Genomic DNA, 72,089 nt, shown 5'->3' on the forward strand with positions numbered 1-72,089 from the left:
GCTGAATAAATAAGTTTTCCATTGATGTATGGTTTGTTAGGATAGAACAATATTTGGCCGAGATACAACTATTTGAAAATCTGGAATCTGAGGGTGCAAAAAAATCAAAATACAGAGAAAATCGCCTTTAAAGCTGTCCAAATGAAGTTCATAGCAATGCATATTACTGATCAAAAATTAAGTTTTTATATATTTACGGTAGGAAATTTGCTAAATATCTTCATGGAACATGATCTTTACTTAATAGCCCAATGATTTTTGGTATAAAAGAAAAATCAATCATTTTGACCCACACAATGTATTTTTGGCTATTGCTACAAATATACCCCAGCAACTGGTTTTGTGGTCCAGGGTCACATATGGTAATGGAAAATGATAAAACTGTATAAATGTGAAATAGCATTTTCTTGTAAATTTAACAGTGTATATTTCATTCTCTGTGCAGCAGAGAAACTATATTTTTTATTATTTTTAAGTAAATAAATGAATTTAAATAAATAAATGAATAACTAAATTCAAATTAATTAATGCATTTATATAAGTATATAACAAAAAAAAATTAAATAAAAAAAAATTATGCTGGGACAAATAAATATATAATCTAAACATACCCCACTATAATATTATGCTGACATTTCAAGAGTTAAAGTCTTAAAAATATGCAGTAGACAAGAGTACTTGGTGGTTACCCGTGCCAAGTGTTATTTCCATACTCTTATCTAACACGCAGATGCAGAGAGGGGTCAGGGCACTATTGTACTATAGTAGACTGTAGAGCAGATAGGGAATCAGTGCATTGCTCAAGGGCTCACTGGCATAATCAGAGGAAATGCCCTGCACATTACAACAGGGTTTTCCAATTTATAGCACGGTGCTGTTATCATGCACCACCCGTCACTGCATTTCTGCCAAAATCCCCCTCAAGTATTAAACAATATTGGGAAGATGATTTAATGTGTGAGTCTTAAGACTGATATGATAAATAAAATGGCTTATTATAGTCTTTTTTTGTCTTTTGACATCAAAAACTGTGTGCCAATTAATCTCTTCTGTTTACTTGTACAAAGTCATCTGTCATTTTGTAAAAGCTGGCCAAATTAGAGAAATTCCGACATGGACAGGTTGCTTAGCATCTCCTCTTTCTCAGAAACCATGTGCAAAACTATGCAAGGTGAAAGATAATATGCACTAAATACATATTTTACCAAAGTTTTGACCCTCCAGGTTTTCTGTGCAATTAATTAATGGCTGCAGAGATTCATATAAATTATTATAGTGTAGCATAGTACATTTTCTACATACTATATACTGTTCTGAGTGTCATTCCAGATGATGGAAGCAGAGATGCCATGTGGTTCCTGATGCCTACCATGGAAATGGGCCTTTGTTTGAGGAAGGAAGAATTGCTGTTTGTGTTGAATATTTGAATACCTTTTCCAGAATTTAGATTAATATGTTAACATAATAATGTTAAGATATTAATTTTCAGAATGAGAATTCATGGTAAAATACACCACGCGTTCTCTCTTTAGTCGAGTTTATAAAAGTGAAGTAGCGCCCTCTGTTGAGCATCTCAGAGCAGTGCAACTGTTTTTAGGTCCAGATTTCTGTTAATAAATCTACATTAAAAAAAAAACTGTCCATAAACATACTTAATAAATTGAACCAATTCCACCATTATTACCCAGAAAAAAAGATACAGTAAATTGCATATTTAGTAATAATATCCAACAACAAAAGTGGGGCATGTTGTCACAATAGGAACCTATCATTAGGGCTTTACAGACAAATTTAATGAAGCAGCAAAAATGTAAAAGAGAATATACAAAGATATCAAACCCTTGCAAAAGAAATTGTACTGAATACATTTAAATGTAATACAATTCAAATTTGTATTATTCTTCTGACATTGACACACTAGAGATCCCTTTAGTTAGCAATTATTACTAATATCAAGGGTTTCTTATGGAGTTTGTTGTAAAACATGCTCAAATCGTAATTTTACAGTGTAGCTCATTCTGAGAAAAATGCATTTTGTCTGACAAGCATGACAGCTGCAATTCCTGGCAGGTCGTAGCTAGTTCATATTTACAGAACCATTTACAGAGATAAGCAGACTACCTTGAGAAGTTGAACTAGATAACCAACACAGTGTAACAGAACAGAATCCCTTTATTCAAGTATGAAAATGTAAAGCACATTTTAATTGTAGCATACTATTCAATATGTAATACAAATCAACACAACTATAAAGGCAAATTATTTAATTTGAACAATCAGTCATCTGAAGAGGTCTATTTTATAAATCTGATTTTGAAGTGCATAGAATTTTGCATGACAGTAACACTTAAGTCCTACAAATCCTGATTGAATTGGTCCTTCATAACATAAAGGTGAGAGGAAGAGAATATGGTAGCAAAACAAAACTCAAATCTGATACTGTAAAACATGTGCAACCTCTAATAACACACACAAAAAAATTAAAATAACACAAAGTAAATGTTTTGGTTTGTGCAAAACAATTTGAGACCTGATCAACACTTTCTAAATTATGATGCATTTTGCATAAAGCTGAAAGACTGCTATAAGGTTAATGCTTCATATTGATCAAATACAGTTGAACCAATACCAACAAGTAATGAGTACCGTTAGTTATAACAGGCTGTGACCTTTAGCAGAAGGCACAATAACATTTCAATGAGAGAAATACAAAACAAATTCGATAAATCTGCTTCATGGACGACAGCAGCCTAGCATATATTTAAGATATCTGGATGAATCTCACAAAACCTAGGTCATATCTCACACCAAAATCAAAAAAAAAAAAAAGTAAATGCATTTGGCTCAAAGATAGTCATTTTGTGGGTTTTGTATGGTGTCATTTATTATAAATGTATTTCAAAATGTTATTTTTAGCTATTTAAAATGAAATGCAATTATTTAAATTAAGTCTTTAATTTATGCTAAAAATAAAAAAGTGCATTACTGTTTTACTGTAATGTGTTATAGTAGTGAAAATTATAATTGAGAATAACAGATATAACAAAAAATAGTTAATGAAATATGGAGGAAAATCCCAGTTGAATCATGAAAATATTATCAGAAAATGTTACATTGAAAAAAATCTTAATAGTGCTAAAATAAGCTAAATGCAAAATATAATTTCTCATTTGTTTCTTTTGATTTTGGGGTTAAATGTGACCTGGATGTATTTTTGTGAGTTATTTGCTGTGTTACTGAATTATTTTCTACTTCAGCAAATTTAGTATGGACAAATCTGCTGATTCTTCAAAATAGGCTAGGCTTTGCTCCAAGTCTGAGGCATAAACACAATGGTTACAGCAAAGTGTAGAGCTATGAAGTTTTAGTTTGGTTTAAGTGATTTAAACGCCCTTTCGTTTTGACATCATTTTATATATACGTGACAGAAGTTTTAATTCAAAAATACGCAAACAGCCTAAAAATACAAACTAGGGAAAACGGAACACAACAAAGCAAAAAATATTACTTTTTATGCACATAATATTGAAATGAACAACAAAAATGAATGTTATAAGTGATAAAAGCTAGGACAAACTGAAATCGACTTGCATCTCTTTTACTAGGACCTTATCATTAGAAAGGCCCACAAATAACCTCCCTAGATCCTGCACTCCGGAAGATCAGGCAGAATCCACTTTAAATTCTCATAATAAAAAGATTAGCTCCATTGCAAAGTGCCTCTTAGTGCTGATTACTAGGGGGGGGGGGGGGGAAGGTCGTATGGGATTGTCCCAGCTGTACCTATTTAACTGTGCTATGCCATTTGTCCCTCATTTGTCTCCATCCAGATGTTACCATCAGCTGTTCTAAAGGATAGTTTGTATGGAAGAAACTGAGTTAGAGGAGGCAGCCCAGCAGCCTAGTGATTCTAACCTGAAACAGGGAAGAGGAGGTTTGTACTGTAGATGAGGAATCGTGTACACCTTCATGACATTCACATCTTAAATTCAGCTGAGTATATTGAACAATCTGTCTCAGTAAAGTGCACCCCAGGTTTGTACCAAAGAAAATAGTGTATGTGAAACACACTGCCTTCAGTCAAGTAAACTAAAGAACAGTTAAACATAAAGACTGAAATGAAACATTGTGAAACAACGTCCTGACCAAATCAATGCTGCAGCAGATGACTGTGGCTTGACTGGACACAGTGTGTTAGTGAAGAGACTGTGGTCAAGCGCACACGTTTGCCATCCTTTTGAAACTTCTCAAGTTCTCGACACAAATCAATCAGCTGTTATTCCTTTCTCTCGCAGTTCCTCTGTCACCCGCACAAGGTATGTAGGATCTGGATAACCAAAGCTGAAAAAAAGCAATATTAAGTTAAAGTGAAAGTTAAATTTCAACTAAATGTTTCTTTGGCCTTTTCATATTAAAAGGTATTTAATAAATGTAGTTTAATGTATGAGTATACGCTACGAAAAGTTTAAAGTCAGTAAAATTATTTGCTTTCTTTTTTTTCTGCAAGAATGCATTAAATTAATCAAAAGTGGCTGTACTAAGGATTTCTATTTCAAATAAATGCTGTTCTTTTTAACTTTCTATTTCATCAATAAAAACTGTTTCCACAAAAATATTAAGCAGTTTTTAACACTGATAATAAGAAATGTTTCTTGAGCAGCAAATCAGCATGTTAGAATGATTTCTGAAGCATCATGTGACACTGAAGACTGGCTGCTGAAAATTCAGCTTTACCATCATAGCAATAAATGAAATTTTAAAATATATTCAAATACAAAACATCTCAAATTGTAATTATATTTCACAATATTACTGTTTTTTCTAAATTTTTATCATGACAACTCTCAGACGATTTTAGCATGTTAATGGATATGACAATGTTAGGGCCAGATTTACTAACAGCTTGTGCCAGGTTTTGGTGTTAAAATAGTACTGTCAGGATTTACCAAAAATGCGCAGTGAAGAATTAGCGCTGAAGGTGTGGACACAGTTTTTTTTGCGCCTGACCTTATTGAATAAACATTTGCAGGAGTTTCCCTTTCAGACACAACATTTATGGAAGGAGAGTGTTAAAATGAATCACGCAATGCCATTTACTAACGTTTGCGCTCGTCAAATTACTGGTATTTGCGCCATTAGTTAACGGCCAAAAAAAGCATGTCTTAAAGCAGGCGGTAATTTGCGGTGCTCTTGGTAGATTGCACTGGTCATTATGGAAATTATCTGGCTGCATCCGTGTTCTTGTGTGCATTGTTAGTAAATCACCTGCAGAATTTTCCCCTCCCATCGGCGCTTTTAAGGAATTGCACTCTAACACTAAATTGCCCAGTTTAGTAAATCCGGCCCTTAATGTATTTGGTCTTGCCGAAATAGATCTGCAACGCTGCTGCTGCTGAATTGCTGCTGCTGTTGGTTATTGCTGTAGATTATTGCTGCTGCTGCAAGCAAGTACAGGAACTTGCTACTGCCAACAAATCTGGTGATACTGTGCTGTGAGTATTTAAGACATACTGCTGCTGCACAAATGGCATATAAAATAACCTGTAGCAGATCTATACAGGTGGAGCTGGGGAAGGTGGAGGGTTTCAGAGGAACTCTGAAGGCACGCTGCAAAATGCTCAAGTGGATGCTAACTGGCCATTTAAATATAAAGCAGCAAGCTCTTTGGCTGCGTATGTAACACAAACCAATCAATTTGTGTCAATCATTTAACGGTGTGAATATCATCAGTTACGTTAAGAACCCATCAGCCAGTGCCATCTAGAGTTTCATGAAAGAACTTAACATTTTTGATCAATTAAATGCATAAATGTAATTTGAAAAATGTAATGGGATAACTCCAAATGTTTACTCTCACCCAATCCAACGGCTTTCAATTTTAAAGTTTTATGTTCAAGTCAAAAAGCAATTCCAAGGAAGAGATGCCTGTGGTATCACTGATTCCCCAGATATAATTTAGCAAGCAACTATTAAACTGCATACCATCGTGGTCCGCCCCATATGGAGGTCTTGTGGTGGATATCATTCCAGGTAATAACATTATGCATGCCGGTGGTCATGGAGGTGCCTATGGTGAAGATGAGGCGCTGCTCAAAGGCCCGCCGCAACATGCGGAGAACACGGTTTCCCTCAGGGCTGTCTGGCAGGTATGCCACCCGGTCTGTGCCTGGATACCTCACCCCAGGGTTTGGATGCTCTTGCTGAAAGAATTTTAAAACATAACAGTGTGTGATTATAGTTTCCGTGCGGAATTTTTATGTGCTATATAATGAAAACTGGTCTGTGGTTATCCGAATACAAAACACACTGCTGTTATCTGCCTGTAGGCAGTACTTACCTCTTGCAAACCGGGAGGGAAACTGTAAATAATGCATATGCAGCCATAACCTTCATGGCCAGGCAACTCCAGGTCTGGGTCTCTTTCAACCATCATGGTCCCATTAGCTGGTTGGTTACCGATAAGCTGCCCATACACCAGCCTGCACACAGGACATGCTTTTTTGACTTGAAACGCCTGTTCTAAGCAGGACCGACAGAATGAGTGGCCACACTTGTCCAGTGTTGTCTTTTCCACCATTTCACCCATGCAGATAGAGCAAACAGTGCTCTCTTCTTCATGAGTGATGGTGCCGGTCCTTGCTGCGGCCTCATGTTGCATGGGTAAAACCACACAGGTGTCCATATCTGCATTTTTCCTGTATTTCTGCTGTTGCCTCTGCGAGCGCCGTGGTTGAGGGGGAGGCGGAGGCAACAAGCTCCCTTCCCCGTCAGGTTCCATTGCCGTCATGCATGGTAACAGGGAACGTTTCCTTTTAGGAGCTGCTTCTTGTTTGGTCATTTCTTTCCGGGCACAGCGGCATAAGTCTATGAAAGCTTTCCGTGTAACAGGAGAAACCGGCCCCGCCATCATTTCAGTTCTGGCCCTGCTGCTGCCCTCCACTGGAGAGAGCCGCACGGCACAGCAGCCGCCACGCTCCCCGCGCCGGATGAGGTCCGCACTCAGTCCCTGCTTGTCCTCAAAGTCGACCAACCAGGGTCGTCCTGCGGCTGCAAGGTAATCCCACACCGCCTGCGACACCAGCACCTCGTCACTGCCCTGCCCCGCTCGCACGCTCATCTCATCAGATGAAACTGTGAGAAAAAAAAGAGATCAGTTTGCCAGTCAACATGAGGCCACCATGAGCATTAAAAATGGTGCAATTATTTAGTATTTTGCTTATTTTCTTGTGGTAAATATGCTACATTTGACACTATACCAAACATGAAATAATTCAGTTACTTTAATTTTTTTTTTCAGTATTTTCAGTTAAACACACACAGAGAGTGTAAATAAGTAAATAAAATATTTTTTATAAAAAAAATGTGTGTGTGTGTGTGTGTGTATATATATATATATACACATATATATATATATATATATATATATATATATATATATATATATATATATATAATCTAAATCTATTTAGCTCTTTTTTTAAGAGAAGTGTATACTTTAGGCGACTGACTAATTCCTCAAATTTTTACCATTTTAAATAACCATTTAGCTTTTTTTTTATAAATCTTTTTAAATAGTTTTAAGTAGTCTTAAGAACAGCATAATAATTATACAAAGAAAATTGTAAGAATTACATATATATAGCTAAATATATAATAATAATCATATACACTACGTCAAAAGTTTTTGAACAGTAAGATTTTAGTTTTTTAAAGAATTCTCTTCTGCTCACCAAACTTGCATTTATTTGATCCAAAATACAGCAAAAGCAGTAATACTGTTAAATATTTTTATTATTTAAGATTACTAATTTCACCAATTTATAGAAATTAATACTTTTCTTTAGCAAGGATGCTTTAAATCGATCAAAAGTAATGATAAAGACATTTATAACGTTACAAAATATTTCTTTCAGATAAATGCTGTTCTTCTGAACTTTCTATTCATCAAAGAAACCTGCAAAAAATCTACTCAGCTGTTTTCAACAAAATAATAATAAATATTTTTATTACTGTAATAATAATTGTATTTATTGCTGTTTTTATGAAACAGCAAATCATATTATTAGAATGATTTCTGAAGGATCGTGTGACTGGAGTAATGATGCAAAAATTCAGCTTTGAAATCACAGGAGTAAATTACATTTTAAAAAATACTAAAAAGAAAACGGTTATTTTACTTATTTTAAACGTTTGACTGGTAGAGTATAATTATAAATATAGTTTAAAAATTACTTATTTTACATTTTATAATACTTTTCATATCTATCTACATTTTTTTTGTTTCTATTTATTAATTTTTAAATGCAGGTCTTAAGAACAGGGTAGTAATTATACAAAAAATAATTTAAAATGCTGATTAAACTAGTTTTAGATTAGCACTACAGGACACTGCTGTAACTGATTGATGTCACATTAACTAACCAATTACAGTAATGGTCAACCTTTTACCTTATTACAATTTTTGAAGTTAAATATTAGCTTGTGCTTGTTATCCGTTCACCCTTTTCTTGTCAGGAGAAACATATGATGAATAATACACGAGTAATGAGTCAACCCTGAATAAATTGACAATAATCCACACCTGACAAGGGCTGAAGGGTGGCATGCAAATCCTTCTCAGCCAGATCTTTCGAGCTCCTTGCACTTAATCTCTTATAAAAAGGATTATATTATTAGGTTTAATCATCATAATATCATCTACCCTTTCACAATCCAATCGATTTGTAGCTGTGCAGCAGAAGGGTGGAACATTCTAGACAATGAAGTTTCTTGCATGCATAGGCTGTGCTGAGTATTGCTCGTTCAACACCAACAGGCAGCTGTGCAGAATCAGCTGCTCTGAAATGTGTTCACTGTATAAACAAAGGATCGTTCTGTGTAGCTCTACCTGCTCATGAATGTCACTTGATGCTTGCAGTGATTACATTATTGAAACTAAATTACCTTGTGATCCCATAAATTCTCGTTAATTGCAGTAACGGGCCTATTTCCCTGTTTTAGAGAAAATAAATATACAAGTTAGATCAAGACATTGTTTATTTTGCGGATTGTCCAGCAACCTGACAGATGAAGAAAAGGATGGCAGTTGCCTTATCCTAAGCATTTGCTAAATAAGAATAGCAATAATGTAAAAACACATTAGGATTAAGCCTATTGTGTTGGTGTAATAAATGAATTCACCTTCTGTAACGTTAGTGACTTTGCCGGAAGAGATGAATGTGAAGGGAACCTACTGCAACTGGAGAATGCCTGCTTCCACTCGGCGAAGAAGTCAACAGACGACCGCTGCATTGAACGTGCCTTAAAACTACGACAATCCTGGCGAATTAATGCTTGGGATTTCCTATTCAAGTTCGCTCGAGCAACACACCAGCTCAGTCTCTTTGTGGTTTTTCAATTCCCCGTCCTTGGCCACAGGAAGACAACAAGCATACAAAGAACATCGTTGACTGTCACGACGAAACTGTTTCGCCTTGAGCTCCTTCGCGACACTAACTCGGCGTCTCTATGTCATGTTTCGTTATCACGTAGTTCGCTTTCAGTAATTATAGTGAAAAATCCCCCGAATACAAGATAACGTAGACAGGAAGTTCGTCATTCTAGTCTGTTTGGCTGAGCCGGATTAGAGATTACCGGATGTGACCGCTGTGTGGCGCTCTTTTAAAACCACATTATCAATCGTCCTGTAATGTTATGGTCTGACTTCTGTTTTGTTTTTTTGCTGTGCTGGGTACCCCGCATAGATATATATATATATCTATGGGTACCCCAAAGAAAGGGTACCGAAAAAAAGTGGTACGGTACGGTTCGCTATTTTGGTACCATTCACCACTTCTGACAATGGAAACGGATAATTGCGTACCGTACCATTATTAACCCCGTCTGAATATATTAACGGGAGAGATAGAGATTTCAAATTGATAAGAATTTGCTTTATTAACTTTGCTGTCTATTATTATTATTTAATTATTTGAATTTATTTATTTTGATGACACTTTTTGTGTATTGATGCTGCTTTGGCAATATTGTATGCAAATCATCATGCCAATAAAGTACTAAGATAGATAGATAGATAGACAGACAGAGAGATAGATAGATAGATAGATAGATAGATAGATAGATAGATAGATAGATAGATAGATAGATAGATAGATAGATAGATAGATAGATAGATAGATAGATAGATAGATAGATAGATAGATAGACAGACAGAGAGATAGATAGATAGATAGATAGACAGACAGAGAGATAGATAGATAGATAGATAGATAGATAGATAGATAGATAGATAGATAGATAGATAGATAGATAGATAGATAGATCGATAGATAGATAGATAGATAGATAGAACAAAAAATAATTAATTAACCTTTATGTATTATTTATTTATTTATTTTGTTGACATTTTTTGTGTATTGATGCTTTGGGAATATTGTATGCAAATCATCATGCAAATAAAGTACTAAGATAGATAGATAGACAGACAGACAGACAGATAGATAGATAGATAGATAGATAGATAGATAGATAGATAGATAGATAGATAGATAGATAGATAGATAGATAGATAGATAGATAGATAGTTAGAACAAAAAATAATTAATTAACCTTTATGTATTATTTATTTATTTATTTTGTTGACATTTTTTGTGTATTGATGCTTTGGGAATATTGTATGCAAATCATCATGCAAATAAAGTACTAAGATAGACAGATAGATAGAGACAGACAGACAGATAGACAGACAGACAGATAGATAGAGACAGACAGACAGACAAACAGATAGATAAAGACAGACAGACAGATAGATAGAGACAGACAGACAGACAGACAGACAGATAGATAGATAGATAGATAGATAGATAGATAGATAGATAGATAGATAGATAGATAGATAGAGACAGACAGACAGACAGACAGATAGAGACTGACAGATAGATACAGACAGACAGATAGATAGAGACAGACAGACAGACGATAGATAGATAGATAGATAGATAGATAGATAGATAGATAGATAGATAGATAGATAGATAGAGACAGACAGACAGACAGATAGAGACAGACAGACAGAGAGATAGATAGATAGATAGATAGATAGATAGATAGATAGATAGATAGATAGATAGATAGATAGATAGATAGATAGATAGATAGATAGATAGATAGATAGATAGATAGATAGATTTGATTTGATTTATTGAATTAAATAATAATTTGCAATTATCACGAGGACCGCTGCTGGCCAAATGGGTGTATCCTATGCAGGAGTGTATTGTTGTGCCCCCTCCCTCAAATATTATGGAAGTAAAAAAAAAAAAAAACCTACTATAGGGGTCAAAATAGAACTTTAATAAAATATAAAATTGTATTTTAATAAAAAATATAAAAAATTGTAATTAAACTGTATTATTTACAAATTACAGTTGTAGCTCTAGACAGTTACCTATGGCAGTAAAACAGTTGTCTGATTGGATGGTCTCAAGCACACAGAAATCACGCAAAAGGAAATTAAGCATTACTACGAAAACCATGGTTAATTTTTGTAAGGGCTGTGATGTCCACATGTTTTTTGTTTTTTTTGAGGCTCTGTCATCTATAGCAAAAAGGTGACCAAAAATTAAAGATTAAGTGGATATTTGAATTAAATAGCCATCCAATAGCCTATTAAACAAGGACGTGATCATCCTGTAAGTGTAACAGCAGCAATGACCAGGCCTTTGGCTCCCTTTGTAGGCATTTGTAATGTTGAAAAAAAAGCAATTAGACACCATTAGAAAATTTGTAATGGTTTTACTGATTATAATGGGACTTGTATTAGTTTTAATGGAAACTGTAATGGACCCTGTTGGTCTTTATGGTAATTGGTCTCCTTCTGTTGGTGGCTTGTTAAAACCAATAAATCCTAATGGAATATGTCCCAAAACACACTACAGAAAACCGTTTTTTTACGGTTTTAATGGTCAAAAGTTGATAGCTTTTTGCAATGGTATTTGTGATTTATTTGTAATTCATTTGTTTTTGTTTTCTTTATTATATTTATTGTGGTATTTTTTATTTTCAGACACATAAACAGTACAATCACAAGACAGGACAAAACGCAACTACATAAACAAGAAGGGAAAGAAAGGGAAAAAACCCTCCTTCAATCAGATTCAATTTTGCAGATAACCACATCACCAAGTAAAGGCAAAGGGGGTATTTGTGATTCATTTGTGATGGTATTAGAGTTTTCTGTGATGTTTTTATAGTTTGTTTTTCTGCTGGGTTGCCTCATTGTTTTTATATAGCTAATGCATTTTAAGTCATTTTAAAGGCTGTTGTTGGCTTAGGTTTGTTTTTGTAACCACAAAAAAAAAATATGGTCTTAATATTTCTTTGTATATTATTATTTGAAGTAACAAAACCATGGTTAATTTGCGTTTACCATGGCTACAAGAACCATGTTTTGTTTTTTGTTTTTGTTTTTTATTCGTGGTAAAATGGCTAACTTTCACCTGAAAAGCACGGGCTTCGTTTTCAACTTTTTTTTTTTTTTTTCCCCTTGTGTCCAAGTAGGGCTCGCTGCATCCTGCGGTGGACATCCAACCCCGCCCACATCCAAATGTGACGTCACAAGCCACGCCCATACCAATACAGTCACGCCCACGTCAAAACGTTACGTCAGAAACCACGCCCTATAATATACGTCACCTCTTGTTATTCCCCGGGGAACCCGGAAGTAAAGTTTTGTCCAAGCAATTTACAGCAGTTTCTGGGATCTAAATAAAATAATGTTGCCTTTCGTTTTACTAATACACGTTTTCTTATTTATTTAAAGGATGTCAAGGCTAAAATGGCACAACTTAAATGTAATATATTTAATATGTCTAATGTACAGAGCTGATTTTTCATCACAAGAGCCTGTAAAACACTTAAATTTGATTAAATGATTAAGGTTGATTAAATTAGGCTAATTGTAATAAAAAACCTCTACACCTTACGTTATTCAACCTTATTGTAATGAGATAAATTCTCATTTATTACTATCGATTTTAAACTACCTAAGACACCTTTTAGATTTATAAAATTTAAAAGGGATAATTAGATTTTGTTATTGTAAAAGTCACAACACATTGTTATAATTTATAATTGTCATTTAATTTTATAAAGTTGTGTTGTTCCACTTATCAAGTGTTAACATTTGAATGAAAGGATTGACAGTTCTCCATACAGTATGCAGTAGGAGACACATACATTTGCTGAACAGAGATTGCTTGCTTTGATAGATTATAACAAGTAACATGACATTGACATTCAGGCCTTGTTCATCAACAAAACTTCATATGAAGTGTGTCCAGGTCCTCCACATATTTAAAGATGAATAAACAGACATCCCTTGATTCATTAGGTATTTTTATATTTATTATTTTACAAAAATAACTAAATACATTTTTTTTTACAAAAAAATGTTCTATAAGAGATATGTTTCAACTATCATAAATGAACAGCTGAATGATCAGATAAACAGTTCTTGAAATGCAGTACACATACATACATAAACTACACAGAGAGATTCCTTGCCTTGTTAGATTATTCACAGAAACATGGCATGGACTTTCAAGCCTTGTTCAGCAACACAATTTGATATGAATGTGTCCAGCTCCTCCAGATACTCAAACAATCAGAATATTGTATTGTACAGATGTGCTATATACAAATTATGCAAGGGAATGTGGATAGATGTATGATATATTAAATCAAAAACATATGTATAATAAATATAAGTATGGATAATTTGGTATTGCACATTTTATTGCACAGTGGGGAGAACATTTAACTGTTTGTGAGGTAGATATGGCCTGAGGGAAGAAACCGTTCCTGTGTCTGGTCGTTCTGGTGCTCAGAGCTCTGTAGCGTCGACCAGACGGTAACAGTTCAAAGAGGGAGTGTGCTGGATGTGAGGGGTCCAGAGTGATTTTGCCAGCCCTTTTGCTCACTCTGGATAAGTACAGTTCTTGGAGAGTGTGAATGTGAATGTCCCACTGCAGGTCCTGAGAGATGAATGAAAAGACATCTCTTGCTTCATCCGATTCGACCCCAGGTAGTCTTTGATGGCATTTTGTTGATTTTTACCATCCATCTGGAGTAAAGCAGGCCCTTTCACCTCCCCACAGAATAACTCATGGTGACTCTGTATCCAGCACAACACTGGGCCAATGTCTCTTAAAAACTTCCACTTTATGTCCTCTTGGCACTCCTGTAAAAAATACAGAATACGTGTGTGTTGGTCCACTAAATATTTGTCATACTAAATAGTATTTATCTCATCATTTTGCATACAAGAATATTTATGATTTTAAACCACAAAAATCAATCACTACAGTATCTAGAGAAATGCTCCCACCGTTCCTCCAGACCTTTCTTTACTGGTGAAACTGCAGCAGGAACACCTCATCCCGGCAGAACTGCTCTGCATCAGGCTAGGAACAAAAATGTGTAGAATGCTGTAAAACATGACAAAGATTGACAATCATTGTGTGATCTTTCCATTCATATAGAATAATACAAAGATAATATGTCACAAACACAGAGTTATCCTGCAATTCATAGTGAAATGATGTGGTTGCTCAACCAAGTTACTTTGATCAGTGTATATCATTAAAAATATAATCTGTATGTGAGTGAGTGTTTTTGTGTGTGTGTGTGTGGCGTGGTGTGGGGTGGTAAGTACATATCTGTGAGTGGGTGAGATGAGTGTTATAAAAAAATTGCACATTAACTCAACATTCATTATATGTTGTAAGAATCAGTGCACTAATAAATATATAGTGCACTGTTTTTTTGTGACATAAAATGAACTAACTGAATGTGCAATTTTTTTAATAAACCTTTTTTTATAATAACTAAATAACACTCTTACCTACTCATATACACACTCTATCCCTCTCACATATGTATTTATCTCTCCCCACACACATGATATTTTAATGACACTGATCACAGAACCCTTGCACAGTATCTTGGTTGAGGAACCACATCATTTCACTTCTTGCTGGATAACACACACGCATACATATATATATATATATATATATATATATATATATATATATATATATATATATATATATATATATATATGTTAGTGATATCTAAGTAATAACGTGCCTGTGTACAGTTCAAAACACATAAGCATGCTGAACTGTTGTTTACATATGCACACAAACATTCAAGTTGTCAACGTTTTAAGTCTTCCTAAAGACAAAATATATATTTTTTTTTTTACTTACCAACACAGCAAACTTCTTTTGCTTCGGTTTGCAAACAATTAGACTTATCTTCTTGTCGATGCTTTTTCCTGGTGCAAAATAATAGGTATGTGACGTATTTGGACACAGGCGTGGCGTGTGACGTCACGCTTGTATGTGGGCGGGGTTGGATGTCCACCGCAGGCTGCAGCGAGACGCTCTTCCCTTGTGATGGCGCCCGATCGCTGATGTCCATCAATTATGATCATTTGTATTCAACCGCAAACATGAGGTGCGCGCGGGCGCGGGAATGGCGCATCACGGAATTTTTTTTTTTTTTTGAGCAACTGGGATGGTGCCCCCATAATTGTTGAGAAACTTGACAATAAAGTTTAATTTTGACTCAAGATAAGAGAAATGTAACGAAAAGAAAAGATACTACAAGAAATTTTTTTATTACACATCACATTTTTATAAATACGTATGATTCCTGCATCAGCTGACATCCTGTACAGTCGAGGCTGAGCGAGGTTTGCGTTACTATGGAGACGCATTTGCTCAGGGTGCGCGCATGGCGCGGAGCGCGCAGCAGAAGTCGCTAGAAACGTTGAGATGATGCGTCACTGCGCGCGGGGCCAGTGAGTAGACACGCGCGGATTCGGTGCAGGTTGACAGAGCGGTGCATAAACAGCTAGCTTCCGTCTTTATGCATTCGTTTTGATCTGACAGCACGATTTCCATACACTACCACAGGCGAGAGGACGCGAGTGGCAACGCAGATTTTGGTGAAAACTGAAAGAAGATATCGACATGTGAGTTTGGCCGGCAGTGATAAGGATGCACTAACTTATTAGCTAGTTAGCAAGTGTGTTCATAACCTCTAACAGGGAAATAGGACATACGGCTATTACATATGGACATTAAGGAGAATACTAGTCATTCACGGGAAGACCGTTTTAAATTTAGTAGAAAAAAAATCGTAATTGGTGGTGAAAATAGCGCACATTGTTCCCACAGCAGAGCTTAGCAGCAGATAGTTTAGGCCTGTAGTTAGTGCACAGCTAACATCAAAGCTGCTGCTCAATTTACCATTACATGATTCTTTTTATTTAAGCTTTCATCTGCATTACTGTAAAATGTAACGTTACTAGCAAAATTTACGACCTTGATTAAACCTTATACAGATCAGAACATGCAGGTTGTTCCCTGCTGAAAAATAAATAAATAAATAATAATAATAATAAGCATGCTTAATCCAGCCTAAATTGGTTTGCTGGTTTAAAATGGTCTTAAAACCTGGTTGTGCTAGTCTTCCAAGATGGTGGCCAGTTGTTCAGCTGAAGAGTCTTCATTTGCTGTCCAGGGCTAATCAGACTGGGATGTTGGATGGTTTTAAAAGGTTTTGGTATATTGTTCATCATACTGGGTGACCACCCAGCCTTCAGGATAAACCACCTGAGCTTCAGCTTGGCTAGGCAGAGAGACCATCTTAATCCAACTTAAATGTGCTGTTGTACCTTGGTTTAAGATTGGAGCAGGAATTAATCATGATGATTCGAATTTCAACATGGCCAGTAATACAGCAAATCTAAACAACATATGCATTGCAACAACTTGACATGTTAATTGGTATGATTAAATTACGCAAGGATGCATTAAATTGATCGAAAGTGATTGTAAAGACGTAATGTTCCAAAAGATATTTCAAATAATTTGAATTTTGTATTCTGCATAAAATGCATAATGGGTTCCACTATTAGCACTGCTTTTTTCCAACACAAATAATAAGAAATGTTTCTTAAGAAGCAAATCAGCATATTAGAATGATTTCTGTATGATCATGTGACACTGAAGACTGTAATAGCAGTGAAGCTGAAAATTCAGCTTTGTCATCACAGGAATAAATTGCATTTAAAGTGCATTACTAGATTGAATATTAATTATTACTCAATCAATTCCTTATTGCTAGGGCTTGGTTCTGCCTATGTTATTATTATTGTGGTGGTGAAGCTCATAGATTGCTAAGAGGCTGTGCATGAACCTCCCAATAGAAACAAACTGGTTGCCACGGTAATGTCATTGTTGCTCCACCCCTGCCAAGGCCTCCAGCTGGCACATCTTAATTTAGAGCTGCACTTTTAGTGTGGAGTTTGCCTTTTAACAAATGCACTTACCTGGTTGCTTAGTTTGCCATTTACCCCATTAGAACTAAATGTATTTTTTAAATGTCATATTGAAATTTAGTTTGACCTTTTATTGAAGTTCTGCACGTTTTTCCAAATATATTTTAATTCCAGATGTTTTCTAATATTTTAATTCCATTCATTTTGCAGGCAGCCAGCAACTGCCAAGTGGTATGACAGACGGGAGGCTGTCTTCATTGAATTCTGTATAGAAGACAGCAAAGATGTCCAAGTTAAATTTGACAAAACAAAGCTTAATTTCAGGTACATTTTATTCCAATCATTGTTAAAAGTGTGTTTATACTCTGGTGCAAAATTCAGTCATTTTTAAATTGTCATAAATATAATTATTCAGTGTACTGCCATGAACCAATGTTTAATATGTTTATTATTGAAGAATTTTATGCCATAATGATACTCTGTACTCAGAATGTTTATGATACTCAAAATGTTTTCATCTGCATTGCAAATGTTAATGCAATTGTAATATGCTGTATTATTTTTTTGCTTTAGTTGTGTTGGAGGCACAGATAACATGAAACACCATAATGAAGTAGAACTATTTGAGTCCATTGACCCAAATGTAAGTACACCACCTGATGGGTTATGTTCTAATTCAGGTTGTAAGAGCTCAGTCTGCATGGCTCATGTATTATTGTGTGTTACACAGAACTCTGTTATTCTTTTGCAGGATTCTAAACACAAACGCACAGACAGGTCTGTGTTTTGCTGTCTAAGAAAAGCAGAATCTGGCAAGGCATGGCCAAGGTTAACAAAAGAAAAAACAAAGGTCAGTGTTTGGTCTTAACTATAAAAAAATGTAACTTCATTTAGTAATAAGATCACTTGTTAATTAATGTTCTTTGTGCAGCTTAATTGGCTCAGTGTTGACTTCAATAACTGGAAGGACTGGGAGGATGACTCGGATGAAGAATTGTCCAGTTTTGACCGTTTTTCAGAGGTTCGTGTTTATATACACGCATATATTAATAATATAAATATTCTGTGAATTGTGTAAAGGGAAAATAAATCATACTCATTTTTGTTTTTATTTAATTTTTTCTTGAAGATGATGAACAACGTGGGTGGGGAAGATGACCTACCAGATGTGGATGGTGCAGATGATGTGAGAATTATTCAAGCCATAATGTTGTGGCCAGAAGAATACAGTTATCTTAGTTATACTTATCAGTTCATTAAGCATCCTGTGATTTAATTAAATGTTTTATTAGTTTATGAGCTATTTATAATAGACTAATAAATAATATGCAAATTTTTTTTTTTTTTCTCATTCCAGGAGGAGTCTGCAGATAGTGATGATGAAAGTACGTTTTCTTAAATTATCTCTCCTCCACTGTGTGACGTTTGTTTGTTCATTGTGTTATTTTGAAAATCAATACATATGAACAGTATATATATATATATACATATATATGTGTGTTAGCTGTTATAACTTTATATAGTATTCTTTAAAAAAAAATTTAAGTTTGTTTAAAAAAAAAAAAAAAAAGTAAATAAACATTTTATTTATTAATTTGTTTACTATTAACCCCCCCCTCCCCCTCCCCCCCAGAAATGCCAGACCTTGAGTAAAGGGAGAGCAAACCGTCATGCAGAAGAAAGCAAGAATTTTCACTTAACATTTAAATGAACAGAGAGACTAAGTTTGAGTTGGTAGCCATTTAAAAACTGCATCTTTTTTTAAACTGTTTGTCAAGGTCTTTCTGCAGAAAGTCACAATGGATGAATTTTTACAGTTGTGTTGATGGCAACATCAGCCCCTCAACAATACGCTCTTTACTTTTCTGTTCTGCATGGACAATTCCGAGCTCTCAATGATGTATTGTGAACACCATTTATGGTCAGACTCAATGACTTTTACAGTCTTGGGCTTTTTCCTCAATGTAAGTGGGGTTATTGCATCATGTACCGTATACATTGTAATTTGTAGTAATGGAAAAAGGACATGAATGACTTTATCGACATATACTGCCTTCTCCCTCTTTCAAACTTTTAATTTAATTATATTCTTTTATTTGTGTGGAGGTTCCGATTTCCTTGTGTGTGAGCGAAGGAAGCATTGGCACATGTTGCTTCATTGCAAATGCCAAGACATTTAATTTTCACTAGTGCTGCATTTGAAATCAGAATGGTATATTCAAAGCCCTTGCAGTGATTCATTGATAAACCCCTGTTTTATGTGTTTTAGCTGCAGTTTTGCCCCTCAGATAGGTTTATGTGTTAATCCAACATGTTCAAAGTACATAGTCCTGTCTGTTCACGCTGCTTTATGAAATGATTTCAGGTTGGCAGTTAGTATTTGTTGTTTTGTATCACACTTACACGTGTAGCAGGCAATCGTACACTGGTTTCTTCCATATATGTAAAGAGAAGTGATTTAAAAAAGTATATGCCTCACCGCTGTACAGAACAAAGTGTAACTTATCAATAGATGACCAATTTGTGTTAGCACTCTTAATATCAATGCAGGTGTGACTAAAAGATGAAAACAATGTTGACCTGTCAATTCAGGTTTATAAATTTCAGTTTGTTAAACGCAGTGAGGTTTTTGTCTACATATTTCTAATAAACTGTCTCTAAACAACTCTTTGAATTCGTTGTCCTTTATTTGCACATCTAGGATCAAGGATCATTTGCAGTTATATCAGACAATATTTGTTTATGAAATTATTGGAAGCGGATTTGTTATTTTCTTTTTTTTAATGTTAGCCCTTTCTACCCTTGGTTAATATTAAATTGAAATTAAAAAGTCTTAACCAGCTTTTCTAGTTACATTATAATATTTTTACTTACAATTTCACATAAAGAACAACAGACCTGCCGCCACAAGATGACGCTGTAGCTCCAGTTCTGCTAAACATGGCTGGCAAGAGTGAGTTTGCACTTCGAGTTTTCGAGATTCGAGAAGTGAGACCTCATTCGACGGAACAACATCTGTTGTCAGTTAAATGCCTCTTTTGAAAAATTACTAGCTTCAGCACAATAACTTATATGCTAACTTAAGGTTTGTGCAACTGAAATCTCACTTTTCAAACTGCTAGAGCAATTCCTTACGAAAAATAGCCATAGTTTTATAATGTAAAAGTGTAGTTACCATGTTTTTCTTTTGGCGTATTGACTACCATTTGTATAACCACAATTTTACAACAAATAGCCTACCATAGTTACACTATGGTTGGTGTAGCATTGGTGTAAATTGTGGTTAACATGGTTTAACTTGACTGTACATTCACCACATATTCAATTTTCATCCCAAAATGAAAAAAGTACTTTTTCATCACCAAATGTACTCATTTTGTTCAGCCACTTTAGGTGTGAGGAGGAGTCCACAGATATTCCAGCACCGATCTCCAGATCATCCTGATGGTTTGAGGTCTGGTTTCTGATTGGATAATTAATGCAGAAAGGTAAGGGTTCCACTGAGCAGACTAGAGTCCAGAACAAGGGGCCCTCACAAAGTTTAGTAAGTTCCTCCGAGAACTGCCAGTTTTTTAAACCAGATTTATTGTTTTTCTGAGGATATGATTATTTTGGGAGCTCCAAAAAGCACAAATAAACCAGGTGCTTTGATGATACAGCTACACAATACAGCAGGTGGAGTCATAAGGATGAATTAATACTGAATAGTATCTAGAAAGACTATGTTTTGATCAACAGTTGACATGTGAGGCCTGGTATATTTTAGGGGGTTGAGTTCCCTGAGCTAGCGTTTTGTTTAAGACAGTGGCGGTATGGGAGGTCCGTGAGGGTTGTGTTGGTGTCAGCAGTCTGTGCTAGAGGTAATAGAAAAATCCTCACGCAAGCGGTTTTAAGCTATCTCTCCTGTGCGACAAAAGGCGGCTTATGGACACATGAGCAGGCAGTGGTGTGGAGTAATCCTGCCCACAATGGACGTACACAAAGTTGGTTACTCTGAGCCGGCCTTGCAGAGTTACCATGACTCGTAACTCAACTAGAAACACCTGCTTCCAAAGAAAATGCATCTGGCCTGGTTGGTTATCGTGCCAAAAATTAAACTGGAGAGAGGCAATGACAGTTATTTGATACCTAGTTTATTTAGATGACCTTATTTAGGGTGAAGAATGATTGCTGAAAAGATTATTACTGAAAGAATTGAAATTCAGCGTTGTTATTATCTGAGATTGTTTTTATGCCTTCAATTAGTATAGAAAGAGTTAACACTTGCTTGAAATTCACACCTAAAATTCTTGACTAAACAAAGTTAGAGTGTTTTCCGTGGCTTATCCTTCAGAGTAGTTATCACCTGCTATTTTGCAAAGGACCTCTTATGCCTAATACCTAATTGCATATAAAAGCTCCTATCATTTGAGACAACGGCCAAACCGCACCATAAAAATTTTAATCAAAGAAGGCAACAGAAACTGTTGCTGCCAGCATTTTGGTTCATCCCAAATGAAAGAGCAAAAAACACAAGCAAAGCAGTATCCTTTCACTAGTCTATAGCTCACCGTGCTTGCCCAGAGAAGAGGCTCAATGTTGCCCCCACCCCACTATCAGCTCCTGCCTCCAAACATGGATTTTCCAGAGCTTTATTTGGCCTCAGGCCAGCAGTCCTGCCAGCACACACAATGTAAAACTCTGCCTAATCAGTTCTGCACAGAACCAACTGGCTCTGTCCTGACCAGGGAAGGGGGTGCTACAGCAAAGCCCTCATTGTGTGCTGTGGAAAAGTCACTCTTTCACGCAATTACTGTGAAAATGGATTTCATATTATGTGATTTGTGTGGGCAGCTGATGATATTTGTTGATGATAACACAACTATTACAGACCACAAGCAAACTGATATAGCTGCACAATGTGCACACAATATTATAACTAACCTATCTAACATATCAAAATCCAAACAACTGATTAACAGCATTGTGAATATTATATAACACCAATTATATTCAGTTTTATTTCTGTTCTGTTCTATTCTATTTCTATTTTATTTTTCTACATTTATGCATTTGGCAGATATTATATTATAATATTATATTATATTATATTATATTTATGCATTGAACATATGTTTATATACACTAGTCAACATTTGAAGTGGATCAAAACCTTTCATCAAAGTTGTCCTAAAACCTAACATTAGCTTTTTAAATCTTTTTGTATTCTCTCTATTTGTTTTCTTTTTATTTATTATACAATTAACAAAAGCAAAACAGGTCTCTAACACTAGCTTGCTCTATTCTTTTTCTATTTTGTTTTCTTTTTATTTATTATATATATATATTTTTAAATCTTGCTACGTGTACTGCGTTAAGCTAACTGAGACTTGTTGTAGCACGTGCATATCATTGTTCTTTTGTTGATTTTGATGACTTCCATTGTCCTCATTTGAAAGTCTTTTTGGATAAAAGCGTCTGCTATATGACTAAATGTACAAGTAAAATGCGTTCTTGTCTTAGGACAATCCACTTCAAATGTTGACTACTGTATATAATAGTTTAAATATAATCTATATATTTAGTAATAATTATAAATATGTAGTATTTATATAAAAAATGTATAATTATAAAAATATAATAACAATAATGATGATGATAATAATAATAATAATTAACACATTGCATTCTATGTTTTAAATTAAATGTATTTTGTTTTGGATAAAAGCATCTGCCTACTATTATATTATATTATATTATATTATTTTATTATTTACATTAATGCATTTGCATGCACACACACATATCATATTTCTTTTAATTAATTTATTATAGATTTTTTAAAATGTTTTTACTAAAAGACCCATATATTTTCTGTCCTGTGCATGTGGGGTGTAAGTTATGATACGTTACATTCGTGTGAGGCCTCCTTCTGTTGTATGAGAGGTATTGTTTCTTTGTGTCAGCACTTAATCCACACTGTGAAGGCCACTAGACCCTTTTAGGGGCCCTGGTGTTGTAGCCAGGGCTAGAGAAGAGGCAGTTTCTAAACACTGTTGCCTATCGTGAGCTGGGATGGGACAGTTGTCCTCTGGGGCTGTTCTTTGAAATGTCATCATGTTCCCACATCTGATTAATGTGCTATTTCCCCTTTCGCCTCTTTTATGACCTTTCTCCTATAGTTTGAGACCAGATATTTTTGTTTTTATTTAAAGACAGTTTCATGATTATAAAAACTATAAAAGTTACATTTCCCACCAAGATATGTTTAACATTTTAACACCACTCAATTGCAAATTTGCTGGCAGTATTTTAAGCTTTAGTTTGACAACCATAAGCTAAAAGGAAAAGCAGGACTGAAAAGGGTTAAGAATTTTTTTTTTATTTGATTTGTTGTATTGTCTACAGCCCCCTCCCACAATTCTGCCAAAGGATTATAGTGTCACTGAGGGTCACAGTCATTATAAATACCCCTCTGGCCTCTCGCTTTCTCATCAGAGAGGTTGAATGTCTGCAGGACATGCTCATCATTTGTCTATCCGTGTTCTTCTGTTAAACATTCTCTAGAACTTTCACATAGATGCAGACATCACCTGCCAGAGTCACACTTAAGGTATTATGACAAAAACAGGTTAGAAATCAGCGGGACAGATGATTTCAGACTTGTGAAGAAGGGCTGCTCTTGGCGCAAACTCTGTAGGTTATAGAAGCATTTATGCTTGGTTTTCTATAGTTTCTACGCCTTTATTTTTTGTGTCCATCCACAAAAAATCAAAGGGAGCACATCCAAGAAGCTCTTTTTGGTTCTTTTGGAGGTTCTTCTCCCTCTCACTCTCATATCCCTCCATTTTTTGGCATCGCCTCTGAGTTATCGCAGCCATGTGGGAGTTCCGGTCCATGTCTTTTTGGCGGGCTGTGTTTGCCGAGTTCTATGGCACCATGTTCTTTGTGTTTTTCGGGCTGGGATCAGCTCTGCGTTGGACCACCGGACCACACAACGTGCTCCAAGTTGCCTTCTGTTTCGGTCTGGCAGCTGCCACACTCATCCAGTCCATCGGTCACATCAGCGGTGGCCACATCAACCCGGCTGTCACGTTCGCCTACCTGATTGGCTCCCAGATGTCCCTGTTTCGTGCGTTCTTCTACATCTGTGCTCAGTGCTTGGGAGCTCTAGCTGGAGCTGCTGTGCTGTATGGGGTCACGCCAAGCAATATGAGAGGCAATTTTGGCCTGAACACGGTAAGAGGGTGTATTTGTTTTAATGAACTCATTAGTTGAAATAATGGCTTGTTTACTAGTGATACAAAATGATTGATCAATGTTTGAAACCATAGAGATGTCAAAACATCATCAGAGGACCTTTTAAAGGAAGTATTTAGATATACACTTTACAAACGACAGTAAAAATAGTTGTGTAAATATGCTTTCAGCTTCAGCCAGGCATCAGTCTGGGAATGGCCACCACTGTAGAGATATTCCTGACTCTGCAACTCGTGGTTGTGGTCTTCGCTGTGACGGATGAGAGGCGAAATGGACGTCTGGGGTCTGCTGCCTTGTCCATTGGCTTCTCAGTGCTCGTGGGCCACCTGCTGGGGGTAAGATACCATTCACAAGGACTGAGATTCACTCTTAAAATCAATGGTTTTCTATTGGTTTTGCGTGACGGCCCAGATTTTACAATGCAAAACAGTACTAAAATGTCAACAAAAACTCCTTCAAATAAACACTGCTGCAGAAATTCTTCATGAAATAGACTTGAGTGGACAAATGTACTTGCCTAACACATGGAACAAACACTAGGCCAAATAATGTTTTAGTAATTAGCTGTTTTGAATAAATAGTTCACCTAAAAATGGAAATGTTATAATTTATTCACCATCATGTTATTAAAAACCTGTCTGACGTCCTTTATTCTGTGTAACACAAAGGAGATATTAAATATTATCTTTTTTTGTACATACAGTTAAAGTCAATGGGGTCCAGTGTTGTATTGTTACTTCTATTGAATGGACAAAATATGGCTGAACATTCTTCAGAATATCTCCTTTTGTGTTCTACAGAAGAAAGTCATTCAGGTTTGGAACGACATGGCAAATAATGGATGTTAGAATTATTTTTTGTGTGTGAGCTATAGACTCTCTTTAAGTAACAGATAAATACTGTAGTTTGTTTAATGACATCTTTGAACATTTTCCCCCTTATAAAAGTTAATAAGCCTATTTAATTTTGCATTTATATTACTGAACATGATTTTATCAGTACGATTTTTGGATCAAGACCCACCAGTTGAAGAATACTGACACTACTGGTTATGAAAATACTTATGAAATGCAAAACATATTTTTTCATATTTAAAATGTAACTATAATATTGCCGGCTCCTTATAAATATAAATGTAAAAATCTATACGTTTGGATATATAAGTATGACCAACTTTATCTGTATATATACAGTATTGTGAAATATATGATATAGCACACCTTAACTGCTTGATTGCTTGTACCATTGCAAAAAGTAAACTACATTATCGACCAGCTCTAATCTGCTAAGCTGCTTTGAAACAATGTGTATTGTGAAAAGTGCTATACAAATAAATTTGACTTGACACAAATCTCTTTGCAGATGTATTACACTGGAGCTGGAATGAACCCTGCCAGGTCTTTTGCCCCTGCTGTGCTTTTTAGGAACTTTATTAACCATTGGGTGAGGCACATTTCCATTGTATTCAGATGAAGGTGCATTTTACTAACTAATTAATAGATGTAACAATTTTCCATCTGTTCTCTCTCACTTTCCGGTAGGTGTACTGGGTGGGCCCTATGATCGGCAGTGCTATGGGCGCTCTGCTCTACGACTTCATGCTCTCCCCCCGGATGCGAGGCCTGCCCGAGAGACTGGCTGTCCTCAAGGGCAACCGACCTCCCGAGGCCGAAGCCCAGCAGGAGACCAGAGGGGAGCCGATTGAGCTCAAAACACAAGCCTTATAAACACTGCCAGGAAACTTTGGATCCCTGACGCGATACATCCATACATACGATCATTTCTCACACCTCATCCTCACACACCTCTTACACACCAACCGAGTTTGCTGTAGGGAGAATCACACACACTTCCAAAGGCAATCGAGACACTATAACCCCTTCCCAAGGACTATGAATGAGGGTAAGAAGAGGACTTCCTTTTGAGGACTGCGCTCTGTACCGCCAGGTATAGGGAGCGAGATCAGGTGGTTAACGCCGCTCAGGGGCACCTCTGTCGTTTCTAGTCTACTAAGAGTGAAATACACTAGAAGTGGACTTCTGCATGCTTTCCAGTTTCACAGGGTTTAAATCTCACACATTCATTTCAGTTTATTTTTTCTTTGATTTTTCAGAGATGTGACACATGTACTATATTATTAGCATTTTGCAACCGATTTCTTTACATTCTACTTACAGTCGACATTATTCAGTTGTGTGTGGTGTGTGTGTGTTTTCCGAGAGTTTCCAGTTTGGCTCTTCCATTTCCACCATTCGCCATGTGTTTGTATTCATGCAATGTTCTTTTTTCTATTTCCCAAAATGAAGGAAAAATTATTTTGAACTTTGGTTTAGGTGGATGTTCATTCATGACTAAAAGCTTTATAAATCCTTTGGGAATTTGGATCCCTCTTTGAGTCTGCTTCAAACGGTTTCATTGTTTAACTGTGGCCTAATGGCCCAGCATGTGTTTCTTTAAAAGAAGCACAGTCACACCATCATTCATATAAAATAATACACAAAACACTAGTCTATTGTTATACCCTAACTTTTAGCTTTTACCTGTAATTTTCAAAACTTGAGTTTAGTACTTCCAAAAGTATTATGGAGTACATTTAAACTGATTCATACGGTTTCAGGCATTTTCATTGAACTTGTTCTGCCATAAATCTGCATGCATAGATGTCCTGTTTAGATTAGGGGGGTTTGGCATTATTTTGTGTGTAAATAGCTAAACTAGACAAAAGCAATGATATTTTGTCTCAGGCAAGAGAATATATGTGTAATTCATTGTAAAAGAAATTTTAAACCTCACTAATATGAGCAGAACTGGTTCCAAACATCATGGACGCATTATGATACAATGGCTATTCCTGTTTTTCACGGTTGAAGAGGGATTTGTGAAAGTAATTCAGTCGACTCTTTCCCTTGGATTAGATGATTGCTGAGTGACTGGGATGTCTGGATTTAAATGCACATTTATGTTCTTGTAGCATTTGGATCTTCTGGAATGAAAAGGCGATCGCTACACCCACCCTTTGCCTCTCTGCACTCTTTCCACTAGTGTCTTCTTATCCAAGATCTGACTGAAGGGAGACCAGAGTCAAATGAAAGATCTTCAAACCTCACCATTGGGCTCTGTAAGCAAACTCTTTTTGAAGCCATTTAATTAAATGGACTTTCTACATATAAAAGTCAATGTTTAAGTGAAAATTAGACATCATTTTGTGCTCAAAGTCTTGTGTAAAATGTTAAGATTTGCTTTTTAAATTTCAAACGACTGTTAAAGGTAGCTGAGTATAATCATTTCAAGTTAGTGAATGTCTCTTATTTGGTAGTTCGATGAAGACTTTGCAGTGTGACATAATGCCACAGTGCTTAAATATCATAAACAAGTGGCATTTTTTATCATTTCTAAATCAACACTTATATTTGTTAATTGTTATATTACTATTTTTAATCTAATGAAATGTGAGAGAATCATATATTCTGGACAAATCCTTAACTATTTAATACTCAGGCAAGAGAATCTGTCATAAATGGATTTTGACTTTATTTATCAGATTTAAAACATTGAAATATGAACATTTCTTTAAAAAAAAAAAATCTTATATAACTGCTTTACAAATGTGGTCATATGTATTAAAAAAGAAAAATGGCAACTTTTACATTTTTCATGGACAAATGAATAAGTGCTATATACTCCTCCGTGGCCGGTAAAAGCAATATGATGAGATTTCTGGGCATCGATCAGGCAGGTGCATATCTAGCACATTCATCAGTTAGTGCTACAGAAAGAACATCTGAATAGACAACAGAAACAAAACTGTTTGGTACTCCCTTTCTATACTAAATACATACAGACAGTTACTCATGGCACCTTTGAAAAACATCCCGTTTGATATATTTTCATATTCAAAGCACTAAGATGAAAGCTTTATATATTACAAGATATAGAAGAGTATTACTGGACGGCAAAAAACACAGAAACTGTATATTACATTTCTATTTGAAGAAAGTTGACGACTTAATATAGCACTAAATATAGAAAAGGTGCACACAGAACACTGTAGAGTACGCAGAGACAGTATTATGTCTACATCCGACATAAATCCTTACTGTTATTTTGTGCACATGATATGTATTTGACATGATTTATACCCATCAATGATGTAAAGAGAGTTTGCAGGCCTGCAGCAATAAAACTGAGCTCATTTTGTGCAACTGGGGGAACAAATGAAACATGACAGACAGCCAAACTCGCTAGTGATATGTAATTTTAAAAAACTTTAGCTTTTAGCTTTACTGGCCAAACCTAACTGTAGAGTGTAGACGAATACTGAATATGGAATATGTGATCACACACAAGTCATGCAAATCAAACAACCAAATAAAAACGGTCTATATGGAATATGGCACAAAACATATTTGTATAGAGTTTAATGAAACCTATCATTTCTAAAAGGTCTAAAAGTATGCTCACTTCACCAAATCACTGTCTGTATCTGTAGACAATACATTTCATTCAGGACATTGAGAGTAAAATATCGCTAATCTACTCTGGAATATGTTTTTCTGCATCAAATTTAAAAGAAAAAATCTTCTGGCAGACAAAAATGTGTATTATGTTAAATCTATTTGGTCTCTCTTGATAAAACCACCTGACAGCAAATAATTTCCTGTTTCACTTGTCAGTTATAATGCTACTTTCAAGAGCAGTCATAAGACCGAAACAGGGAAGGACTTGTGAGTTTATGTACTGCGTGCTAACAAGACTCTTTTTGCCAGAGGTTCACCTGCTTCTCATAGAAATTTCATTTAAAAGTTGCCAGCAAACATTCACTATGATTATTAAGTGAAACACACTGTTCCATTAAACTGTACGTTTAGTGTGTTTATGCAGGAGAAAGCGAGCGTAACGATGAGTTGCATACAATCCATGTGATAAAAACATCCACTGCCCAATGATTCATGGAAATGAATTTAAGAAAAGTGCATTCCTACTGATACACTTGTTTTGGGAACATATGGGTAATGTGTCCTTTGGGACGTGCGAGTTATGCTGGATGTCCTTAGAGCGCCAAGCCATCCAATAGCCTTTGTCCAAACAAGAACAGAGGGTCAGTACCTCTAATTAAGATCTTTGTTAGTATTTTGACAAATCGATGACAAAATTCCCTCCAGTGCTTCCATGTCTATTTCTTCACTTGAGGGAGCTGGTGGCCTGTTAAAGAATAAACAAAGTTGAGAATGGTAATAAAGAGATGTGCGAGTGTGTCAGCAGAAAGTGACGTTGATGCATCAAATATACATTAGGAATTTACAGGAAACCTTACTGTGGCTGTGACTTACATGGGTGATTGGTAGAGTGGTCCTTGAACAGGTATTTGCTCTGGCATATATGGGGGTGTAGACGGAGGAAGTCTAGGATAGGGCAACAGAATCACAACAGTCAGTGTTTAAACAGTTATTTACTTGATGCTATTGCTCTATACTATATTATAGTGAGCTGCCTACCTAGATAGCTAACTCAAACTATGTTATCACATGTGCCCTCAGTGGTTAAGCCACTTCCAAGATGCACTGCACAAGCTCAGTGAAAACTATCATTCAAGATGGCAGACAGCGCCAAGAAAATGTGTGTTATAAAAAGTTTTGGGTCAGTAAGATTTTTTTTTTTTTTAAGAAACTTTTATTCAGCAAGGATGCATTAAATTTATCAACAGTAAAGACATAATTTTATTATAATAATTTTACAACTTTCTATTCATCAAAGAATCCTAAAAAAATGTAATAATTTCCACAAAACTATTAAGCAGTTTTAAAAAATATTATTTGCGCAGCAAATCAGCATATTAGAATGATTTCTAAAGGATCATGTGACACTAAAGACTGGAATAATGATGCTAAAAATTCAGCTTTGCCATCACAGGAATAAATTATATTTTAACACATAACATTGTAATGATTTAACAGCTATTATGAATTGTAGTAACATTTCACAATATTACTGATTTAACTGTTAAAAAATCCTGGACTATTTCACTCAACATTTTTTGGGGCTTTATTATTATTAATAAATAAAATAAAATTTGGATCCCTCTTTGAGTCTGCTTCAAACTGTTTCATTGTTTAACTGTGGCCTAATGGCCCAGCATGTGTTTCTTTAAAAGAAGCACAGTCACACCATCATTCATATAAAATAATACACAAAACTCTAGTCTATTGTTATACCCTAACTTTTAGCTTTTACCTGTAATTTTCTAAACTTGAGTTTAGTACTTCCAAAAGTATTATGGAGTACATTTAAACTGATTCATACGGTTTCAGGCATTTTCATTGAACTTGTTCTGCCATAAATCTGGATGCATAGATGTCCTGTTTAGATTAGGGGGTTTTGGCATTATTTTGTGTGTAAATAGCTAAACTAGACAAAAGCAATGATATTTTGTCTCAGGCAAGAGAATATATGTGTAATTCATTGTAAAATAAATTTTAAAAAGTTTTTGAATATTGCAATGTTAGCTTAGCGACGTGCTAATGTCTGACTTTACAGGAATCAACGACTAGTTGACTGTAGAAGATTGTCTATTGCACTTAATGTGCCAATTGTCAGTGTTTCAAGAAACTCTATTTTGGTTAGGATGTTGCCTCAAAAGCCATCGATGGCTCTGTCCTACTTTTTCCATATTAGCAGATAGATGTGAATGTGAATGAACTTTACCAAAGCCAAAGTATAGTTATACTTACGAGGGGAACATGCCCTGATTCCTGTGGGGGGAAAAGACGTATTTTATATACCACATAATAAAGACTTGTAAAATACTGTGACAGTGTGTATATCTGTGGCTTAAACAATGATTAATACGCACATGTTTGACCCAAAGACAGTGTTCATAGATTGCCCGTAGATATCCATAGGAGTGTCAGGTGGTATGCTGGTGGTGGAGGAACACTGGTCTCCTCTGAACATCAAAAGAAAAAATAAAATTATGTGACAGACATTGTCAATGCCTGTTACAGTAACAGTTAAAACACTTGAATTACTATTCCTGTCATTCTTTATGTAGAAACAGTTCTCGGAGTTGTTTTAACAACGGCTCTGTTTATAAAATTATGCTTCAGTTTATAATATCTTCAAGGTTTCTTTATCAGTACCTCAGGGTAAATTTGATGACATCTTGAAAAGTGATATACATTTACAGCTAAATATTTGCACTTACGGGTTGACTACTGTTGTTAGTTTGAATGGCAGGTATCCATCAGGATTAGGGGGAGAAAGCACTGTTTCAGGATACAAGAAAACAGATGCATCATTTTTTTTAAATGTTTCTCTTATATTTAGCACAAAATACATCTTATTTTTTTATATTAATATTAAAATATACAGATTTTCTAAAACCCTTAGTGAAACCTCAGTGTACAGACACTGTCTTTGAAAGATCTGGTTACATACCTGTAAAGAATTTCTTAAATACATCATTCTTTGGTAAGTCTGGATACACGTGAGTGATGCAGTTAATGTCCCGTATGCGGTCGCCAAGGCCAGCTGAGTCCAGATCCTTCTTGGTGAAGGGTTGGATATTCTGGATTTTCCTGCCTCCATCTGAGCAGAAGAAAAGAGTGACACAGCAAACATTTTACTGCAAATACTCAATGGATCAATATATTTGAATCAGTCGTGCTGATCTATATTACATGTACATATATGCATCTGGTATAATAATAATAATAATAAATAAAAAACTTAAGGTAAGAGAAACATTTTCCTTACTCCAAAAGCTCTTTATAGGGGTCATGACATGAGAAATCAAATTTGCCTTGATCTTTTGGCATATAAGAGATCTTTTTACCATAAAAACATCCTGCAAGTTTCATAGCTTAAAACATCCTCGTCATTATAAACAAAGCATTTATTTAATCAAGCTTAAAAAATGGCTTGTGTGGATATGAAGTGCCAAATGACATCACTCGGGCACAATAATTTGCATAAACACTGCCTCCAGAGCACGATATTGACGAATAGTCATCTTCTTACCGTAGGCCCCGTTGCTTCAGTCACTTAACGGCTGACACATGATTACGCTAAATGCGAGTGTTGTGATGTATCAAAAGCAAATAGAAATTACAATCACTACTGCTAGATACAGATGTGAGTTCGCTTTCTGACACAGTCCACGTGCTTGAGTCAGTCATCAATAAGACAAATGGAGCAAAAGAACGCTCGCTTAGACGCATTTGGTTTAAGTCGCTCGTTCGCATCTTTGTACAGATATCAGAATGATCCAAGCGTAAGGAACGAGTGGATAGATTATTTTTAATGGCATCCCAGATCATGCAAGAGGATTGATCTGAGCATTTAGTTTTTCGTAAACGAGATACATTGTCATGGAGAGTTCATGCATTATATGAAGATGTAATGCATGAATAAATAAGCTTTTCATTGATGTATGGGTTGTTAGGACAGGACAATATTTGGCCGAGATACAACTATTTGAAAATCTGGAATCTGAGGGTGCAACAAATCTAAATATTGAGAAAATCGCCTTTAAAGTGGTCCAAATGAAGTTCTTAGCAATGCATATTACTAATCAAAATGGAAGTTTTTATGTATTTACGGTAGGAAATTTACTAAATATCTTCATGGAACATGATCTTTACTTAATATCCTAATGATTTTTGGCATAAAAGAAAAATCTATCATTTTGACCCATACAATGTATTTTTGGTTATTGCTACAAATATACCCCAGCGACTTAAGACTGGTTTTGTGGTCCAGGGTCACATATTTGTTGAAAGATGAAGCAGTAGACTCACAAACCGCAAGCAAATTATTTCATAATACTTCGTATGGAAATGACCGTTTCATTTTGAATATGTTGTCAAAACACTCAAAACATGCAGTAGCGAGGGGGTGTTAATACTGTTTCCTATGCAATGATGTTAGCCAATCATAACAGTGAGCGATTACTAACAAGCCTTAAAGGATCCGCCCCTTAAAACATTTTGCTTTAGACAAGAGGTTCAGAATGAGGGTTGGAAATAATCATTTTCCCACATATTAGTTTTTTGTGCAAAAATGTTTTGTTAACATTACAGGTAAACTTTAAAGAAAATATTAAAATAATAAAAAAATCCATGCCATGACCCCATTAAAATGAACTTTCTTTGTTCTTAAATGTTTAAGATACATAAAGTCAAAACTGTGTACACCACCACTCCAAATTCTGGGAGTCAGTAAGATTTTTTTAAATTAAATCAATACTTTTATTCAGCAAGGACATATTCAATTCATCAAAATTGACAGTATCTTTACACTGTTAAAAAACTCCATTTTAAATAAATGTTATTTTTTACAACTTTCATCAAAGAATCCAGAAAAAAATATCACGGTTTCCACAAAAATATTACACAGCATAACTATTTTTAGAAATGTTTCTTGAGCAGTAAATCAGCTTAGAATGATTTCTGAAGGATTGCGTGACACTGAAGATTGGAGTAATGGCTGCTGAAAATTCAGCTTTGTCATCACAAGAATAAATTACATTTTAAAATATATTAAAATAGAAACAGTTATTTTAAAGTTGCAATGAAACAGAAATACAGTAGAAACTTGTCTGAGTGTAATATTTCACACTATAACTACTAATAAATGCAGCCTTGGTGACCACAAGAGACTTGCAAAACATACAAATGCCCAATTCCAAACTTTTGAACAAGAGTGCATCATGTACAGTAGTATAAATATTTGAGACTTACTATCAGTGGGACCCACATAGGCAATGGTGATGCCACCAATCTCTGAGTCACTAAAGCGCAAAAGAAAGGTGCCGCTGGGTTTGTTTTGCAGGATGACATGGAGATGCTGTTTCCCAATGAAGCCAAAGATCAGTCTGCGGGGGGCAATGAGAGGCAGATATCTAGTTCTCTTCATTTCTTTACTTATCTAGTCTTTTGTAGTTCTTGATAAAGTGAAAAACAAACTGAGAAACTGTAACTTTACCCTTCACTCCAATAGTCTCTCAGGCATTTCTTTGTAAGATCCATCACCCCTTCAAACCACTGCCAGAAGGTGAAGTTTCGACCAGGCAGAACTTCCTGTGTTAAAACAGTCACAGAAATAATCAACAACACCATTTCGCCAGTCAAACCTTCTGTGAATGTTACGGAAATTATGTCTCTAAAAACATATTTTTAGGGGTCTAGAGACATGGAGAAATTCAATAAACATTGCAATGAATTTAACAGTATGTAAATGTGTTAGTATGCTACTAGTCAGCTGTTAGACAACACGTGCTCATAATATTGTATATTAATGCACAACAAATGCATGTTAGTGGTACCTTGTTGAACTGAGCCCAGGACACTAGCATATTGCTGAAATCTTCAGCGATGTCTGGTTGGTCAAAGATCTTCTGGGCGAGAAAGTGAAGGTTGTATCTGTCCAAGCACCGCTGCGTCTGCACTTCAGACATGAACTTACTGCTAAGAGCTTCACACATCTGCTTCCACGGCACACGCTCCGGAACGATGAACGGTATCCTGTTCTGAAATCATCACAGCACAGAGTAAACATTGTCGATTTGTATACAAAACACTGAAAATTGTGGTCAACAGGAAAAAGACGTGAGATGGGGTCTTTCCATGTTACTCACAGGTTCAGAAAAGGCACAGTCCCATATGATGGTCGCCATAGCATTGATTTCCTGACTACCATGTACAATTACAACCACAGGAAGAGAGATTGCCTGTAGGATGAAGAAGGCAATAAGTTACTGTTGTAATAAGATACTACACACCAACATACACAATTTGTTATGCAACAGTCCCTCCAGGATTTTGCAATTGATGAATTTAGTGCATTATTTATGGAGATTTTCCAGTAAAAAAAGTTACCTCAGAGGAAGTTAGCTCATTAAAATCCATAATTCAGAGCCCAAACAAATAAATCAATACATGGTCAACTGTCCTGTTGCTGTATTGCAGTTAATGCCTTCGCAAAGTAAGCAGGGGTGGAATGACCATACGGAGCACTGGGACTTTAACACAGTCAGGTTTATACACAAGTGTTTAAAAGGAAATAAAAGTTCCAATATTTCATATTTTCAAGTGATTTTTTTAAAATCACTGATTCATGGCATCATCAGGTTGCTATACAAATGTTTAAAAGGAAATAACAGTTACAAAAATGAGCGACAGAGTGGGTAATGTTACATATTTTCCATTGATTTTTCTAAATTATTGATTTGTGGCCTACACTTACTTATTGTCTTTTCAACCTGTTCACTTCCTCGTTTATGTTTATGTTTCAGGTGTGTGGGACAAAATGAAGCTTTCTAGAGGTTTAATGCTGAGCTACTATTAAAAAAGTATTTACAATAATGAATATAATGTATATTAGTCCTGATAATGCTTGATTTCACAAGCTACTGTGTAGCACAAAGATTATTAGTATTTCTTTGCTAGTGTCACCACAATTATGCGCAAAAATATTTGTAATCTCACTCTCACTAAATACATAAGTACATCATGATTATAGATGGGTTTTCACAGCAAAACAACACAAAAATGGTGTACATAATTTTGACAGCAACAAATTCAGTCACTTTTGGGTGGTAAAAATCCTGTAAAAAAAGTCCTGTAAAATCCTGGTGGGACTGATGTATGAATCTAATATTTTCAATATAATTACATCTGATTACAGTGCATGTCCTGATGGCTAAATGATAAACTGAAACAAGCCATTGCATTCAAATGAATTAATAAAAGAAGAGGGGCAAGCACCTGAATGCTATAAGGGCTCTCACAGCCCGTAATGGTTATTTCTGTGGTAAACAGCAAAGCGAACTTTTCCTCCGTCACTGACTCAGAGCCCTTCCTGTCAGCTCGTTTGATCTTCCTTATGGACTGAAGAGAAAGAAACATAACTTATTAAAGCGATAGTATTCTTAAAATCATTCATATTAATATGACACTATCGAGATGAATCAAAAATCAACACTCTCAAAGAACTGTTTGTGACAAGACCCACCATGTTTCTAAAGGTAGCACATGTGCTCTTGCTTGAAGTGTTGTGCTCCAATATGGCCGTGCTGTTGATAAGTTCTCCTACATTTTCACTAAGTGGAGAAAAACAGAGAGAACGATTAGAAAACATTTGCATGTTTCATAAGTGTATGTTAGACCTCTAAAATGTTCTATTGCCACTGTATGGTTAACAGCTCAACTGAAACCCAGATTATGTTTCCTTATCTTGTTGTGCCTCCACTTCCTCTTTATGTCTGAGAACAGCAACAAAGGCTGTCAAATGTATGGCATGTACAAAAGCTTTTACAGGCAGATTTCAACATAAGGCAAAGGCACATTGGGATTACAACATAACGACACTTAAGTTGTAGATCAAAGATGATATTGCACACATTCTTCAGCATCATATTCTATTCAGCTTTGTTTTTTTAGCATGTAATTGTAAAATGTAATTGTAACTTTTAATCTCAGTCACAAGATAATAAATTCAATATTTCATCACCATCGAAAGTGAATAAGTACAAAACACTTTGCAGTTGTTTAGCATTTGTGAATGACAACCTATAAAACTAACAATGAACAATACAGCATTTATTAATTTACATTAATATTAATTTACAAATACACTATTGTTCATTGCAAATTTGTGTTTGTTCATAAGTTAATACATTCATTTATATTTATTCATTTACATCTTGAAATGTTAAAAATATATTCAAAATAAAGAAATATTGTGATATATTATAGCAATTTTAAAGTACTCTTTTTTTTATTTTGATTTATTTTTTTCAAAATGTGATTTATTCCTGTGATGGCAAAGATGGATTTTCAGCAGCCATTACTCCAGTCTTTAGTGTCACATGATCCTTTAGAAATCTTTTTAATATGCTGATTTGGTGCTCTGGAAATATTTCTTATTATTATCAATATTATCAAAATTGAAAACAATTGTGCTACTAAATATTTTAGTGGAAATTGTGATATATATATTTTTCAGGATTATTAAATGAATGGAAAGTTCAAAAGAACAGCATTCATTTGAAGTAGCTCTTTTGTAATATTCTAAATGTCTTTAATTTTTGATCAATTTAATGCATCCTTGCGTATGTAAAAATGAACATATATTATAATTTACTTATATTAATAAACACTGTAAAAGTACTGCTTATTAATTCAAGATACCTAATGCATTTTGCAAAACACCTTTTTGAACTTTATTGCAAAGTGTTTTTAATCAAAAAATAATTACAAAATTAATTAATGATTAATTATAAAACAAACAAAATTAATTTAAAAAATAACAATAAAATACAGTAATAAAACAATAACTTATTAATTTTAAACTAAATAAAAAACTAAAAAAATGCACATTTAAATAATAAAAAAAAAAAAAGGCTTTTTTTGTTAACATGCTGCTTAATGGGGACTTGTATGTGCGTGTTTAAAAAAAGACATCATGCTTACTTGGGTACGACACCTTGTTGACCCAGGTTTCTTGCTTGAGCCTCAGTAATAATCTGAGCCTTCAACAGGACAGGTTTCCCAGGGGCCATCTTCTCTCCCAGCAGATAGCGTACAGTGGTGGAAAACTTGGACTGGGTTTTGATGACCTGGGGAGGCTGCTTATCTACTACCAACGAACTGAGATGCCAAGACAAAAAAGTTCAATATCAAAAGCCAGAAGAAGAAGCACTGACATTTTTCAAATGATTGCATAATCATCTGTTGTGATTGCATGATGACTAAGTATGTTGCAATCTTATCTTTCTCAGATCTGAAAGAGGCCTGCATACTTCTGTATGAGAGTCTGAAGCAGATGTGCCAGGCTTTCCAGCAAGGTGTGAAACTGCTCAGCCACTCCATGGTCTCTTGTCGCCAACATGAGCTCCTGCCTCAGGTTACCATTTACTCCAAGCAACTGCTCACACCTGCCACAGAAAAAGTAAAAAAAGAGAATGTGGAAGACATTTAGGCCAAAAGGTTGCAGGACATGCGTGCCACCAAAAATGTGAATAAAACCAGTCAGAGCAGTAGAAAATATGATCCACGGTACATTAAATAAGATTGTAGTTGCAGAAAGGATCGACAAAGTTAGCGCCGCTGTGTACACAATGTGCATTGTGTGTTGAATTACTGTCTGTCAATCCGCTGAAATTCAAGAACCACAAACCTAACTCTCAAACAATGAAGACAAGCCTGTTGAGTTTTTAAAAGAAAGCAACAGGATCTGATTACAACATATTTTAACCCTCCTCTTGTGCACAAAAACAACTTTTGTGAAAGTTTTGCCTGGTCTCCTGTATTTATATTTTAAGAGTACACCACTATCCAATTTGAATCCTACACTAGTTGAGAAACACTGATCTCTAGGCATTCTATTAGATACAATTCTCTTCATGCTCCACATTTCATAAAGGCGTGACTGAATTAATCAAAAACTGTTTAATAATACATAAAATAAGTGGAAATGGGTCAATTGGTAGATAACATTCAAGAAGAGACATCGAAAAAAAGCAGTGATAGAAATAATGTGACCATGAAGAAACTTTGTGTGGCACAGAGCCCACTGTTCAAAAAAGGCAGAAGAGGCAAAAATAAACAAGAAACTGAAAGGAAATCAAATTAAGTGAAAGTGACGTGACATGTGGCCAAGTATGGTGACCCACACACACAGCAGTGAACACACACACCGTGAACACACACACGGAGTAGTGGGCAGCCAATGCTGCTGCGCCCGGGGTTCGGTGCCTTGCTCAAGGGCACCTCAGTCGTGGTATTGAAGGTGGAAGAGAGTGCTGTACATTCACTCCCCCCACCTACAATTCCTGCCGGACCTGAGACTCGAAGTCACAACCTTTGGGTTACGAGTCCAACTCTCTAACCATTAGGCTTCCATAAATTAAGGGGAATTTACAGAATGATTTAGCTGATAACATTCACACAGTAACATAATTGAAACAAAAACGTCACCATGTCTGAAGAGGGCCAAGGTTGTCATCGAAGTGCACGCCAATGGTTGCTCGGTGTTGTTCCCACCTCCAGGACTTAATTCTGAGAATAAGACAGGACTGGCACTGCTCCAGAGCACACAAGGCCTCGTGAAGGAGCTGCATGCGCTTCTATAAACACACACAGACACATACAAACCATGAAAAACAGCTCCACTGCAACTGCTTTTTCTTCACCTCTCTTCCACATCATGACCTCTTTATGATGCATTTGAGCATTTACCTTTGCACAGACTGAATAGTTATACTCAATCTGCTGTATGCGAGTCTGTCTTTTGACTTGATCCGAATGCTGTGGATCCAACTCATTTTGACCTGTAGGCAGACAAGAAAAAAATTAATTAGATATACTGATATGCATGTTTGCCTGTGTGCACGTCTATTAAACCATTATGTGAAATGGAATCCTTTATTAAGTTAGAGTCCTTTACATAACACCCTGATTAGCTCAGTCCAGTGGTTACGAACAGCTCACTGGTGTTGTGCTTCTTCATGAAATTTACAAATTTATGTAAATTAATAATCTCTGGTTATCACCTACTACAGAGTGCAGTTTAAAATGGTGTTTGCTTACTATATAATAATAATAATAATAATATAATATCGGCATCTGTGCTTGAAGACATCAAGCCCTCTTAAACTCTCAGCTCACTCAAGTGATGAATCCTTTTCAGATGCTCAAGTCATTTTTGGTCTGTTTTGCTTTTTACTTCCTTTTCCTTTTAGGATGATTGACGGGAAGCAAGTGCAAAAAAGCCATCTGACTGGCCAATAAAAAAGCCACTTTATTGTTCATATAAACTAGGGCTGTGATATCTCAGGACAGATTTTTCAGTGATATCTCTTAAGCATTATGATAATTTTCTGCATATTATTTGGTAAAAATCTGCTTACAGTACCCTTTAATGATTGCTCACCAATATGTTAATAGTGGACAAGTACAAATTTTAAATGTAATAAACAATGTAAATGAAATCAATAACTGAGTACTCCTGTGATTAGTGTTCTGTTTTTGTTACATGTAAAAATTAACAATTTATATAAATATTGAATATAATAGTATTATATACAGTAGCATTTAGTAAGCATAGACAAACACTGACTAATTATGAATTATTATTAATACATTTTAAATTAATTAAATGTTAGATAATAAATCATTGATTCAGGTTAATCAAAAAATTATTCTTGAGTACAAAATCATGACATTTTATGTGTTACAAGAGCTGTATAATGGATTGTAAATATTTGCAAATACTGAAGGCTATACACTTCCAAAGAACTGAAATTGCAGTTTTTCCAGTGCAGAGACATTCACATATATGCACATTTAATCTGTTTTCGGTGCAGTTCATACAAAGACTACTATACAAAGACAAAAAAGTTCAACTGTGAGCCTATGCTCTATAATGTTTTTAGCATTGCTGTGACATCAAATACTCATCCAAAATTCAAATCAAGGCTAGACTTGTTGGAGCCCTCATGACGGAAACAAATGTTTACACATCTGCTGCTCTAGGGCTTGTCTTATTGCATTTCTCCCTCTGGCATTGCTGTATAGCTTTGTGTTAACCATATCAAAGCTGCTATGCAGACAGAACTGTTGCATGGATTGTGCCAAGTGTGCAACCACACACTGCCTAATGCCTGACCTGCAATACTGCAGTTTTTTTTTTTTGCATCATTCCTATGATAAATCTGTGTGCTCGCTCTATCTCACCACAAGAAAGAAGGTGCCACAAGAGTGTAACCAGTCTTGTAAACATGATTCATGAGGAAAAATTACAAAATTAAAAAGTGGGAAGAATTCCAAAAGTCACTGTGAGACTCGGTTGATAAATTTGTGTAAACTTGACGAGCACAGCACGCCCTATGATGGGCCTGTATATACAGGTACATCTCAAAAAATTAGAATATCGTGAAAAAGGTCAATATTTTTTGTCACTCATTTCAGAAAGTGAAATCCATATATTATATAGATTCATTACACATAGAGTGAAATATTTCAAGCCTTTATTTCTTGAAATTTTGAAGATGGCTTACAGATAATGAAAACCCAAAATTCAGTGTCTCAGAAAATTAGAATATTACATAAGATCAATAAAAAAAGGATATTTTAAACAGAAATGTCAGGCTTCTGAAAAGTATGTTCATTTCTATGCACTCAATACTTGGTTGGGCCTCCTTTTGCATGAATTACTGCATCAATGTGGCGTGGCATGGAGGCAATCAGCCTGTGGCACTGCTCCGGTGTAATGGAAGCCCAGGTTGCTTTGATAGCGGCCTTCAGATCATCTGCATTGTTGGGTCTGGTGTCTCTCATCTTCCTCTTGACAATACCCCATAGATTCTCTACGAGGTTCAGGTCAGGCGAGTTTGCTGGCCAATCAAGCACAGTAACACCATGGTCATTGAACCAGCTTTTGGTACCTTTGGTAGTGTGGGCAGGTGCCAGGTCCTGCTGGAAAATGAAATCAGCATCTCCATAAAGCTTGTCAGCAGAAGGAAGCATGAAGTGCTCTAAAATTTCCTCGTAAATTTCCTGCGTTGACTGTGGACTTCAGAAAACACAGTGGACCAACACCAGCAGATGACATGGCAGCCCAAATCATCACTGACTGTGGAAACTTCACACTGGACTTCAAGCAACATGGATTCTGTGCCTCTCCACTCTTCCTCCAGACTCTGGGACCTTGATTTCCAAATGAAATGCAAAATTTACTTTCATCTGAAAAAAGGACTTTGGGCCACTGAGCAACAGTCCAGTTATTTTTCTCCACAGCCCAGGTAAGATGCTTCTGACGTTGTCTCTGGTTCAGAAGTGGCTTGGTAGCCCTTTTCCTGAAGACGTCTGAGCTGGTGACTCTTGATGCACTGACTCTAGCTTCAGTCCACTCCTTGTGAAGCTCTCCCAAGTGTTTGAATCAGTTTTGCTTGACAGTATTCTCAAGCTTGCGGTCATCCCTGTTGCTTGTGCACCTTTTCCTACCCAAATTCTTCCTTCCAGTCAACTTTGCATTTAATATGCTTTGATACAGCACAATGTAAACAGCCACACCTTTCAGTAATGACCCTCTGTGACTTACCCTCTTTGTGGAGGGCGTCAATGTTCGTCTTCTGGATCATTGCCAAGTTAGCAGTCTTCCACATTATTGTGGTTTCAAAGAACAAGAGATACCCAATGAATACTACAAAAGTATTATATGATGATTAGCAGTTCATAAATATCTTGATCATAATAATTGAATGTGCTTTGGGAGAAGGAACCAATGAAAGAGGAAAACATGTTAAAAACTGAAAAGAGTTTTATACATATGGAATTAATGACTGGCGAGCAACACTTCAACACTTAAACAAAAGCTTTTTTAACAATGTGTGTTTGAAAAAGCATTTCACACCCTTTGAACAATTTCCTAATGTTTTCATAATGAACAAAAGTTAATTCAGTCCAATGTGAAACACTAGTCTGACTGATATTAAAAAACGATTTAGATATCTTACCTTGAACTGACTCCATTTCCTGCTTTTCCCAGTTCAAATCCTCTTGAAGCTGATGAAGTGTTTGGCGGCAGTTCTGAATTTCCAAAACTTTGAGCACCAGATTGTCCACATCAGTCTTCCCATCCTCCCTTGCAGGTTGTGGGGTGCCATTGGTAGCTGCAGGACCCTGAGGAATTTGCTGGAAGGGTGGGAAGTTAGGGTGCATACCCTACAGACAAGCACACAACACCAAGAACAATGACATACTGGACATTTACCGTATGCATAACTTAAATCATAAGTTAAGATGGCTGTTGCATTTTCCCAACAAATTTTAAATATTGCAGAAAAACGGGTTTTGTGCTTACCTGTGCCTGTGCTAATAAGTGTCTTTCTTTCCTTAGAATATCTCGAACTGTCCTCACAAGTTGCATGGGTTGTGGCTGGAACACACTCTGAAAGGCAGTTACACAAGTACATGGTAAATAGTCAGAAATACAAACAGTGTGCTTTGTCACAACATTGTCAACATGGCAGGCTGCCAAAGGTGAGAAATACAGAAATATAAAAGTAAGAAAGAGAAACATACGTGTTCACAATGCCAAAGAAATGTAACTGAAGATGAGGTTATATAACATACAATACACAATGACTCTTGGTCACACTTTATCTACGATTTTTTTAACTACGACTTTTGCCTCAACAAACTCCTAATTTGCTGCTTATTAATAGCTAGTAAGGTGGTTAAGTATAGGTACTGTGTAGGATTAGGGATGTAGAATAAGGTCATGCACAATATATGCTTTATAAAGAATATGTGCTTTAAATTGCCTAATAAATAGCCAATATGTTAATAATATGCATGCTAATAATCAAAGTGTTACCTGACTCTTAATTTAAAAACCAAAAACCAATCGTGTATGTAAGTTGGCATAAGTAACAAAACAGTCCTAAATATCCCACATGTAGATCATATAGATATTACAGATTCTTGTTTATTTATAATAATCTATTAATTAAATAGTGAGCTTTTATATTGTTACTGTATTGAAGCCAAAGCAAATTATTAAAAAGAGAAAACATTAATATTATCAATATTAATGTTAGATACAGAATCCCAAAGAGAAACTGTATTAATTAAATTTAAATGTACACAATAATGGACTCCGTAAACCCTCTTGGGGTCCCCAGCACCCCACTTTAAAAACCCTGTATTAAAAGTCATTATTTTAACTGGTTTTATATGATACAGTAGCTTTAAGCCAGCAGAAATCATGAGGGTTAGGAATATTTGTTATGCACACCAAGTTTCGGCTGATATGTTGTAGTTTGACCCTTTCCACCACGTTAGGGTTGTGTTGGGCCACCTCCTGCAGCAAATGCACCATCTGATCCAACAGCCTTCGGGCCTGAGGCTCCTGCTCCATGTTGTTCACATCAAAGTTCTCCCTAAATAAAACATTACATAGGCATTACATTTTTAAAGCACTGCTGCATAGAATCATCCTTCGTAAATGTCGCAAACTGACATGGAACAAAGCCTTTCAAGTCTAGCTTATCCTGTGCTGTTCTCCAACCATCATCCCAATTTTCATTATAAGAATGATTCACTTCCATTACAGGAAATTCCTAAACAGTTAAACTACCCTAAATTGTATGCCTTAGACAATAGTCGCTCATGTTTCAATTTCATTTGTTTTACTTAATCGCCAGTACATATTAAAGGTGCACTTAGATATTTTAGCTTAATGAAAAACCTTTATAAGAAATGAAATTTTGAAATGTTTAATATCAGAGTGTTTTACCTCATGGAGGCCACAATATAGGGATTACTACGTCCTCTTCTTCCCAGACATGTCCTGGATAGGATTTATAAATTGCCTAAAATGTTCTGATTTTGGCTTTGTTTTCCTACATGTGCTCTCTACAGTCCTCACATCATATGTACCCATATTTGCATTGCTTTGACTGTTCTCTGTAGATTCCACCTTCTCACACACCACAATTGGTTGATAATGTACAATGCCTGCATGCTATTGGTCAAACTACTTTTCGGTCATTACCTTCAGCCTAATACTACTCACTTCTCTAATTTTCAGACACTTTCACTATGGAATAAATTAATCATGGCTAGCTGTGAACAAAGCATTTCTACATTGCAATCTGCTACTACTGTAGGTGACAGTTCAGCGCAACCTTAAGGTAAACAATACTGTGTTAATCTTAATACAACATAAAAAGGATGCATTTAATTTGTAACAGTAATGTCATACCATCCCTGTTCCTCTATCCAGCTGGCCAAATAGTGCCTGACATCCAGAGGGAATGTGTCCGGGTAGAGTTCATTCAGCGTCTGAGTTGGCAGGTACTGTAACTGCGGGGTCATTTGCGCCCACAGCGCCATAGTGTGCATGCACTGCAACAGTAAAAAAAATTAATTAAAAAAATCAGGACATTACCACTGCACTGGAAAGGCTACATTTTCAGTTGTTCACTGAAAAAGATTACTTGACCAACCATGTAATATTATTATTGCTAAACAATAGTTGTTGTCCATACAACATCAGTAAAAAGTGACCATATCAGTCAAGAAAAAAAAAAAAAAAAAAGGTTTTGGTTAAGCACTTATCATCATACATCAGATTCGGTTTAGCTCAAGTTGTGAACAAATAATCTCACCTGTCTATCTTCAGAAGGAATACAATAAATTGTATAGACAATTATTACAACATTTCTATTTTGGGGTGAAATATCCCTTTAATTCTGAAATACCACATTAATCAGACAATTCTGTTATGACACACAGATGACGACACACTAATCCACACTAAAGCCCTACTTACCCATGGTTTAACGCCTTTAAAGAAGGACTTCGACTATTGCTGTTGCTAGCTTTACCTATCATTCAGGCTACAAAACTATCCATGCATGTATTTAGGACAAAACACAATACACAAGCTTTATCTAAAAAAACAATTAAACATTAAGTTTCTAACAAGTTCCTTATTCTGAACAAACTGAATTGAAACTCTGAATTCTTCAATGCAAAATGAATGACATTTATAGAAGCTCATTCATAAATAGCATCTGACGGCTGGATAAAATAAGTGAAGAAAAGCCCAACCTTTTATACAATGTTGTTTTTCAGGCTTAATAGAGGCTGTCTGTATTTGGTGAAAAGAGCACAGGCAGATGCGTTGGGGAGAGAGCAGGGTTTGTTATTAATGTTCAGACTTTTGTTTGGACAAGGGAGAAAAGACAGTATGCCTGCCTTATCTCTCACCAACATAAGGGGACAGAAGACACTGTATACCACAACATGAACACGCTTGACAAAACAACAGCCTGGCAATCCAACCATCACTAATATAACAAGTTTACTTGCATAGTTTGTCATTTTAGCACATCATTTAGCTTTATGCTGCATTGTAAGAAAGTAGAACATAATTAATATGATAATGCTGCTGACCATTTCATTTTTTAAATGGTTTGTGATGGAACTTAATTATTTTATTTGTATATAAGGTGTACACATATATTTCTATGTTTGGAAGTGAAACATAAAATGTAAATTTTCAGGATCTAAAATGGAAAAGCTTCTGTTTAGAAACATATAACCAGTTATAACATCAAGTTAGGTAAATATGTTAACTGTGTAAAATAAATGTGATGCCGTCAAACATATTTAATTTCATGTATGATAAATGCAATAAAAACACAATGCAATAAATATTTTAAAAAATCAAATGCACTTTACATACAAATACCGCTTCAACACAAATGAGATCACACTGTTATGATTCACTGATGATAGACTCTAGTTCTGTCTAGTACAGTTGGCTACAAGCACATGGCATGTTAGATTGAAGCAGTGAAATTGAATGGCACCCTAAGGCATGAAAGCATGCTGGATCATGTCTTCCATAACTACTGACTATTGTGTCACTGATCACTTCTTTCTGAGTAAAATTTGTCTTTGAAGATTTGTCTTGAACTTTAGCATACTGTAATCTTTTTCTTTTACACTAAAACCTTTTAAGAAAAACACTCTTAAACTGTGTGTATAAATGGTTTTATTAGAAAAGTCATTAAAATACATTTTTCTGTTTGTGTTTTTTTTAAGAAGAACTTGAAGACCCATAAAACTTAAATGGGCAGTTCATACATAAATGAAAGTTCTCAAATTAAATGTAGATTTTTTTCCATAGGAACTGCACATGAGGAAAACTGAAGTGTAATACCATGTCATTCTAGTAAAGATTTTTAATAACCACCTACACCCACTCTCCAAGACCTCATAATTCACAATTCATAATGTTCAATAACCAGCTTCACAATATGTAGTTTAGCCAGTACATTGTACAAATGGGCAGAGGTTTTTATAGTAAATTGCAACATATTAATCCCTAGATTACTCACTAGTTTCAATCTGCACATTCGCTGTAAAATCATAAAGCGTAATCATAGGGTATTTAAAGTATTTCATATCAAAGATAAGACACTGCCCAATAAAGCTCTTTTAATGACTACCTGATAACTCATTAGTGTGAATCTAAACCTCATGACTCATGCAGGATTTGTGAATTTTTTTCATAATATTAATATTTCCTCATTTTTTTCTGGCTAATCTGTGCCATACCTATTAATATACTTGTAAAGGTATACCTGCGTTAATGTTTAACAAAGGGATTGGAGCAGCGTAGGTGAAAAAGACCACACCTATGTGCCCACATAATATCTGAAGACAAGTCATTCAAGGGAAATACGTCATGTTACACTTACAAACAGATGAACCATGTAAATTCAAGGCCATGCTTAAAAGTACAGGTATACATTAACAACATGTATACGATATGTGACAACAGTCAAGTTAAATTTGACCACTGTGTTAATCTTTTTCTTTTATATTGTTATTGAGTGAACACCAGAAGCTGTGCAGGAAAAACAGGTCTGGTAAAAAACACTTAGGTAAAAACCTTAGCTTTTTTCTGTAGCATGCACACTGATAAAAAAAAAAAATAGCAACATCAAAATTAACTGGTTTACCTCAAGTGTAAAATATTAACATCACTAAATCAACCTAAATGCATTGATTTATATAAACAAAACAATTTTTATGGGTTAAATTATGTAGAAATTAGGTTCCCACTTACAGTGTAGAACAACCCAAATAAAATATAAGAGGATCTTGATTAAATAGGATGGCATATTCATGGAAGGGTTTTATGGCCTCTAAATAGTTGTATAGCACTATAAATGAGTCCTATAGCTTTGCTTATTTTTACTGCTTCAACACAGCAGGTCATTGACAAAAAGTCAGAGGTACATACATATATATATATATATATATATATATATATATATACATATATATATAGATGATGTGTACAGCAGATGTGTTCACTCTTTACCCCTTAGTTTTTGGAATTTATAAATATGATATGCTATCTCTCTAACATAAAAAAGACTTTACCTGAAGCCTTAACCAAATAAGAATTCTATATGTTTTATAAAGTTTTTTTATAAGTTTTAATGCATTAAGTTTCAATTATGCTAACTTATGGTAAAATAACTTTGGTTATAATTATTTATGAAAGGATATAACGCATTACAACACACATAATGAATACCTTTATAATGCATCATACATAAAGGCTAAGTAAAGTGTTACCGAAATATTTGATCATGTTTATTATCTCTAAGGGTTGCAAAGCAAGGTCAGATTCTCTGAATCTTATTTATAGACCCCCTCTGTTGAAAATCAAGTTTTTAATCTTGTTTAAATGTTTGTCTGGTGTTTTTAATATGCTTAAAGACAAACCATGTGCAAATTCAAGAGCATTTTGTCCTTAAAAGTGCAGTGTTTCAAAAATGTCTACAGTCTCAAAAATGTGGTTTGAAACAGCCCACCCAATCCCATCAATTTGCAAGATGGGGCTTTTCATGTAATTAGCTGTCTCAGATGGAAAACAGGGACATGGTTTGTATAACATTATCAATTAATTATTAGCTGTTTGATAACATAGTTAAGCCAAAGGCTAATGATATCAATTACTTCTGCGTGTTCAACATGGAAGAGAGCAATACATAAATTGTATTACCATTCTTGTAGGCGACCATGTATAATCCATGTATAATCTTCCTTTTCTTCTTCTGGCTCATACATATAGCTGAATTAATCCAATATTGCCACTTGCCATTGTATAGTGTTTACAACTTTGTTAACTGATGAGGTAAGGGTGTAGAATTATATTCAAGCAATTTTAAGGCATGAAAAAAAATATTTTCATTGGAAACACTTTTAAAATATGTCATTTTGATTATTAAAGATGAGTTTTAAGGGATAAAATTAGTGACTGCCGGTGGACTTCATAGATCAATGCTCTATGTAATACTTTATGTATTTGCAGGGCATACATTTTATTTCAAACATTTTATTTAAAGGTCAATTCACACCATTTTGTCTGATCAGTGTGTCAAGTCTGTCAGTGTCTGTCGGTATTAGTCAGAGCTTGTTTTCACCAATTTAACATGCTAAAATATTGTTTGTCAGGTCTATGTCTAAGGTGTGATGTATTGTAAGCTAGTGACTGTCTGCACTTGTCTGCGGCCTTAATTATTGCATAGACTGCTCTTTCATAATCCTGTTTTGTTAAGGTATCATCCTGGTCTTAGATGTCCTAAAATATACTGAAAGAAATAAAAAAGAAATTGAAGAAATTAAAATACAAATGGTATTTGTATTTTACTGTATGGTAAGCATCTAAAATAAATATCGAAGAGATTGCTCTGATCATTTGGGTTTGGAGAAATCTGTTGAAATCTCTGATGTTTGATTAGTGTATTTTCTTTCCTATAAAGTTAATTCTCTGTACTGGAAAACAGAAAGCAATCTCTCAGCATCAAACCTGCCTCACACTGAAACTCAGACAGCAGTTGGCAGATGACACATGGACCACTTTACCACTCATCCACTTTATTTGATCTCTTTTCATTGAATGGATGACTGCATTCATAATGATCATGTCATACTGCAGAAATAAACAAATGAACAGAAATGAACAAACTCATAGACTTTTACACTCATCTTATTACTGTTGACACTACTTGAAATGCTGTGACTAATAACACAAAGGATGTAAGCAAACAACCTAAAAACTGAGAAAGTGTTCATTATTTCTTTAAACTACAATTTAAATAAAAATTAAAATGTCCAATCCGTGCGCTCAGATTTTGTAAACCGTACCCACAAATTCATAATCCGTGCGCACGCTTTCGCAATCCGTTCCCACGGGTTTGTAAACTCACGGATTTGTGGCCCCGCCCCCACCGCCAGATTCAACCAGGCCACCTGTTTAGGTGCGGAATGCACTGTATTGTGTTTATTAAACATTATTTTTCATAGTAGCCTATAATTAGACCATGATCCGCACTCACAAAATAGTCTTCTTTTTAGCGTTTATTTTACATTAATAACCAATAGGATAAAACATCGCCACCTGTGTTTTATCCTATAGCTATAGCCTAAAATAAACGCTAAAAAGAAGAATAGAAAATAGCCTTAATTTTCTAAAAAAAAACAAAAAAAACAATACAATACAAATCAAATAATGTACCGTTATGTTGTCATTCCTTTGCTCTCTGACTGAATGCAATGTTATAATAGGCCTAGTTATTTAATAACAACATTAATAGTGAAACATGCATCTAACTCTGGATGGTAAAGTTTAGTAGAATAAAATCACCATAATAATAATAATAACAAGGGTGAAGTCCGCTAAAATGGGCCACGTTTTGGTAAATGACTTATAACACCATCAAATAAGCTATGCAGGAGATCTAATGATATTCTTATAAATTAGCATGGGTCTCTTAAATATATTTATATTTTTTAAATATGAAAAAGTATAAAAGTTTTAAAATTATGAGAGTTAGCGTATCAGCAGGTACCTTCTGAAGCCACGGCACAACATTCAGGTAAAATGGGCCAATATAAAAAGAGAACAACACAGGTAATTTCAGTTTAAATCATTTTATTTTTAACAGTAAATTGACACTATTGTCTTTGGTGTGCCATAGCAACACTATAAATGTATTTCATTAAATAGAAAGTTGAATGAATATTTAATTAAACAATGCAATTAAAAATGAACTGATCATGTTGTATAGGTGTGTGTTTCTGTGCATTGGTGTCTTTCGTGTGCATGTATTTGTGCTTGTATTTTTTTTTTTTTTAAAGTCTGTTAAGATTTTGTATGGATACATATCTACAGTAGGCCTATAAACCTATTTTCACCCTCAATTTCTGTGTAAAAGTATGTGTGTGTATGCAGCCCATTTTACTGACATGCTCCTTTCTTTCCCTTTCTCTTCTCGTCTCTCTGTTTCCTTTCTTTGCTTGTCCTCCTGCCATACTGTCTGAAAAAAAAAGACTTAAAATTTTGTATGGATACATACAGTATCTAGGCATATCAACCTATTTTCACCCTCGAATATCTGTCTAACAGTGTGTGTGTGTGTGTGTGTGTGTGTATGCAGCCCATTTTAGCTGAAAATTGTGGCCCATTTTAGCTTAACCAGCCATATACCTAAAATGACCTTTTTCACAAATATTAAAGTTTCTTTTATAAATTAAACTTTTTTTTATTTTAAAGAGCATGTCAAAACAATGTTCATAGACCTCTGCTTTGTCGGTAAGCTTACTTATAATTGCTTTAGTAGCCTACCTAATTTCTCTGACAAGCTTCATATAACACTCTGCCCTGCCTGCCTTAAAAAAGTCAGACCAATAAAAATTATTGTTACATGTCAACAGTGATGAAGCAACAATGCAATATCAGTTATTGTGATTTTCTGTAAAAAATTAAAAAGACTTGAGACACTTATGACAATTTGCTGTAGGCCTATTCCACATAATAATATGCAATAAAACAATAATAGGCTACAATATAGGAGCTTGCTGTTCTTCTGAAATGAATCCGTGAGTACGGTTTATAAACTGAGGGGACGGATTGCAAAACCGTCGCCACGGATTGTTTTTTTTTTTTTCTCCTATAGGTGACGTGCTCTCTTGACCATGTCCGCATCCATGACAAAAACTACCCACTGACAAATAGCACTAAGCAATCACTGACAGGTAGATTGATTTACTTCATCTAATCCACTTTGCACAGAAATAAACACTTCACTAAGCCTTTTTAGTGCATTTTAAAAGGCCGCAGCAAAGCCATCCATTAGTATTCATATAATATTTATGACAAATAACAGCATGAGGGTGTTACATCCCAAAGTCTGAAGCTGACACAAGCGATGTTACAACAACAATGAGGAAGGTTAACATAGAACAGACCACTCTAGTGCACACACAAAAAAGCGTACCACACCAATGACACATATACAGCCTATGGGGAACAGAAAGTAGGGCGTGAATTCGTGTAGGCGCTCGTGCTAAACACTTAAGTATTTTCCACTATCAAACTAAACATATACATAACGTGACATTTAGCGCAATCATATGGAAGTCCGCTACGTTTCAGCCATATAAATAGGCCTTCCTCTCTTACTATTTCCAGTAGAGTCAAATACAGGAAACTTGTTGAATATGTGAATTGACATGAAGGCAGTGTCCCTCGCGTATTCTATCATGGAGTATCCAGGCGAGAAAATATGCTCATGTCATTTAGCCTAAGTAGGCTAGTATATATAATGTTCTAGCTAAACCGACTTCACAATAATCTCATACTGAGATTAAATGATTATAAAGTGAGATTTTTATTCTTAAGTGAGTTCTTTGATGGCTTTTTAGTCTGTTTTTGCTCGCTCGCTTCGCTCGACTGCACATTTTCGCGTAACAGTTAGAGTAGAGGAAAGTGGCCTGTTACAAAACTGAAGTTTCCTCTTTGCAACAACATTAAGCGATAAACAAATTCAGGTCGCGATAAACACACCGTCCGCAGATTATATAGCAAAAATACAATGCTGTATAACTTACCTGATTTCGACGCCAGCTCTTTAACACACGCAAAGAGATATCAATCTGCGCCTTCCGTGTGCGTTTGTTGTTTTTTTTCTTTCTATCCACCTACTTTCACTTTACACTGCTGCTGCCTATTGGACACCCTGATGCAGTTCTTCTACCAGGTGAATGAGAAACTTTATCCGGCTGGACATTATTAGAAATATATTTCTATTCTGTTGCATGTAGCCTACACGGAACATTAGATATGTCATAGTTTTTAAATCCAGTTTTATGTGTGCCAGAAAGTGCCTAATTTTAGTATGTTCAAACTTTTATCTTCATACATAAAGGGAGTATCTTCACACTTTTGTAAGTATCTTCGTTTTTTCTTCGTCTAACGTCTTACTTTTGTGAGCCTCATATTTTATTAAATTCATATTGCTTAGCATATGCCTGCACGACGGCATGGTCATTCATTTCTTGCTTAAAGTTCATAATGTATTGCATTTATTTTATCAACATTAATGGCACCTTATTATTATTATTTTTTTTTTACTATTTAATATGCATTTAACCCCATTCTGTCACTGTATTGCAAGACAATAATGCTATAAAGAACTTAAGAAAATTAAAGAGAAAATACTCTTCTTAAACTCCTAGGAATGAACCCTAACCCTAATTACCAACAATGAATATATTGTAAATATAGGTATTATAAATTATAAATAGGTTATACTATTCACACTATAAATTCTAACTCACCTGAAAATAGTAATACAAAAAATTACAAGTAAAACGGATTAAAACTGTCAGATATCAAAATCTAGAGAGCAAGCAAGACAACATTTTATGCATCATGCTTGTTCATAAGAGGTAACTTTCTATTTATCAAGACAAAACGTCACTTGTAGGCGGGAAAACAACGCCATTTCTGCTTGAAACGCTTGATTTCCAGTAAGGAGTTTCGAAAGAGGTTTCCGTTTTCTCAAATAAGCTCGATTACTTTTGCGTTTTCATTATTCTGGTTTCTCATCTAAAAAATATATTTAAAAAAACAACGGAAGAGTATTATTAGTACATATTTAATGCACTAAAAATACACTAAAATAAAAAGGTGGCAGTTCAGCAGTGTTTCACTACAAAAAATCCAATGAAAATGTTCAAATTTCTCATTGACTAAAATAAGATAAAATAAAATAAACAAATTTAATGTTTACGACTTTAAAAACAGGCAAATTCAACAATGATTGTATGTAACAATATACCTCATTCTGAATAATTCATGAACACTGGAATCTCGTGAGGTGAAGTGTTGCCTTGTCTGCGGTTTATAAGCTACTGTGTATGTAAAAGTTTCTTGTATAGTTTTTCTGTTGCCTTCTCTAGAAGCATAGAAATATAGAAATTGGCGTATTCGCGATTCTTATTTTGTGAAGAATGTCGCTAATTTTATCAGTCTAGTTTGCTTGATTTGAAGTGGATCTGGCAGCACATCATCGTTTACACCAGGAAATGTTGAAGTCAGGAAACTGCAAAGTCATTAGTACGACTAGCCTATAAAACTATTTCTAATCTCACAACTGCACCCAGAATAACATTTTCTTTTGCTCGCTGATATCTCTGAGAAATGACTATAGGATAGTTTAGGCGTATAGAACATTAATAAAACAAGATTTTTACTCCTCCCCAAAAAAAACATTATTTTGTGCTACCACTAGAGGGCAGTGGGTCACTATGTGGAAAGCAAGCTGACGCTGTGTTGGTCACGTGAAATGTAAATTATGCAATAAAACTAAACGATCAAAAATGAAAGTTATTTAATGTAAAATTATTCTAAATTTACAAGTTTTAAAGATTCGATTAATTCAAACTCGTCCCATATGGTCCATGTTCATGCGTTTGTTTCAAGCTTCAGGCATTCCTCATATCAAAGCTGATTTCCTGACCGGTCATGATACATTTGGCCTGTCTGAGGGCTGTTGAGAATGCTGTATTTGCTTCAGGGGTTGTTTTCATGTCCAGCCTTAATTTAAACACAGTCAGAGTTGACTTGATCAATCTCCCGCTGATAGAGTTTGACAGGCCCGAAACGGAATTCTGAAGTAACAAATGTTATCAATAAAAATTCCATAATAGTTGTGCAAAGTGTTTAATTTCTATCACAACAAACCATTTGCAGCTGTTTTGAAAAGTAACAACTGTGAAAATAAACATATGGAAAGTAAAAAACTTTATAAGACATTATCAGAATTTGTTCAGATACGTGAACAATTGAATACGAGGGGCCAATTCTCCTTGTTAACTAGTTGCTTCATTAGCAGGAATGTTACTAGCATATTTTCTGTTATTAGTGCTTACAGCACATATTTGCCTTATTCTGTATGTCCATATTTTAGATCCCTTAATTGTAGCCCATACCTAAACTTAACTACATTACTAACTAGTCATAAGCAGCAAATTAGGAGTTTATTGAGGAAAAGTCATAGTAAATATTGAGTTAGTTGTGATACATGTTTATATATATATATATATAGCACAATTATAAATACACTGATTCATATTTTAAAAGGAAGGCAAAAATCAGCAAATTGTTGGTGGATTGACCTCTTGTTTGTTTACTCTGCATTTTTTTCTCTCCCCTCATTCACAGCTTGTCATTATTTTGTGGTCCTCTTAGGTAAAGGCCTAGAGCTGAGCAGCACCAATGGCAGCACATCTGGAATCAATACAGCTGAACTAGGTAACTAGAGGGTTTTGGGGGGAGTTAGGGCTAAGGGTTGGGCTAGTTACGGTTTTGGCCCTGGGGGTCCATGTGTCCCTGACTCCTAAATAGACTTGATTGCTACCAGCTGGCAGCCTTAACTCACCCTGTGTCAGGGATCTCCTCTGATGTCAACCTTGTCAGTATCAAGGCTAGACAGGACAAAGGAGAGTAAGACACGAGCAGTTACGAACAGAGGTGTAGGCAGGGTCTGAGCTATGGGAAATCTTGCTGCACTGCATGTGAACTCTGGTTTGCGTCACAATAATTTCTACCTTTATGTGAAAAAGTGGAGGACAAATTCCTTTTAAAAGTAGAACAAAATAGATCTGAATTTGATGTAAATGCACATGCTTTTTGTGAGAACCTTAAAGCATAATATGTTCTTAAATGGCTAAAACTGAACATATCAAAGCTCAAATCACAGAGACTGACTGCAGAAGACATGACAAATGCAAAATGCTTCTGCCTTTGCAGTTTTCAAAAAAAATCCTGTCATGTTTTAGGACAACAGGCAAAATTATTTGACCTTTAAAAACACTCATTCTTTTTCACATTGCCAAAACCACTCTTAGATGTAATATGTTGCTTTTGCTGTATGTTTTGGGTCATCGTCCATTTGTACTATGAAGCGCTGCAATCAACTTTGCTCCATTTGGCTGAATCTGGGCAGAGAGTGTATCCATATGCACTTTAGAATTCTTCCGGCTGCTTCTGTCTTCTGTCACGTCATCAATAAACGCCAGTAACCCAGTGCCACTGGAAGCCATGCATGCTCATGCCATCACACTGTTCCACCATTTATCACAGATGATGTTGTCTGCTTTGTTCCAAGCCTTCTCCATACTATATTTTCTTCCTATCATTCTGGTACAGGTTGATCTTAATTTCAGCCGTCCAAAGAATGCTTTTCCAGAAGTGGTCTGGATTTTTTAGATGTTTTTTGACAAAGTCTAATCTGGCCTTGTTTGCACCTTGTGATGAACCCTCTGTATGAAGTCTTCTCTTGATTGTAGACTTTGATAGTGACACGTCTGCCTCCTGGAGAGTGTTCTTCTCTTGGCTGGATGTTGTGAAAGTATTTTTCTTTACCATGGAGAGGATTCTCCGATCATCCACCACTGTTGTCCTCCATGGGTGTCCAATGCTTTTTATGTTGCTGAGCTCACCAATGTGTTCTTTTTTTCTCAGAATGTCCCAAATTGTTGATTTGGCAACTCCTAGTGTTCCTGCTATCTCTCTGATGGATTTGTTTTGTTTTTGAAGCCTAACAATTGTCTGTTTCACTTGTATGGAGAGCTCCTTTGACTGCATAATGTGGGTTCACAGCAACAGCTTATAAATGCAAATGGAACACTTATAATCAAATCCAGACCTTTTACTTGTTTAATTGATAAGGAAGGAAAAGCCCACACTTTGCCAAAAAACAGTTTTGAGTCAATTGTCCAATTACTTATGGTCCCTTGAAAAAGGGGAGAGGCTACATATTAAAGAGCTGTAATTCCTTAACATTTTCAACAATTTTGATGAGAATATCCTCAAATTAAAGCTCAGAGTGTGCACTTTAAGCCCATATTCATTATATAACTAACTTGAATATGAGTGTGTGTGTGTGTGTGTGTTGTGTATTAAGTTTTATCAAATAAATACTGTATATTCTGATAACACTTAACTAAATATATTATAATAATAGAACATTATATATAACTTTGATGGATTATAATATACTTTAGGGATGCAATATGCTTTGCAATTATTTTTACAACTTTTATATTCTATCTACAGCTTTCATCTTTCAGATTCTTGATACTCACATCCACATCTGTTCCACTAAAATACAGAATAAATGCAACTGGTGGGATTTTACTTTACACACTGAGGTATTCATATTAAGCATTATATTATTTTTATTGTTTTTATAATACACATGCACCTTTGTGTATTAGCACATATGAATGTGTTTATTTGCTATCTTGTTACATGCTAAACTTAACAGTAGTCATTTTTAGCTTTTCCTAAATGCTGAATCTGAACACTTTATCATTCTGTAATTTAGATTCTGCTCTAGCTCTGGAGTCAGAGAGGTCGAATTCAAGCTGACCAGGTCACATCACTCAGAGTGCACCAGCACGGATGGTTGCTATGGTGAGGGTTATGGTGGAAGAGATATGGGGATTGATGAGGAATTTTTGCTTGCTCAAGTAAATGTTCAAATATTCTCAACAAAATATAATTTATTTTTGATTTCATTTATTTTGCTTTTACACTTTTAGATACTCAATTATAATGAAGTAAAAGTATAAATAGGAACTTCCAGAATTGTCCATCAATATGTGAAATACAAACGTCAATGGATAACCTAATAGAGGTAGTGCTAGAAAAAAATAACACTGATCAACTCCTTTCAGTGGAAAGGTAATTATTGACCTTCAAATTCATATTATTAACCCTTAGTGCCACCACAAGGTGAGTGTGTTATTGAATGTATGAATTGAAGGATGTTATTTTATTCTACTGGTATCTGGAGATTAATTATCCTTTAGATAGGGACTGGAGGGCAAGGACTATGTATAACCCTGCATTATTCGTCTTAATCAGAGACTTAATCATCAGCATCCATTATACATTAAATATGAGATTAATCTCCATACTTCAAAAATACATTGGACTAAATGAGGGTTATGTTGAGGGTCAGTGTTTTGATGCATATCCTGTAGTTTAAGACAACTGTTGCAATCACACATAATTAAGTCAATTCCCATCATATCTGTATGGACTATATTTCATGCAGCCATAAGATAAATTATCTAGCTTTTCTTTTTGTACTATATTGAACCCTTGACCACAGAGCACCTTAATTTGACACTCCATCCTAAAGCCACTCCTGATCATTGGGCAGTGTTTAAATGTTAAACGCTGATTGAAATTAAGCAACAAAGTACTAAACGATGAAAAAAGATCCTTTTCATTTGTTAAACTATCCAGCTCTAACCGTCTTATGCGGAAGCTACAAGCAAATATTCACTTCTTTTTTTATATGTGCACTCTCAGAAAACAAAAACAAAACAAAAAAAAAGAGTACAAAAGCTGTCACTTGGTAGTACCTTTTCAAAAGGTTCACTTTTGTACCTAAAGGGTCTGTACTGGTATCTAAAAGGTACAAAGGAGTCCGTTTGAAAAGGTAGTAGTGTCTCAGTGACAGCATTTTTCTGAGAGTGTAGAATAGCATGACCCTCAATATTCCACAAATCTTAGTTTTAATACATCATTTGATAATCTCACTGATATTTTGAAATCATGTGCATGTAAAGTGAAGGCAATTTACATTCACAATCTACCACTTGACATGTACGGGAAGATGAGCCATTAAAGTTTTTTCCACATATTCTCTTTAATATTGTGTAATACTTTTTTTCTTAAAATACAGTCTTTTCTGAGGTAGACCATTACAGTTCAAGAACATTATCATTTTTATAACAGACATCAAAAAAGACATGAAATAAATATTTTCATGTACAATATGCTGCAAAAATGAGGTAGAAATGGTTACAGAAAATGTACAAGAACAAGATCCAAGAACAAAGTTACTGTACTAATAGATTCAAAACAGCTAATTAATGACAATTTTGTTGGACAAACTGTTAAACTGCTCAGTATCTTTGTGCTCCTGTTTTGAAATCAGCGAAATATCTGTATTTGCCTATGATATCTTAATAAAAATGGTTTATCTCAGTTCGAATGAATGGAAATTGATGCTGAATGTTTCTATACAAGATGTATGTGCGCGTGTTGGACGTCCCTGAGTCTGCCAGGTTCTGTAGGTTTTTGCCTCTTCGGCACTGATCAAAATGTGCTCCTGGGGTCATTCTGATTGACCTGTGTGGCATGAGTGAAGCCACCAGCTGTACTTGAAGAGCCGAACAGTGCTATAGGGTTACTAGACATCAGTCAGAATATGGCTTCTCCAAAAGGCTGTGTGTAAGATAGAGGAACGGGGGATGGGAAATCAGCTCACCACATGGCTGTACAGGGCCAGCAACCAAGGGGACAAACCATTGTGCTAAGAGCATGGGGTGTGCTGGGGGTAAAGGAGTGATTACATCACTGTTGATCAAAATTCAACAATCCACAAAAGCCAGTCTACAGACATTATAAATAAACGTAATAATCTCGGTTTCTTCAGCAGTGGTAATTTGAAGACATCTGATCACTCCATGCAACTTTTATGTACCTTATAAACCAAAAAAGCTGAAAATTTTAAACATTGGTAGAGACTGCGCCATCTGGATTGTCTACATGATGAGCGTGTTAACAATTTTTATACATTACACATGATGGTAAAACACAATTTATGATTCGACATGATTAGCTGCCAATTATATATATATATGTATATATATATGCATGTGTGTGTGTGTATGTATATATATATATATATATATATATATATATATATATAAACATTCTCATTCTGATCTTTGGGTTGTTTCTTTTTTGCTCCTCAAGTACTTTGGTTGTTTTAAAAGGGCACCGACATATGCTTTGTACCTTGGTTTCTGAAAACAGTTTGTCCAACAATCAAACGTCTTGTTTGCCATCTACAATAACACTTCATGAAGACAATCATCACTCCATCAAAAATCTACATCAAAATAAAGGGTAAGGATAAGGGAAAATGTTTTCATAGAGAGTTCAAAACATGGATTTATGGCATCAGATATTCTCCGAAATACCTGAATTACATTCATTGTTTGTCTTTGTAGCATTTTCAAGTTTCACCTAAGAGGTAACAGCACAGATGCAGTGTGTATACAGGTCTGTGTCAGGTCTGTTGCTCACCTCAATGCTTACTACTAAGACCCTAAGATTACATACATTCTTTATCATTTTTGAGGTAAAGTAATTCTTCCTGAGTATTTCAAACAAGACTACATATACTAATAAAATAAACTGAGCAAAGCAGAAGAGAGAAAATAGTAATTCACGGACCCTTGCTTGTTTTTGTGTTTGAGGGTCCTGAGCAAAGGCTCTCACGAGATTGTGAGGAATGTGATGGGTTGTTTACATGTTGTATTTGGGAAAATATGTATTATCTTCAACAAAGTGTTTTGAAAGAAGTATACCAACAGTAAAAGTCTGTCTTTCTATTATCTGAATTTCTATGGATTAGCATTTTAATACTTTTTGGGTAGCAATGCATACTCTTTTGGTAAAATGACCATTTTGACAAAGTGCACAAGATTTGACCGCGGCCTAACAATCAACTTTGTAAAATACTGTTGCTTTCTTCCCTAAGAGGTTGCACAACAGTAAATACATTTTGGTGAATGCTGTGACTTGGACATTATAATGTTGGTGAGCATTTTTGGTACAAAGAAAGTAGTTTTGATATATCCTAAGCCCTTTAACACCAAATTATCTTTAAAGTAAATCAACACAAATAAAACAACACAACTGGAGTGGACTGGCAATAAATAGGATCCTGAGAGTTGTAATTAATGGGGGTATTTTTCAGGAAAAGTCAAGTTATCTATAACCTCCAGGTTTAGTCCAGGATCAAGGCTAATTGGAATTCCAGTGAAGTCCCAAAATATAATTCAGGCTTTCGATCAGATATGCCAAGCAACTAATAAATGCCCCTACAAGAAAGGCCTAATATTTAATTTCTTTGGGAAAAAATAAAGTATATGTATATTTATAGAAAACAACACACCATGGCATGTTCCCTAGATTAAATGCATTCAATCCAAAATGCCTCCCCACCATAAACTGTAATTTCAAGTCCCACTTTTTTGGCTGCAACAAGTAGTTAAAAAAAAGAAAAACATTTAGCAGTCCCCAACCAGTGGCTGACTAGGTTCTCAGTGGCTATAAACCTTGCTCCACTCCATACAAGTGTCCAGTTCTTTGGGGGTGCTGTGAGGGCGTACCTTGCAGAAAGCATTTTCAAAGTCTTGGAAGGTAGGGGAAGAAAGGGGTGAAGGGAGGCCGTGCAAGGGCACGGGTGCAGAGGCAGAAGCTGATGCCAGAGCCTGCTGGCAGAGCTGCAGCAGCTCCCAGACGGAGAAGCCTTCTGAACGCTGCAGTACTGCTGACATCTCCCTTTCGCCCAGACTGCAGCCTTGGGGCGCCAGCGCCTGCAGAAGCACATGTCTGCGTGTGTTTACATCAGGCAGGCCTATGTGGTAACGCTTGGAGAAGCAGCGCATAAGGGGATCTTTGATCAAATCAGGCCGTCTTGTGGTGCACACAACCAGAACCATGTTGCTCTGACCATGTTGAATCTTCTCTAGCTGGGCCTGCAGTTGCTGTCTGAGACCTTCCTCCTCAACGGCCTCCACCTCACTGAGCAGCACCACTGCAGGCTGTCGGGCTGTTGCCACTGAGAACAGAGTGGCAAGAAGTTGCTCTGCATCTCCTTTCAATTTAGAGGCCAGAGTTTCACAACTCAGCCTATAGAAGGTAGCACCAAGTTGAGATGCCATGGATCGTACCAGTGTGGTTTTACCCCCTCCTTGAGGGCCAAACAGCAAGACGGTTCTGGGTGGGCGGATGGCAGGGTTGGGTCGCAGGACAGGCCACAGCACGTCCTCCTCCAGTGCTGCTTTGATGTGACAGTTCCCAGCTAGTTCACTCCAAAGCAAAGCCGGACTGCAATCTTGCAGTTCCTGGCTCACTAGCTCCAGCATTTGGGGCTCCATGCTTTTCAAGGGATCAGAGCGCTTCTGAGACTGATGCTGGGAGAAGCCTTGCTCCCCACCTCCGTTCTCCCCAGTCATGGTTGCCGGTGGACTGTAGTCCCCTGCGGCTCCATACGATGGTGAAACCAAGGGCTTTAGCCCACTGTACTTCCCAACTTCGCCTCCTTCCAGGCTCGACTGAGATGAAGGTTTACTAGGCTTAAAGGCTTGAGGATCTGTGTTGCCCATTCCAAAGCCATTTCCACGGCACTCAGCTTTATCAGTGACCCCATATGGAGAATCTCCCCCAGCTTTTATGGGGTCATAGCTATATTTCCTATAGCGTGAATTGTCTCCATCTTCCTCAATCAGAGTCATCTCAAATGCTTTTCTCTTCAGAGAGCCACCAGGTTCTGAGCCCCCTAGACTGCTGTTCTGATAGCCATAACTGCCACCAACCACTGTGGGTCTTGATGGAAGTGGAGAGGGGGCGGCTATTCCTGAGGGGATGTAAGGGCCTGTTGGATGGGTGTAGCTAGGAGCAAGGCTAGTCTGGTGAGGGTAGGTGCTAGGGGGGTAGTTGTAAACAGGGGTAGAAGGTGTGTAACTGGGGAGAAGTGTGGGGCTAGGCTGAAGGGCATGTAAAGAGGCTGGTGGAAGTGCTGAACTGGTTTGGGGGCAGTACCCTGATGAGAGGTAGGTGCCATTGTAACTGGGCGGGTAGTCACTGGAATGGGGCCCACTGCAGGAGCTGCTCCCGCTGTATCCCGAGTCCGAAAGGTTGCTGTTAACTGCTGACACACTGCCCGAGCCTGGTGGGCCTGCTGATGTGGGGACCACCTTTGGTCCTGACAGACCATCATGAGAAGGAGGCACCAAGGGATACCCCCCGTCAGTGCTGTGCGTTAGAGGCCAAGGTTCCAGTTCACTTTTCTGGCCTCCATTAAGGGCCCCAAAGGCTCCAGGCTCAGGGTATGTGCCCACAGCAGGGCGTTCGTATGGTGAGTCTAGCATGCCAGAATATTTCTCAGCATAGCGCTTCAGCAGGTTGGAGGCAGTAAGGGCTGAGATGTCATCATTTGCCCAGGCGTAGCTGTAGGAGCTACGGCTGCGGCTGGGGTAGAGCTCAGACTTGTGGGCAGGGGATGAGGTGGTGGAGGACACGTCCAAATGCTGCTCAGGCCACTGGCTCAGGGACTGTGCATGCTCCGGGTTCCAGTGCATCTTCAATAGGCCTGCCGGAGACAGCAATTTGTCAAATTATGCAAGAACTTGATATATATCAACAACATATGTTCATACCATTCACAAATCAGTCTTAGAGCCGGTGATTTTTTTTTTCCTATCAAAAAATTAAAAGACTAGTCAAAATGACTAAAGACACATTATGGCTGATAGCGACAGGACTCTTTTGGTATTGTGCATGCATGCAGAAGGAGTTTTGCAGTATGTATAAAAGAAAAGGGCTGTGAATTTGCTCTTTTCAAGCCCTCAGCCATGTAGCAGCCTTGTGTTGCCATCTGTAATTCTCCCAGCGGATAAACTGTTATCAACCTGTGCATGTTTCCCTCAATACATCCCCTCCCACCACCACAGTGCATCCACAAAGCAATTCTCCAAAAGGCCTCTGTGGCCAGCTTGACAGAGAGAGGGAAACAGAGGGAAGAATGAACAGAGGGGGAGAGGGAGGGGATGATTTGGGGAAAAAAGGGGGGTTGGGACTGGTGGACAAAATAGTTGTGCTATTCATTGGCCACTTCCCATGAAGCACTGGGAGTGTGGAATGCACTTTCCTCTGGCTATCCTGTGATTAATTAGGCTGGCCTAATATGAAGGGGATCTTAATGCACATGAGGAAAAATAAATCTAAATAAAAAATAAAAAACGTGTTTTTTTCCATATCCAGTCTCCCCCTTCCCCCTCATAAAACAAATTAGCTTTTCTGAGCTTCTAAAGGTGCAATACACTTGACAGCATCCCAGTTCAAAGGCACTTTATAAGAAAATTAACTAAAATGAACCATCACAATGAATCAAAATGCATCATAACAGCATAAGAAATATAATTATTTATCAAGATGCATAATTTATGTCTGTTATAATAGTAAAAATATTTAAATCCTTTAATAGGAAGTGCATTTTCTTTCTTGGTCTTGAGAATTTCAGGGAGAAAACAGTTTTAAAACCAGCCATTTCATGAGGGTCTGCAACTGCTCCTTCCAGGGGCATTAACTAAATTCCACACATAGCTTGGCATTATTGAACTGTCAGGAATCAGCCTGGGGTAAGGGCTACAGGGGGAAATGAGGAGGTAAAAGGAATAAACTACAAATCTTCATCATAGGCTGCAACCTGAGGAGAAAGTTATGATTAGTTATTCACTCTTCTGTCAGAGTGTGCAAGCTGCTGCTTTATTTCCATTTAAATCAAGTTTCAGTCCCGTTGTTCAATGTTCCACCTCACTCTTTTTCTCCCAAAAACTTTGCCCTCCCCCTTTGTGTGCTCTCTATTTTTCGAACTCTCGCCCCTCCCGTTGCCAAACCTTCCCATGTGTGTCTTCAGATTACGCCTGCTATTCATTCCAAAAGATCACACCAACAGACCAGATGGTCATTGGATTAACATGTTCTTCATATTCATATCTAGAGCCTTAAGTTCCCCACGTACAAACTAGCACCTTACTGCTATTGTTGATTTATAATATAACTACAAGATGAAAAAAAAAATCCTCAGAATTTGTAAACAAGATGAACACAGGTAAAGCATTTGGTCATAGTCCAGTCAGTAGAAACAGTATATGTCCAGCAGGCCAATCCCATCTGCAGACTGGTTCGTGAAGTGCATGTATGGAGCACAATAATGGGGCCAGTGTGTGACAGAGATGGATGGCAGCCCAGGGGAGCTCATAAAACCTGCAACGGGCAGAGAATGAGGAGGGGGAATGGACAGCAGGCGCTCCGGCCAGTGTGTGTGTGTGTGAGCATGGCATGCACACGCATGAGTCTTTCTGAGAGGATGGGGCTTGACATTAGAGAAGTCATTCAGGCGGCTAAACTGCTGTCCATTCCATCAATATACATGAGTGTGCGTGCACCAAGAGACATGGGAAAGCGCTGCCAAACCATACATGGAAGTGCCATTTGGGGCAGGCTACTTCAAGAAGAAGAGTTAACCTTAATATCCCACTACCCAGCTAAAAAAAGCTAAAAAAGCTAAAAAAAAAAAAAAATGCTATCCATCAGCATGAAATAAACCACATATGAGCTGGTCTGCAATTAGAGCTACGCCTCAGCAGGGACTCTAATAATCTAGATGTGATTTAATCTGTGTTTCTATTTAAATCACCACAGCTGCTGATATTAACTCATTCTGGGCATTTGAGAATAGATGGTCCAATTACACCAGTAGCAGTGCAAACGACCACTGAAGGCCATTTATTTCTGTGAATAAATGACAGAATCAAGCCAAAGAATAATTTTAAAAGTATGCCAATAAAGAGTGAGATGATACATTTTGAGAAATATAGCTGCAGTCACACAAGAACAAAGAATATTCTATTAAAAAAGATCTCTTAATTTCTTTCACTGTACATTTTCAGGTTACAAAAACTGTACATTTCTCTTGCCAAAGCATTTGCATTATTAATATAATGAGAAATTATGCACTGTAAAATAAAGTAAAATACTGATTATACTACTGATTATATTAACTAGCATAAATAATATTAATATTAATGAAAAAAATAAAAATAGTACAAAACATTTTATTTTATTTTAGTTTTTTTTACATTTTATACAAAGAAAGTTGCAATTAACAAATTTAAAGGTGCACTGCATTTATGTTAGCCAAAACAGCAGTATAATTTTATTGTAAACAAAAATAAATAATTGGAAAACGAGAGTTCATTGAACAGGTAATTAAGACGGTTAAACAAAATGGAAAAATATGTTATGAATTTAAGTGTTATGCTGGAGAAAGTGCAGCTTTGTCTCAACATGGATGCAACCAGGTTTCATTCTCCTCCCTCTCACACACATATACCTAAATTATAGCTAGGACCAGTTCTAATTTCACATCATTAACATGAGAGGCTGGAGTAAACAGAGGAGCGCTGTGTGGATAAAACTTCATTGTCTGCATGGGAGCTCCTGGTCATTGCTTTGTGTGAACTGTGACGACTGGTTTGCCGTGGTGGCTCTGTGCGGGTCCGAGGCTGGCAGGGAGACAGATGTTTCCACTGGTCGTCTTACTGTCTGTGTATTCATTGTAGCACAGCCCATCCAGCAGACGTCCTCCTGGCCTGACAATCCTGTTGGTCCTGAGACAAAAGCTGAGGGATCCTATTGTCAGAGGCCTGCCTAATTATGGAAATCGTATTAATCTATTCAGCAGCAGTGCGCTGACAGCCTTTGTGCCGTCCTGGGATTTATTGAGGGTTCTTTTGTAAATGTGCGCGTGTGTTTGTTTGTGTGCGCCATTTTGATTTCACAAATGTGATTGTGAACTGAATAAAATAACTAATCAGTTAATATCGGTAGATTACAATAAAGCGCTGCTAGCAAGTCAGGATAACCAAAATATTAGTTACGATTTTGACTCTACTATGTTACTACAAGCAGGTTGAGGGAGCAGAAGGTTCTGCAATGTGAGAGCCGAACAGGCCCGGCTACCGTAGGATGCTCAGCTTTTCACAGCTCCCCAGGGGTCCACGTGCACTTTCAGGCCACGTCACTTTTGTTTTCCTGCCCTGAGGAACAAAACCTACATGGATGCAACAAGCCTTCTGGGACATGGGGCCATTAAACCAGGCAGCTTGCACAGGGGCCAGTTGTAAACAGGAGCAGCCTGAATCAATCCAATCAGGCATTATTGTGGGCACCCGCTCCCTAAACCCCACAGATAGATTTAAGTAGGTTTATCTACAAAAAGACTCCCTGATTGCATATTCAAATATAAATCTACAAACTCCGTTTGCGTCTTCAACTAAACAACATACAGACAAGAGTGTACTTGCATTTATCTGCCCTAACCCTGTTGAAGTAGGAGACAACTTTAAAGGCAAACGACGGGAAATAACAGCACACACACAACTTCTCAGTCCTGAGAATTTGATTAATTACAATCCATCTCTGTCAGTAAAACATCAAAACAACCTAAAAGAGGTAGTTGTACGGTTGAACAGTGAGCATCCTGTTAGAATTATGTCGCAAAACTTCAGCCCACAGTGCTGGTATGTGTGGAACTCCCTTTGAAGGATGCAGATGCCACAAAAGAAGGGCTCTTTCAAGAGAGAATAAAGATGAAGGAGGGAGAGAGAGAGGGAGAAAGATGAGAGTAGATCTGGTTGAAAAGAGTGCAGAGGGAGGATTGTGTTTACATGAATTAATCACCTCACTGCAGATAAAATGGCACCCTGTGTTCTAATCATCAGCTGATTTGTATTCCGTAAACAGACGTCTCTAAATCAATGCTTTAGGCAGAGGGACTGCAACATGTCGATGATGAAGCCTATCGGACACTTTAAAGTCATGTAGAGCCTTTACAGTAGCTATTGAAAATCAAATACAGGTTATATTTTTTTATGCTTTTTAATAATATAAAAAAAAATAGCATTGAGATATACAATATTTACATAATTCAATATATTGAATTGTTAAAAAACAAAAATGGCTTTGAATATCCAGTTTTCAAATATCTTTGGATGGAAAATAATAAAGAAACAAGTGTAAGATCCTTCCTCAAAAATCCGGACAACAGCTCCTCATATTTTACAACATACATAATAGCTAATATGACAATTTTTATAAATTGATGCATTAGTTACAGAAGTGTGGTTAACATGCTATATCTGTCTCTTTCTGTTGCTCTTTCTTTCTGCTCATCTGCTCCCTTTTCATGGGCCTAAAAAGATGTAATAGCAGAAGAGGCGGTGGGCCTTATGAGTTTTCACACCTGCTCCTCAGCGCACTGCCAGACGCCATGGCCCTTTCAGCCAGGCCCCGTGGGGTCCCTAGAGGAAGGAGCCTATCTGCTAGAGTGGCAGTGAAGGATCAGATTTTTTTCTTCTCTCTCTCTCTCTGTCACCAGTCCTCCATTTGAGCTGCAGTCCATAATCTCTGAGATTTGAAGTTGCCTTTTGGGACACTATAAGTGTTGCAATCTGTGGGTTCATGTTGATGATGACTACAGTAAATATTGAGTCTAACAGCATAAGAATAATGAAAAATCAGCAATGTGACATATGCATTACGTAATGTAGGCTATTACTCATGAGAAAATGATTACAAATTTTGAATATTTGCACATTTCTGATTGTATATATTTTCCTTTAAGTCTGAAATCAAAACAATTATATAGGCATATTAGGGGGAAAATTAAAGTGCATGTTGTCAAGCACAATATCTATACGTATCATTACTTGTGCACATTTCAGCTCATATTGAGCTAAAAACGAGAGAAACACACAGCCTTGGCAGTTTGAATGAATGATTAGATGCTCATAATTTTAGAAACAACATCCCCATCCCCCCGACCAGCTAATTCTTGTCCACAAATGGCCAAATGCCTGGCACCCCTCCCCTTTAGGAAAAACAGGGTTCCTATTTTCTGTGTCCGTAGGCCAGGTTTAGGTCATTGTGTCCACTAATATATCAAAGAACAGCTGTCCTAAGGCTCTGTGATGACCAATCACCCCCTTCCATCTGTCTCTCTTACCCAATCTCTCCTCCATCTCCCCCTGTTCTCCTCCATCCCCTTCTTCCAATCGCTCTCTTTCCCCCTCTCCCACCTTCTTTTCCACCCTGCCCCCTCACGGAGTTCCCGGACTGCGTTGTTTATTGAATGTTGTTATTTATTGACCCTACAACCATGTTGGGATGTTGTGCATACTCAAAAATATGACTTGGAATGGATCAGGTTTATAATAGTTAAGTACAACTAAACACTAAAAGGTAACATTATTTTAATGTGTCCTTGTTACACAGGTTAAATGTACTTACAATTACAATAACAATTAATTATGCATAGTTACATGCAAGTAACCCTAAGACAAACCCTAATCTTAACCCTAGCCATATAGTAAGTACATGTAGTTAATTAATATTACTCAGTACTTAACTGTATAATTACACGGCAAAAATGACACCTTCAATTAAAGTGTAACCGAAATCAATATTAACTGAAACAATACAAAACATAAAAAATAAAACTTTGTGCTGCTAGCAATATGCTCCAGGATGTTGAAGCTATCTTCTGTGAGAAATTATGCTTTAAATATCTTTTGAAGAATGTTTCAACTGTTTTTGTTCATATAATGAAAGTCAATGGGGTCCAAAACCAACATTGGAACTCATTGACTTTCATTGTATGTGCAAAAAAAAACTGCAACATTTCACTTACTGTTATAAAGTCATACAGGTTTGAAACAACATACAGGTAAAGGTGATGACACAATTTTCATTTTTGAGTGAACCACATCTTAATTAGAGAACCACGGACAAGCCCTTTGAGGGATATCTTGGAATATCTTGGAGCAGAGAAGCTTGACGCCCAATAAGCCTCAGAAACCCAGGATTTAATTGGAAGCGTAATTGTGGCACCAACGGGCCTAATGAGCTGTCTTCAACGACGGTGAGATGATGAGCAGAGGCGGGGGGTCCCAGGCAGAAAGTGTATCTAAGCCCCTTTCGCCACAGCCGCAGTTTCTCTTCCATCTCACTAACTACACTGCAGGCTAATTAAAGTCCATTCACACCCGGCGCTAATGACCCCGTGCTCATTCACACTAACACTTCAGCACCTTGCCTGTTTACTCAAGGGTCCGCATGCCCCTCCAGAGCCGCATTCACCCCGTCGCTCTCATTAGAATAGATGTGTTGGATGCTCGTCGTTAATCGCTTCTTCTGAGGCATCCAGCACGCCCCTTCCCATAGACCCAATTCAAAGCCTTAATGACTTAACAGATGCAATTAGAGTGCTTCTTCGTCCTGGGCCTTTAGTGTGGAGAAGGAAAGAAATGAGGTCATAGTAAAGCGAGAGAGCTGAGGCTATGCTCAGCTATGCTTTCTCTTTAAACAAGGAATACGCTGGACAGCAGAGCCCCTGAGCAACAAGAGTTAGAGCACTCATGGGCTGCTGGCCTGGGACTGATTTAAGGGTGTGTTTGAAGTGCAGATTACAGATTCTTTGCACCAAATCCCTCCAGGAGTATCCATGGCCCCAGGAATCTCTCTCAGATTTCCTTCAATTCTGAACGCTCTTTAGCTTGCGGTTCCTACCTACGTGCTCATCAGAGCAACACTTACAATTGTTTGTGGATGCAACGGAAGTGCATGTAACTGCATGTAACAGACATCAAACAAAATCCTCAAATGCACATAAAGAGTACAAAAATGCTTGTTTTCTTCAATCAAACATAAACACTGATGTCAGAAATGCTTCACAAAGTTGCTTCACAAAGAAAATTCCAGCATGGATGTGACACTATTCACATCTATATCACATAAGCTGCCCTACATTCACCTGACTTATGAATGAGGAAGAATGAACAGGAAGGACATATCAGGACTGGGAATGACCGTGAGAAAAAGGAATTTGCCTGAGTTTAAAAGCTTAAAGAGTAAACAGGAGGGATATCTAACACATTTGTGTGCTGTCCTAATATCACACTAGACTTTCAGGGTGAACAGTCACACGCACATACGTACAAGCCCACAAAAGCATCCGACTTTAGAAACAAGCAGACCAATTACTAAATCCAAATGCATGCTGTAGGACTGGAATATCAGGATCTGTGCCATTAGCCATCTAAAATTTGTGGCTAAAAGGTGTGTACACTAAACACACAAACATCTGTCCAGATCCTCAAAGAATTCTAAATATTCTGACAGGGATTTGTGACATTTTTGAAAATAAAGTGAGACGGACATTTTTAAACATAAAGGGAGATGGACTAGACAGCAAACGTTTAAAAACTTACTTTAAAAATGCATATCATATCAAGCATATCATAAATTATAAATATAAATAATACAAAATTTATATACACACACAATTTTGGAGTTCGGGAATATTTTTTTAAATGTTTTTAAACATAATTTATCTGAATTAGAAATCTTTTGTAACATAATAAATGTCTTTACTGTCAATTTTGACCAACTCAATTTAATGCTGAATTAATGTATTAAAAAAGGTATTTAAAAAAAAAAATACTGACCCCAAACTTTTGATGCATTTTTTTAATATAATATTTTAAATGTATATTAGAAATTTATATTAGATTTTAATGTTTATTTTACTTTAGAGTTGTATACAACTAATACAATTAATATTAAAAGTTATATTATATACTGAAAGAATATATATAATTATAATAAAGAAAACAGAAAAGTAAATGTAGATTGCTGACAGCCACTGCAGTCACATCACTTCAGTCAAGGTAAAAATGTGGCATTTTAACAAATGATCTTCAAGAATTTGCAACAGAAAAACTAAAATGGTACATCCAGACATAAACTGTGATTTCAATTTGGATATAAAATGTTTCTTGGTGTGCGGCTTCTGAGGATCAACTAATTAGCTTCTACGGAAATGTGGAATTATCATTAG

At 36.3% G+C, this 72,089-nt stretch overlaps 5 protein-coding genes and 2 long non-coding RNA genes across 15 annotated transcripts in view; 3 read left to right on the plus strand and 4 right to left on the minus strand.

The window, feature by feature from the left end:
- Positions 1-2,154: 2,154 nt before the first annotated feature.
- On the minus strand, positions 2,155-9,644 carry LOC306860241 (putative E3 ubiquitin-protein ligase DTX3). 5 transcript variants are annotated; one of them, XM_079401836.1, is made up of 5 exons: positions 9,181-9,644; positions 8,944-8,991; positions 6,338-7,131; positions 5,983-6,200; positions 2,156-4,341 (listed from the first exon to the last, which is right to left on the minus strand). In XM_079401836.1, the coding sequence occupies exons 2-5, from the start codon at positions 8,954-8,956 to the stop codon at positions 4,266-4,268; spliced, it is 1,101 nt and encodes a 366-aa protein (XP_079257962.1). In that variant the 5' UTR covers positions 8,957-8,991; positions 9,181-9,644; the 3' UTR covers positions 2,156-4,265. The 5 variants fall into 5 exon arrangements, with proteins under 5 accessions (XP_079257964.1, XP_079257962.1, XP_079257963.1 ...); XM_079401837.1 differs by having other exon boundaries at positions 9,234-9,606; XM_079401839.1 differs by having other exon boundaries at positions 8,582-8,991; positions 9,181-9,570.
- A 3,478-nt stretch (positions 9,645-13,122) lies between these two features.
- Positions 13,123-15,368, minus strand: LOC306860142. Its single transcript, XR_013783361.1, has 3 exons — positions 15,273-15,368; positions 14,387-14,486; positions 13,123-14,239 (listed from the first exon to the last, which is right to left on the minus strand). It is a non-coding gene; the product is annotated as an uncharacterized lncRNA (long non-coding RNA).
- An 86-nt stretch (positions 15,369-15,454) lies between these two features.
- LOC306860657 (prostaglandin E synthase 3-like) lies at positions 15,455-20,019 on the plus strand. Its single transcript, XM_079402466.1, has 8 exons — positions 15,455-16,042; positions 17,564-17,677; positions 17,927-17,996; positions 18,105-18,203; positions 18,285-18,374; positions 18,483-18,539; positions 18,711-18,738; positions 18,987-20,019. Coding segments are annotated over exons 1-8 (480 nt in total). The 5' UTR covers positions 15,455-16,040; the 3' UTR covers positions 19,007-20,019.
- Positions 20,020-20,303: 284 nt separating this feature from the next.
- Positions 20,304-26,975, plus strand: LOC306860689 (lens fiber major intrinsic protein-like; the record flags this gene model as incomplete). 2 transcript variants are annotated; one of them, XM_079402509.1, is made up of 6 exons in its annotated part: positions 20,304-20,438; positions 20,738-20,841; positions 24,303-24,571; positions 24,763-24,927; positions 25,955-26,035; positions 26,134-26,975. In XM_079402509.1, 5 exons carry the CDS (start codon positions 20,832-20,834, stop codon positions 26,317-26,319), a joined length of 711 nt encoding a protein of 236 aa, XP_079258635.1. In that variant the 3' UTR covers positions 26,320-26,975. The 2 variants fall into 2 exon arrangements, with proteins under 2 accessions (XP_079258635.1, XP_079258634.1); XM_079402508.1 differs by lacking the exons at positions 20,304-20,438; positions 20,738-20,841 and having other exon boundaries at positions 24,212-24,571.
- A 1,126-nt stretch (positions 26,976-28,101) lies between these two features.
- Positions 28,102-53,946, minus strand: LOC306860688 (signal transducer and activator of transcription 5B-like). Of its 4 annotated transcripts, XM_079402506.1 has the most exons (22): positions 53,077-53,134; positions 49,998-50,116; positions 45,359-45,501; positions 44,390-44,534; positions 43,454-43,540; positions 43,107-43,314; positions 39,829-39,920; positions 39,568-39,716; positions 38,391-38,525; positions 38,062-38,238; positions 36,602-36,689; positions 36,355-36,477; positions 35,226-35,318; positions 34,914-35,117; positions 34,574-34,668; positions 34,330-34,463; positions 32,027-32,176; positions 31,794-31,854; positions 31,443-31,535; positions 31,321-31,341; positions 29,923-29,994; positions 28,102-29,794 (listed from the first exon to the last, which is right to left on the minus strand). In XM_079402506.1, exons 3-22 carry the CDS (start codon positions 45,496-45,498, stop codon positions 29,701-29,703), a joined length of 2,361 nt encoding a protein of 786 aa, XP_079258632.1. In that variant the 5' UTR covers positions 45,499-45,501; positions 49,998-50,116; positions 53,077-53,134; the 3' UTR covers positions 28,102-29,700. The 4 variants fall into 4 exon arrangements, with proteins under 4 accessions (XP_079258632.1, XP_079258633.1, XP_079258631.1 ...); XM_079402507.1 differs by lacking the exons at positions 49,998-50,116; positions 53,077-53,134 and adding an exon at positions 53,806-53,946; XM_079402505.1 differs by lacking the exon at positions 49,998-50,116 and having other exon boundaries at positions 53,077-53,901.
- LOC306860690 lies at positions 52,446-59,540 on the plus strand. The gene is made up of 4 exons (XR_013783400.1): positions 52,446-53,225; positions 55,721-55,783; positions 57,590-57,684; positions 57,861-59,540. It is a non-coding gene; the product is annotated as an uncharacterized lncRNA (long non-coding RNA).
- A 2,125-nt stretch (positions 59,541-61,665) lies between these two features.
- Positions 61,666-72,089, minus strand: part of LOC306860133 (fidgetin-like protein 2) — a gene marked incomplete at its 3' end in the record, with an annotated part of 11,411 nt that continues 987 nt past the window's right edge. Inside the window, exon 2 of the mRNA XM_079401680.1 lies at positions 61,666-63,719. Coding sequence (XP_079257806.1) covers positions 61,666-63,719 — 2,054 coding nt within the window. The remainder of the gene's footprint in view (positions 63,720-72,089) is intronic.

The sequence above is a fragment of the Barbus barbus genome (assembly GCF_936440315.1).
Source record: "Barbus barbus genome assembly, chromosome: 41".
Lineage (NCBI taxonomy): Eukaryota > Metazoa > Chordata > Actinopteri > Cypriniformes > Cyprinidae > Barbus > Barbus barbus.

Bases quoted from the DNA above. Each gene is read 5' to 3' on its own strand.
- LOC306860241 (XM_079401835.1), bottom strand. From the start codon at position 9,291: ATGCAGCGGTCGTCTGTTGACTTCTTCGCCGAGTGGAAGCAGGCATTC. The intron at 6,201-6,337 runs GTAAGTACTGCC...AAATTCTTTCAG, and splicing joins TCCCTCCCGGTTTGCAAGAG to CAAGAGCATCCAAACCCTGG. The intron at 4,342-5,982 runs GTATGCAGTTTA...GCTTTTTTTCAG, and splicing joins ATATGGGGCGGACCACGATG to CTTTGGTTATCCAGATCCTA.
- LOC306860657 (XM_079402466.1), top strand. The intron at 18,375-18,482 runs GTTCGTGTTTAT...TTTTTCTTGAAG, and splicing joins GTTTTGACCGTTTTTCAGAG to ATGATGAACAACGTGGGTGG. The intron at 18,739-18,986 runs GTACGTTTTCTT...CCTCCCCCCCAG, and splicing joins TGCAGATAGTGATGATGAAA to AAATGCCAGACCTTGAGTAA.
- LOC306860688 (XM_079402507.1), bottom strand. From the start codon at position 45,498: ATGCACACTATGGCGCTGTGGGCGCAAATGACCCCGCAGTTACAGTAC. The intron at 44,535-45,358 runs GTATGACATTAC...TGTTTTATTTAG, and splicing joins TGGATAGAGGAACAGGGATG to GGAGAACTTTGATGTGAACA. The intron at 31,536-31,793 runs GTAAGTGCAAAT...TTTGATGTTCAG, and splicing joins CTAACAACAGTAGTCAACCC to AGGAGACCAGTGTTCCTCCA.